Source organism: Passer domesticus, chromosome 3, assembly GCF_036417665.1.
Source record: "Passer domesticus isolate bPasDom1 chromosome 3, bPasDom1.hap1, whole genome shotgun sequence".
Lineage (NCBI taxonomy): Eukaryota > Metazoa > Chordata > Aves > Passeriformes > Passeridae > Passer > Passer domesticus.
Genome location: NC_087476.1, coordinates 43,738,600 through 43,792,922, shown reverse-complemented (window position 1 = coordinate 43,792,922; position 54,323 = coordinate 43,738,600). Strand labels below are relative to the sequence as shown.

General features: G+C 41.7%; 2 protein-coding genes across 9 annotated transcripts; both read left to right on the top strand.

Moving 5' to 3' along the window:
- The first annotated feature begins 263 nt into the window (after positions 1-263).
- On the top strand, positions 264-15,147 carry POPDC3 (popeye domain containing 3). 4 transcript variants are annotated; one of them, XM_064412817.1, is made up of 4 exons: positions 264-589; positions 10,476-11,210; positions 12,922-13,030; positions 13,858-15,147. In XM_064412817.1, the coding sequence occupies exons 2-4, from the start codon at positions 10,720-10,722 to the stop codon at positions 14,182-14,184; spliced, it is 927 nt and encodes a 308-aa protein (XP_064268887.1). In that variant the 5' UTR covers positions 264-589; positions 10,476-10,719; the 3' UTR covers positions 14,185-15,147. The 4 variants fall into 4 exon arrangements, with proteins under 4 accessions (XP_064268887.1, XP_064268884.1, XP_064268885.1 ...); XM_064412814.1 differs by having other exon boundaries at positions 10,471-11,210; XM_064412815.1 differs by lacking the exon at positions 264-589 and adding an exon at positions 984-1,165 and having other exon boundaries at positions 10,471-11,210.
- Positions 15,148-25,431: 10,284 nt separating this feature from the next.
- On the top strand, positions 25,432-54,016 carry BVES (blood vessel epicardial substance). Of its 5 annotated transcripts, XM_064412810.1 has the most exons (9): positions 25,433-25,591; positions 32,175-32,407; positions 34,581-34,705; positions 40,463-40,650; positions 41,544-41,652; positions 43,622-43,789; positions 45,917-46,058; positions 51,096-51,199; positions 53,688-53,826. In XM_064412810.1, exons 2-8 carry the CDS (start codon positions 32,185-32,187, stop codon positions 51,161-51,163), a joined length of 1,023 nt encoding a protein of 340 aa, XP_064268880.1. In that variant the 5' UTR covers positions 25,433-25,591; positions 32,175-32,184; the 3' UTR covers positions 51,164-51,199; positions 53,688-53,826. The 5 variants fall into 5 exon arrangements, with proteins under 5 accessions (XP_064268883.1, XP_064268880.1, XP_064268879.1 ...); XM_064412809.1 differs by lacking the exon at positions 51,096-51,199 and having other exon boundaries at positions 53,688-54,016; XM_064412811.1 differs by lacking the exons at positions 51,096-51,199; positions 53,688-53,826 and adding an exon at positions 47,530-49,975.
- Positions 54,017-54,323: the final 307 nt, after the last annotated feature.

The following is a 54,323-nucleotide window of genomic DNA, read 5'->3' as shown; positions in this document are numbered from 1 at the left end:
TTTATCTTCTTCCCTGGCAAACATGGAGCTAAAAAAAAAAATCTTTGAAAATAAAAACACAAAAACCTTTGGGAAAGCAAGTTCTCAGAAGTGTAGATCCCTTCACCTAGAGCAGGACAGGTTGCTGTGTCCTTTAACTTGTGGGGAAGGTGCCCCGGTGCCCTGCCCTGCTGCAGGACCAGCGTGCCAGCCTGCCGTGGGACCTCAGAGCGAGCCACACACACAGCGGCTTCTCCACTGCTTAGAACATGTTCTTGCTTATGCTCCAGTTACTGACAAACAGCTTCTGTAGTAACAGGAATTGCGCATTTAATAGGCTGTGTGTTTTTCTGTCTTAACAACTTGTAAATCTGCCTCCTCCTCCTCCTCCCCCGTCAATAAACTCTCTCTCGCCGAGGCACGAAGTAGTGACCAGAACAAGTGCGTAGCTGGCACACCGAGAGGCTCATGCACTGACACCTCCGTGCTCCTGGGCAGGCATTTGCTGCCCCGAAACGAACCGAAGCCCGGGCAGGAAGGGTGCGCCAGCCTGGCGATGGAAGCGACCCTGAAGGCGTCCATCTGCCTTCTACAGAAACACCGTACTGGGGTGAGTAGGTGAAAGAGAATTGTAATTTCCTTTATTCCAAACCAAAGTTGCAGACAGTTTAACCCCAGACGCTCCAGGTTTTTCCTGCCCGTCCAGCCCGGCACCCGGGCTGCGCCCGCAGCGGGTTTCAGGGTGCCCAACTTCAGGGTTCCGCCGTCCCTGAGGGCTCCCCGCCGCCGGCTGCCCCGGCCTCTCCCGACCCCCGACCGACGGCTTCGGCGCGGGAGCCCCGGGGAGCGGGGCCGGGCTCTGCGGGACTGAGGCTGCTCCCGCCGCCGCAGCTGCCCCAGCCCAGCCCAGCCCGGCCCGGCCCAGCCCGGCCCGGCCCGGCCCCGCTCCCCGGGGCTCTCCCGGGGCTGCCCCGCTCCCCGGGCCCGGCGGCGGCGCCTGCGCGCTGCGGCCGCTCGGTGCCGGCCCCGCTGGCGCCGCCCGCAGCTCCCGCGGCTCCTCTGCCTATTTTAGTCACAGCCGCGGCTCCGTGCCCGCCGCGGGACGCGGGGCCGCCGGCGGCGACGAGCGGCAGCCCGAACCCGTCCCGTCCGGGCGGCCGGGAAACTTTCCCGGAGCGCGGGGCAGGTAAGGGGCGCGGGCAGGGCGGGGGCCGAGCCGCACCGAGCCGGGGCGGGCAGAAGCCTCGGCGCTGCCTCCGCCCGCCCCCCGCCGGCGCTGTCCAGCCCGGCAGCGCTCGGAGCGCCGCCCGCTCCGCCCGGCCCGGGGCGAGGGGAGCGGAGGCTCCGGGGGCGCCGCGCTCCGGGACAGCCGCACCGGGCAGGGGCGGCGGCGGGAGCGGCCCCGGGAGGGCTGCCCGGCACGAGTATCGGCGGCGTCCTGAGCGGGGTTACGAGGGGTCACTGTCCCGGGAGGGAAGCCCTCCCTCCCTGCGTGCCCGGCGGGGTAACCGGAGCTCCCGAGTCAGCCCCGCCTGGAAGTTGGAGAGCTCTGCCGTGTCCCCTCGAGAGAGCAGCGCGACACGCTGCGCAGCGCTGCTCCTCGCCGGGCTCTGTCTGAAGTGGGACCCTTCGTTGGGTGTCTCAGGCTGGGGTTTGTACCTTAGGACAGCGGGGTTTCTGGTTCTGCCCGGGCGCTGCCGCTCATTGACAGAAGAGCTGGCTCGGGGAGTATCTCTACTTGTCACAAATCCACCTCGGGATCCGGGGATTTCTTCCTCCGGCTGGAGGTTTGCCTCGTAGGCTGGCGTTATTTGATTCTTCTCCCTCTCCATCAACTAATGGTAAGAGCAGATGAACCCTGAAATCGCATTTGCAGTTGCTCCTTTCCGAAGATAGAACGAACGACACAAAGCACTTCCCTTCCCCAAACTACAAATTCTTTTTGCCAAACATATGCTTCCAAACTCTAATATTTTGTCACATTTTCTTCATCTGTTCTATAAATTTTTGTGTACCTTTAGACTGTCAATCACTTTATGGGCAAATATTTTATGTAGCAAATCTCTTGTAACACAGAATCACAGGCTACCTGATAGTGTTACAGAGATGTCATTGATGGAACCCGGGTTCCAGAACTAGGGCTTCTTGCTAAATTTGTTGTTTAATGGGAATATGATTTTACATATGCAAGTTTAAATGTCTTCACTGACCACAGCAAAACAAGGGATTGTTTCCACTTTTGCAGAATTGGCCCTGTACAGGCTTTCCACAAAGTTCCATGTGGTGCCAAATAATAAAGTAGCTTACAATGTCAAGTTTTAAAGAAATGCCTTTCCTGCAAAAGAGTAAGTACATTGCAAGTCCTCTAGTGAAACAGAAGAAGATGGTACCTGTGGTCAGTTGTGCTTCCTGACACAAACTTTGCCTTCACAGATATCTTAAAGCTCTTATGGCACAAGTTGAGAGCAGATAGTTTATTAAGGATTCAAGAAAAGCATTAATTGAAGCTATGTCTGATCTTTTTATTAAGTGTGTGGGTTCTTCAGAGAGGAGATTTTATTTTGTCCTTTTAGCGTGTTCCCCTACTTTTCCAAGAAGAGCTCTGGTCAGTGTCTCCAGATGGTGGCACAGCCTGTGTTTGGAGTCATGGCTCATGGCACATCTCCATAAGCCAGCTGTGCGTGCAGGTATGGTGTGGTGAACCAAGCCTCTTCTTTGGGAAATGAAGCTCCTGTCAGGTGGTTGGTTTCATGGGAATACATTCCCACTGAAAGGCACTACTGCACTGTACAAACTCGTTTAAGCGGAATTCCGCAGAGTTCAGCTGCAGTTCATTAACCCACTTCTAAAGCACTTGTGAAACGTGCCTTGTGGCTGCTTTCCCCACTATTAATTTAAAAGTTGAACTGGAGAGAAGCTTGAACTTGTACTTTCTTTCATGTTTTATTCTAAAACATAAGAAAACAGACAACCTGAATTTTTTTTTTTTTTGTTAATGCCATTCAAGAGCCTTGCTCAAATTTATTCAAGTAGAGGTGATCTCAAAAAATAGTCTGACTGCCATTCCATGTTCATGTTTCTAGAAGCAAAACAACTTTAAAAAGTGAGAGAGGGGATTATACTTCTTAGTTTGGTGGGAATACCACATCTACTTATGGTTCATTAATTCTGATTCAAATTGAAATAAATATGGGTTTTTTTTCATTTCGGCTACTGTCTAGATAATAAAATAGCATCTTCAACATTGGCTTTGCAACCACAGAGGGTTGCATTGTATATTTTACAGTGATAAATGAGGAATTGTTGAAGTAATGGAAGTTGTGTATAGTTAGCTGGTAAGATTAAATAATACCAGCTTCATTGTATGCAGTGCTCCTAATGAGCCTTAAACTGTTCTTTCTGTATTATTGTGGGGTTTCTTCTTCTTGCAAGACCTCCCTGTGCCCAGCTTTTTTCCACTTCCTAAAAAGATTAGTAGGAATTCAAGCAAATTGTAGGCAGAATCAGGCTTTCCCAGCTGCACCCAAACAAGCTCAAGGAGTGGAAAGTCTCAGGAAACATCTCCTGTTGAAGAGCTGTGCTTTGGAGACAGCAGCTCTGCATCTGCTGCAGCAGGGGCATGGGAGACAGGCCCAGCTTGGTGAGGAGGACAAGCAGTCGCTGGCCTGGTGCCATTTGGTGATTTCTTGGTGTGGAGTGTTGACTCCATGTAGAGGTGGCATTGGGGTATCCCCAGGGCTGGGCAGCAGCTGGCTGAAGGGGCTGCTTGGTTGAACAACCTTAAGCATGGTAGCCAAAGTTCTGCCTGACCAGAGCAGGGCTTTGGCCCTGGAAAGTCCTGCCTGGCTGGTGGTCATGTCTCAGAGCTGCCCTGAAGGCAGTGAAGCACCACTGGTGGCTGCACAGGTCCCAGCTGCCTGTTTTGCAGCTCTGAGCATTCCCAGAAGGATTACTGTCTGGGGAGGTATCACATCACATGGATGATCTCAGTGTGGTGGGTCCAGTTTGGGAATTGCAGCCCAGGCAGGTACTGGCAGGACTAGGAAGAGTGTGATCTGACTCTTCCTAAGGCCTGAGACACTTTACCTTCCATGTGACAGCCTCTGCTCAGAGCACTGGTCCGGTGGGTGAGGCAGCCATGAGGCATGAATGGGACACGGGATGCCTGCCTCAAGCCCGGGGAGTGCTAATCCATCTCCTCTCCTCCCGTGAGCCTGCTCCCAGTGACTCATTTTGACTCGTGTGGGTGGGTCACTTGCTGCCCTTCTTGTTGCAGCTGTGATGTTGTGCAGGAGGGACACAGAACTGCACTGCAGTCCCTCTTCACTCTGCCATGAGTGCCAATTCACTCTGCTCACCCAGAAAGTAGGATCCTGAGGCTTGGTTGCTTGGGTTGCAAACAGGCTCCATGGTAAAGTATTCACATCCCTTTCTTTGAAAACCATTCACAGGAAGAGATGCTGGCTCCACAGAGATGAAAATTTCATCTATAATGTCTACAGGAGGAATAATTTCAGAGATACACCTGTCTTCAGTGTTTTCTGTTGTCTAAAGTAGATCTTAGTTGGTATCTCAGATAGGCTTCTGGATTTCTCCGAGAAGACCAGCTCCAAAGCTTTCTAGCTGTATACAACTTTTTTGCATCAAGTAACTCAAGACAAAAAAGTCCAGGAGACATTGTTGCAATCATCTAATGTGATTTCCTGTAGCATAAAAAATAAAATTGTAGTAAATATTTTTTTTTTTAGTAATAGTATACCCAGATTTATTTTAGGGACTAGATAACATCTTAACTTCTTTAATTCCTAGCAGAGGAAATATTTAAAGCCATCCTTCTAATTAATTACCTTCGCTATATATGCTTGTGTGTCTTTGAAATCTGAATATATCTAGTGACTTTTATAGTGACTGATTATCTTGATACCATTGTCTTTTAAATTAGGTAGTCCTTTTCTTCCTCACCTTCCTTCCACCTTCCTGCAGGCTGCATTTTTTTGGGGAAACCTTGTGTTTTCCAGTATTGTAATTACAGATTTCTCTAGGGTATAGTCTCAAAAAGTTTAAGTACTGTAACTTTTGTTGTTGGTTACTGTCCTTATTGCTGCATGTATGTTCCCAGCCTGAAGTGGGCCCGGGAACAGTTGATCACTGAAAATGGCTGGTTTACTGTTGGGATTCTGAAGTTGAGATGACCCCGAGGTAGTAGAAAGTCTTTTTTCTCCCAGCTCCCAACCAAAGAAGAAATCGAGATTCGTCGGTTCTGCTTAACAAGGGTGTTTATTTTTCCTTGTCTAGTACATTCTTTCCCTGACCAGCCGAGATCTGTCCAGCAGGTCAGATTGCGGCACACTGACCGCCTTTGGGGTGGTGTTAACATTTTATACTAAGAACTAGGTCTACTTTATTTACAATAATTTTCCAATACCTATCACCTGTGTTAGACAGTCTGTCTCTATTCTAAACCAATCAAGAAGTGCCACCATCACAGCAGAAGATGGAGTACAAGAAGAAGGAGAAGAAAGGACAGGACATGCCCAAATTCTTCCATCTTGCCTCTTGAACCCCCATTCTAAATCCCCCAAAATTCTACTTTTTTCCCCCTGTGACAAATTAACTATCATTCTACTCAAACTCTTGTGGCTTGTAAATCTTCCCACAAAGTTGGTAGTTTTTTCCATGGGCTAAAATCAAAGGCACAGGTGTTTTTGACTCCATTCCAAGGTCTCTGAACCCCTTGCCAGGGTCTCGAGTCATCCAGGGCAGTCAGAGGACTGTCCTGGGTTCCAGCAGTTTACTTGCCCATACTTGCCTGGGGGCATGTAGCCACAGCTCTGTGTAGGTGCAGAGCTCCTCTGTGCCCCGAGTTAGATGCTGCATTGCAATTAAGAGTTTGGTTCTCTTGGTCCCTGGGGTATCTAGCCCCCCTGCAGAAGGAAAGTAGCTTGGGGAAAGTATGCACATAAACAGGGATTCGGAGCCATAGGTATCAGTAGGGACCACAGAGGGGATTCCAGGGATGTAGGGCAGTGGAGGGAAGGGGTATCTCAATTGACATATGCCTTTACATTGCATGTGAAACTACTTAATGAAATTAAGGAGTGGTTTCTTTTTATAATCTAAATTATGTTAGACCAGATGTAATTTGTGTGCCTAGAGGAGCTGCTTGGAGCTCATCCCTCTGGAAGTGGGGGTGTCTAGGCCAGGAGGACTCCCCCTGGCAGGAGGGACTGCCTTGCTCCTGGTGGAGTTGCTGGAGTGTCGAGCCAGGCTGTGACTCCTAGCTCATATATAAACATACACACTGTAGTGTGCTGAATCCATCATAATCTCATTTTGTGCTAGGAAGTGCAAATGCTGTAAAGGAAAACCTTTCCTTTGCTTCCAGACCTGTAGCAAACAATTCACCCAGGCTGGTTACATGATTAGCATGTACAGCTCTATAGGCTGTCCACATGTGCACTGTCAAAGTACTGGGGGCTTTCTTTCGGAGCACTTGGGATAAGGCAGCTGAAGAATGGACTGTTCAAGCTCTGAATAGCTTTACTTTTGACTTAATTAAAAAAGACCAATGAGAGAACTGCTGGTGACCTCAGGGCTTTTAGGGTTTCTTTTTTGCAGGAATTGTTGTGATCCAGACACAGTAACTAACACTCAGAGCTTCTCAGAGTTGAATTTGAATCATCAGTGACAAAAATGGGATAAAGTACATGGTTCTTGAGCAAATTAAAAAGGTACATAATAGGTAATTCTTTGTGTGAATACTGCAGTGTAGGGGGGAAGCACCCATTTGAGGAGGGGGAAGGTTGTAATGTGCATTTGTACAATGCAAATTCTTTCTGTTTTGACTGGTTCAGTGTACTGTTTATATGAAATTTTAAGTTGCCAGCAGGTATTTCTTTGGTAGCATATAAGTGAAATACTTCATTTTCTGCTTTGAAACTCCTGCAAACTCTGTGATTTCATCACTTTCTGATGGCAACTTAGTCCTGTCAGCACTGCTGCTTATTTTAAAGAAGTCCATGCCACTGTGTATTGCTCACTTCTCTAGCCTGTGCTGATTTTTCGCATCACTTCATCTGCTCCTGCTGGGGAAGGTGGGATGTGTGGTGGGGCAAGACACTCTGAAGCATGTCAGTAATTCAGGCTGTGCTGGCAGGGCACATCTCCTTCCTGAGCTGGGAGGACTCATCTTGCATGCAGCTGGGGTTTTGGCAGCCTACAGATGTCAGTGTGTGTCATTCTGGTTATGGCAGGAGTGTGCCATGCATGGTGATCCTTCTCCATGGGCAGGGGATGGAGTGGAAAGTGCTCAATGTTTGCTTGGGAAGACACAGTTCTTCAGCTTTATCAGCCAAGGCACATATATTAAATCCACTTTCCTGCTTGCTGGATCATCACCAGCAGATGAACTTGTAGCAATAGCTGTTCTCCCCAGCCAGGGCAGTCGAAACAGGACATCAAACAAAGCAGAAGGCCAAAGCACCTCAGTGACAGGATGTTGTCCCCTCCAGGTGCTTACAAATGGTAATGTTGTCTGCTGTGGAGGATGACTCAGTTGGTATCACAGCTGCTGGTTTTTTTTTTTTTTGGGGGATTTTTCTCCCCCACAACCTCACTTGCAATAGGTGAATGGTTTAATTAGAGTTTAAATTTTGGACTTGCAGAGTCTATAAAGAAAAATGTGAAAGGCCTCATCTAGCACTAAATACCCTTCAAAACTGGAAATTTTACTATACTTTGGCCTGTACCTATTATTGCCTCTGCTCTATTTACAACTGCCAATGATTTTCAGCTCCCAAACATTAGAATAATTTCTTATTTGAGAAGAACTGCATCCTCTCTTTCTGCCTGCAGTTCGCTGGTAGCAAGCATGCCTGCTGTTCACCATAGCTCTGAGGAATGGTTCCCATTTAGGAGTGGGTTTTGTCAGTATTTCCAGGGGCTTTGGTTTTTCCTGCACACCTTGTGTAGCTCAGGAGAGTGTTGTGTTGGTAAGGCTGTGCTTTGGACTAGCACTGGCCTCCCTCCTTTGCCCTTCCTCTTGCCTGGAAGGAGAGAGGCCCTCTCCAGTCTGGGAGATGCTGCAGCACAGTAGAAGTTCTCATTATGTAAAACTAATGGAATAAGTGGGAATTTTCCACACAGTGGTTTTGGAAGACAGGTCCCATTCTGAAAATGAGCAGTTACAAATGCAGAACAGTTTTCTCAGGACTTTGTTTTTGTGTATGATGAGCCTATATCCATGTTCTAGTGGTACGCTGCTCTTTCCAAATTATTTTGGCCCATCTTGTCATGAATGAATGCTTTACAGAAATGCTATGAGCTGTAGTGTGGGCAGACTGAGAAAGCAATATGTGAATTAAAAATTGTGCATACATTCTGTGAAATTACTATTATGTTGTGTCAAATTATTGTAATATGTGACATTGCATGATGAAAAGATGTTGGTAATGTAAAACAAATTGCTGCTCCACTATGGTTTTGTTTGTGGCATGCATACAGTTTCCAGTGTATCTCCTCAGTCATGATTCCCTTCAAAACACTGATTTTTATTGTTTTCTTTTAGAAATTAGGGTCTTCAGTAAGACTGCTTAGAGCAAAATGTTGGCAGAAGAGTAGAAGTATTAACAATAATCCAAAATCACTGTTATCAGTGATTCTGTTTTAAACAAACAATCAGTCAAACAAAAAACTTCTGCCACTGATTTCTGACTGTGTGATGGAAATACTGACTGGATTCAGAACACAAGGTCTGGAAACTGCATGTTCCAGTTTTATTTTCTTTTGATTCAAAAATCTTACCTCTTGATCACAGAAGCACCACCTAAAATTCCTCATGACCTTACCATACCTAGGTAACTTCTTTCTATCTGATGCAGCTTCCATCTCCCAGTCTCCAAGGGATAAATCCTACATCTGAGCGGATCCTGTACCAGAGGAGAGTATTTGGATAAAGAAACAAACCACAAAGGTTTTAGTTGTAAACTACATTATTCTTGTAATGCTGGTTCTTACACTGCAGGAGGATTTTGAGCATTGTAATTTGGAGAGATTCTGTGCTCTTTAGCTGTGGTATTTTTATGGGCCAGTGACTTTCCTATCACCACTCCCAGAGAGGGAGAGTTTCCTCCTAACTTGTTCTTCTGAGCTCTGCTGCTCAGTTGTGTGGGACTTTATGTCTTTATTTGACAGCAGTGTTATTCAATCATAGAATTAATGTTGGGGTTTGAATAAACTTAAAAGAAGTAATGCTGTGGTGGTTAGGAAATACAATACAAATTTTCTTTATTAATTTCTTAGACCTGTCACTGTAAAAGAAACACCACTGAAAGCCCTGATGAATGATGTTGGGTGCTTCACTGCAACAGCAGTGCTTTTAAAGTATTGACTTCTGTGGCTCTTGTGAGGGGAAAAAAAACCAAACTACTTTGATATTCTAGAGAATCTGATAATTTTGATAACAAGATAGTTCTTAGTTTCCTTGCTGTTCTACCAGGAAAAGAACCAGACAGTAAGGCTTTGGAAGGTTTCAATACTGATTACACCATTAATATATTCAGGCTTTGCAATTTCTACTGTGTATAATCTCACATTGAAGTATGTGTTTTTATTTTAAAAGCCAGATATGGAAAGCTGGTTTTGATTTTTTGTTTTTAGATTTATTTTGGAGTTTCTTTCATACTTCTTAGTTCTGTGTTTTCCTTTGAAAACTCTGAGGAATACATCACCAAATGAAAATTAATAGCATGTTTCACATTTTGAAGTGTTGAACAATAAAATTATGTGGTCCATGGCATGACATTCTGTGATGTAGAACTTTGAATGTTGTCAAATTGTCCCCTGAGTCGTATTTCGCAGGACTACTTACTTCATGTTCTAATAACATAATCTGTATCAAATGCCTTTAAGCTTTGTAGCCTTCCCTATATATGATGGGGGTTTTTGCCTGTTGTCCTTGGAGTAGAAAAGACCATCCCCTGTGACACTTGGGTTTCCCTTGTTGTGGTGTTTGGGGATGGAGTTTGTTGTCCCCAGGAACAGAGAGGGGTTGAGCTTTGCTCAACCCATAAATGAGAATGATTTAACCGAAATCCAAAGAGAGATGGAGGAGGTGAACAAGGAAGAAGAGTTCACTGCCTCTTCGTGTGCTGGGTAGGACATTAAAAAATGCTCTTAGGGAGGAGGGTCTGGATCAACAAATCCAACGATCTTGTCAGCAGCGAGGCTGTACAAAGGCTTGTCACAGGATGTTGTGAGTGCAACACACAGCTTTACATGGATTCAGTAGCAGTTCAATGGTTGCTACTCAGATCACAGATACAGAAAACAGGATATTCAGCTGAATTAATATTAAAGTTTGATCCTGGAATCACAGAGCTTCAAGGGTAATTGGATCGTAATGCAGTCTGTAGTTTTAGGAAATAAACTTTGATAAAATTTAATTGATGAAAATAATTTTACAAGTAATTCATCTCTTCTTCACTTGTCCAGATCAGATGAAGCTGCAGATGACATGACCAAAGTCAAAACAATGCATGAACTGATGAGAAACAGGACTGAGAACATTAGCTGCTTAGTTGCTGGAAATCCTAAATGCAGCTTTACTACCGAGAGACCCTGATGTTATGTGATCACTGAACACAGTTTGCAAGAATGGAAAACCAAAGGAAAACCAAAACTAGTTGCATCTCATAAATAAAAATTTTCAAGATTCAGCTGAATCAAAAAATTATTCCAGCCATGGGAGAAAATGCAAGTTTTTGGGAAAGTTTGATATATGCACATCCTACGTGTACCACCTGGAAGCAACAAGCAGAGGGATCTATCTACCACCTCGCCAGTATTTTCTTTGTCGTGGGCTTCATGGGTGGAAGTGGATTCTTTGGGCTCCTCTACGTCTTCAGCTTGCTTGGACTGGGATTTCTCTGCTCTTCTGTTTGGGCTTGGCTGGATGTGTGTGCTGCTGATATATTCTCCTGGAATTTTGTACTGTTTGCTATATGCTTCGTCCAGTTCGTTTACGTTACCTACCAAGTCCGGAGCGTTGCCTTTGACAGGGAATTCCAGGAACTCTACAGTGCTCTCTTCCAGCCTCTGGGAATTTCCTTGACTGTGTACAGGAAGATTGTCTTGTGCTGCGATGCAGAAGTGATTACCCTGGAGAAGGAACATTGTTATGCCATGCAGGGCAAAACACCTATTGACAAACTGTCCTTGCTTGTGTCAGGCAGGTTGGTATTGCTTTGTTCAGGTTTTCTGCAAATATCTTTATTTTCCTCTCCTTATTGAAAATGAAAGAAAAAAAAGGAAAAAAGCCTGGTTTGTGTATTGTATGTTTATTTTCCAGAACAATAGATAAAATATTAATGGAAGGAATATAAATATTAATAGGTTAAATACACTTGTCTAGGATAGTGCTAGCATAAAAACGCTAAGCACAGAATCTGAAATAGCATAAAGAAAAAAATTGAAATAATTCTTTTCCAGGCTGCTATATCATATCATTTAACAGGTTAGGCAGATAAAGGGAATAAATGTGGAATTTCAGTGTTCAGGTTATGGCTTGCTGTCTATCTACTGCCTAGCTGATGAGCACAGCATATGTCCTATTTTTCTTTACTGGCATCATCTGAAATGGGACAAAAAGTTAGTTACAAAACTGAACATACTGAGATAAACTCTGTTTAATAGAGATCTTGACTGTGATACAGATTGTACTCGGTTGCTTTCAAGGGGGTGGGAGAAGGATATAGATAAGGAAGGGAAAAATACTTAAAAGGCCTTTTCATTACGAGAGGATGTAGCTGAGCCTTATCAAGACTTGCAGACCTGGGTCTACAGTTACTGTATACTGTGGCCTTGTGTTAGACCCTGAGGCAGTAAATCCACCTGCTTGTACTCCCCGCTTCCAGGAGAGCCTTCTGGCAGCCTTGCTGATGCTTTCCTGGAGGGAAACACTAGCTTTTTACTGTATGCAAAGCAGGGCGCAGCCCCAGACCACCACGAGAGTTGGTTGGACACCCAGAGGAGATGGGACACTTGGTGGGTGCTTTTTGCTGCATGGATAGATGGAACCTGTAGGCAGCTTGACACTCAGCTGATTTAGGACTACCTGCAATGAACAATATGAATTGTGGGCAGTTTTCCTTAGTGACACCCTGGTTCACAGAGTTCTTGGAGCTCTCTAGGAAGTACCTCCTGGAAATTGCTTACCAAAGGAGAGGTATCCATCCTTCTACATGCCCAGCCAGTTAGTGATCACCCAGAGTTCCTGCTGCCCTTCACCATGGTGGTACAGGGCTGCTTTTGTGCCTTCAGATTTATATGTTATTTAAAAAGTAGCAAGGAAGTTTTTCTTTGGCATCTTCAGAAGGCCACAGCATTTACACAGAGATCCTGTTATGCCAGGCTGTTCTTCTGGCTGCAGACATAGTCCTGTGGCTATGTAATTCCTGTTAAACATGGAGAGAGGTCTACCTAACACATGCCATGGGGCACTCCTGCTTCCCACTCTCAGTTTTTCCATTTTGTTCTCTCTAAAATTAGTATTTGCCAAAACCAGAAGTAAATCCCATGGTTTTCAGGAGAAGCAGGTAAATGCTGTTATGGGCATTGGTCTTTCACCTCTCCAGTGCACGATGGCATTTTAATGGCAAAGCTTGTGCATCACTGCAGAGACCTACCTCAGAGAGGATAATGTGGTCTGAGTAAGGCCTGGAAAGATTTCCATTTCTGTTGCATGATTGTCTTGTATTCTCTTTCAACTGGCCTGAGCAAGTTGGGTTCAAAAATATAATTAGGATAATTATAATTGGCCATTGATTGCTTTTTCATGCTTTCAAAGCTATATTTAAATTCCTCAGACAGTAGAAATAGCACATTCTTGTGGTCATTGCTGGTGTACAGGTAGTGCTAACACATTAACACATCTTATCTTGGTAGGATCAGAGTGACAGTTGATGGGGAGTTTCTGCATTATATTTTTCCTCTTCAATTTCTGGACTCTCCTGAATGGGATTCACTGAGGCCCACAGAAGAGGGAATTTTTCAGGTAAAAGAAAAGTTAAGGGGTTTCTTTTTTTTTTTCTTTTTTCTTTTTTTTTTTTTTTTTTTTTGTTAGTGCTAGAGGAAATTGTTCAAGCACTGTTTGATTTTTGATTTAGAAATAAATTTATTCAGTTGTGGGTTTTGTTTGTGATACTATGCAAACAAGTGGCATCCCATTAGTTTGGGAAGTCCTCTTTATCCATTGGACTGGTTTTGCTGTTTGTGTCTTGTTACAACAAACAGGGCTTTTCTTAAAGCTGAGGTAGGCTCTGTTTGCATTCTCTGGCTGCGCTGATATTCAGCCCTGAGAAGCCGGGTTTCCTCGGGGTGGGAAGAAGCTGGTGCTGAAGAGGTTTCCCAATGGGAGATGAGCCAGGGGAAGACGTGCCTGGGACACAGCTTGGCACGGGTTACAGCATGGGACACGGTGTCAGCTGCGGCTGCTGTCACTTGGCTGACACGCTGGGTCCTGCCTGTGTTGGATCTGATGTCTGCTGTCACGAGGACAAATGGCATTTGTTGAGAGCTTTCTTTAGACCTGCCTTTTCAGCTGAGGCTGCCAAGAGCAGGGAATGCAGGGCTGAACCAGGGCATCCATGTGGCACTGAACAAGGCATGCCATATGGGCCCAGGCATATTGTCACTGAGGTTAACTAGATGTGATCACTTAGTCCCTATCCAGTCACCTTTCTCATTTGTCTTTTGCATTCAGTAACCTGCCAGAGCTCTCTGGCTTGGTTAAAAGGCTCTGATTGCAGTAGGCAGGTTCTGCTGGGAGAGGGGGGTGCGGCACCACCTTTTCACCCGGCTGCCCAATTCTCTCTGCTCTAGGTGACACTCACAGCAGAGACAGACTGTCGGTACGTGGCCTGGAGGAGAAAAAAGCTCTACCTGCTGTTCGCTAAGCACCGCTTCATCTCCCGCCTCTTCTCCATTCTCATTGGGAGCGACATCGCCGAGAAACTGTACGCCCTGAACGACAGGGTGCACGTGGGCCAGGGCTTCAGGTACGACATCCGCCTGCCCAACTTCTACCACGTCGCGCTGCCCGAGAGCCCTCCCGTGCAGGCCTCGCCGCGCTCCCGCCAGCTGCAGCGCGCCTCGCCGCGCCGCACGCCCGCCCCGGTCAACTGCGGCGCCTTCCTCGCACCCTCCTAGCCAGGAAAGCTCTGCTGCAGCCATTCCTCCAAGCCGTGGAGGGAAGTGGAAGGTGGCAGGGCAGAAGAGCAGAGAGACAAAAGCAGATGAAGCCAAATTTGACTGACAAGTGCCATTTATGTTAACTGGAGTAGGTTGGATTCTCTGTCTCAAGCCAGCAGGTTGGCTTCTGCATTGTGACTGTCTGTGCAATATGTTTACTTTCTGTTCATACTCCTGTTGATCTTCATCTCTTTTGTTTTGGAGAACAAACCATAACAGTATGAGGTCTTATTGCAATTGTGGTGGCCTCTGTGGTGGCGTATTGTTTTTTTTGTTTTGTTGTTGTTGTTTTTTTTTTAAAGCAAAGCCCATGGTAATTGTAATTATATTTTCCTCAAAAAAATTTTGTCAAAATGAAGTACAGTCGGAATAGTCAATGAAAAGAACTAAGTTGTCTTCAGAATATAGCAACTGGCTTATAATGTTCTTTTTTATGCCATGTGGACATTCTCTCAATTTACATGATTAATGTTGCAGAAAAAAGACTAAGGAACGGTTGCATTGGGTTTGTTTCTTAAAGAAATGAAAAATTTTGAAATGCACAACATTGTTAAAAACCCAAACAAAAAAACCCAAAAAATTCTGTCCCATGACTAATTGGTTTCTCTCCGACTGTCCTTATGAGGTATTACGTGAAAACAAACATAAGTGTAATTTCTGGCATTAGAAAAATAAAAGAGCTGCAATAATATAACTGCTGCAAATACAGCTTAGGGAAATGGTTGTGTAGCATTTCTGATAGAATGTGATGCTATAGGACCTGGGCTTCTGCAGTGTCAGCGCCCTTCATGACATGTACAATAAATAATGTTAATCAATCTACTGCCAAACCATTGGAGTTTGATGTATAATATTCCTTTTAGCTATGTTTGTCAGGAAGAGACTGAAACAGCTGCAGCAATAAATACAATTTTTAACTGACACATTCTTGTTTAGCTTCCAGAGTCACTTTTCCGTGCCTATGAAATTCTTGATTCAAAATATATTCTCTCCCTAATTCTGTGGTGTTTTATGACATAAGGGAGCCTCATATTGCACTTCAGTAGGAGGGAGTTGGTTTCGACCCTGGGGGTCACTGTGCCTTTGAAGAGAAGTGTCCAAATGTCCTTGCTAACTCACCTTCCTGCTGCTCTGCCTGATGCCTGCCAGTAATCAAAAAGTAAGAAGCATTACTATTTTATGAGAATGGATTGCTGCTTGATATGTCTGGAAGTAGATAATATTTTTAATATTTTAAAATTGCTGGCTTGTTTGGTAGGACGACCCCTGTGTGCTTCTCTGTGTGGGTATACATATAAGTTTAGATCCTGCGAGTTGTTTCTGGAGGACTTAAAATGATGATAAAATCTTACACTTGAAGGATAATCATGTATAAAATGTATAAAAAAGCTATTAGGAGTGTTGTGAAACGCTACCTGTTTGAAGGACATTTAGTGCAGAGCAGATAAGATTGTACAAGTTTTGCTTTTAGCTTTATGTTGCTTCCTCAGAGAGGAAAAACAGCAAAACATAAATAGCCCAGCATGCAATGTGATAATCCCCAAATCATTCTCATAACCCTTCCAAGCAATGTATTCTGTATGTACTGTTTAATGCATGAAGTCCCTGAGTCACAGAGCTACTTTGTCTTGGCCAAAAGAGAATTGGAAAAAATGCAAACAGTTCACTGATGGCTTTTAATGACCTGTTCAGATGAAGGCACAAAGTGCCAGTGGCTGGCAGCATGTTATAAGGATGCACATTTGTGTAACAGTCTACAAACATAAAAATATTTAAAATGCATAAAAGAGATCTTATTCTAGACTTGGGTGTAATAGAAATAATTTATTAATGTTCTCCTTGGTTTTCTTGAATATTTGGGTTTGGCCTATTTATTCGAGAACTTGTCTTTACTAAATTCTGACCTTGCTGAAGTTACTTAGCTTGATCATCTTCACCTTAAAATAAGACCAAGGAGTTTTACTCACCCAATTTCTACATCAAGCTTATATATTCTATTTAAATTGTAGCATACTGCTTAGAAAGGTACTGGGAAATGATGGGTGCTTCATGCCATACTCTGATAATTTTTTTTTCTTTTTTTGTGACTGTTACATGCCTTAGTTTCTGTCACACACTTCCCAAACACAATCCTCTGTGATGCTTTTCTCTCCTGAAATTGGTTACTGTCAGAAATCTCTACCAGGACATGTCTGAGTCAATATCTGAACATACTCTTAGCTAATCTTGTTTAGGTGTTGCTACTGTGCTTTCTGGGCTTTGAGTCATTTTTAAAAAATTGTTTCTAGCTTTCCAGCATCTGTTTGAGACATGACTAGCGGAACATTTCAGCTGTAAAATTCAGCTGTAAAATAGATGTCTCCAATAATATAAGTACACACAAAAGGGCTGGAAGCAAGACAGAAGTTTGCTCTACCTGTGTTTTTATTTTAATCTGGACAGTACTTTTAAAACATACAGTGAAATACACTCTGGAATGTGACTCATAAACCAGTGTTTTGGGAGGGCTATATAAAATACCTAAATGAAGATATATTCAGAATGATGACAGCAAAATTAGACAAGTTTTGTGAGATCATAAACACCCAGGTGTTAGAGAGTTGGTGTTGCTCAGCCTGGAGAAGAGAAGGCTCCAGGTGACATTATATTGCAGCCTTTCAGTACTTAAAGGGCCTGCAAGGAAGATGAGGATAGACTTTTTATAGCAGAGCTATTGTGATTGGACAGGGAGTAATGGCTTTAAATTCATTAATATGTTTAGTGATATATTTAGATATAAGGAGGAATTTTATTATGATTATGAGTGTGATGAAACACTGAAACAGGCTGTCTAGAGAGTTGGTGGATGTCTGGTCCTTGGGAACATTCAAATTGGATGGTGCTCTGGGCAACTTGATCTGTTTGAAGATATCCTCACTTATTCAAGGGGATTGGGCAAGATGTCCTTTAAAGGTCCCTTCCAACCCAGAGCATTCTATGTTCTAGGATTATTTATAGGTTAATAAACATTTGGAACTAGATGAAGTTCTGACTTGAGCATCATCCAATTTATGCCCGTGTTACAGCTCAGAAATAACTGTTAGTGAGGAGATCAGATTCCTTCACAATTGGTTTAAACAAGTGGATACTTAGTCCACGCTGCTATCAGTGAGTCCTTTTCTTGATCCTGCAGTGATTCTCCTTTACTCTCATTTTACATTTTTACCAGTTCCATAACATTCTGTGGAGTTGTGTCTACATTTATATGCTGCTATGGGTAAGAGTTATGATGTGGTCATTCATCAGATGATTTTTATAAGTTTTTGTAATTATATGGACATCATGTTGGAATTGCCCTCACAGCCTGCAGAACGGTTCAAATTTTCTGCATAAGGTAAGAAACTGTATGGCCTAGGACAGTCCAAAACAGAGGGGAAGGAGGAGTAGAGGAAGAGACAACAAAAGTTCATACAAATTTTATCCAAGAGAGGTTTATTTCAAATTGGACTTCTGGCAAATTAGTTTGTTGGGTGCAGCAATATGTAGTCAGAGCTTGAAAACAAGTCTTGCCTACTAAAGAGCATGGGACTGACCTTTCAATTCTTTCATTTTGTAGTATTTTTTTAACTACTAATAGTGTAAGTGCAGGTAACAGGTTCCATCATGAAACTACACTCAAAACTACAGAAACTATGGAATAACCTGAGAGGATACAGCCCAATGTACTGTTGTAGCTAATACACTATGCAAGGCAAATTTTAAGTGTTTAAAGAAACATGTTCTTTTATTCAGCTGCCTGTGATAACAGAGGCTGTGCTTTGTGGCTGAGCAGGGCCACCCAGGATCTATGTTTTCAGGAACTATTTTCCTTGCAACAAAGCAAATTATACATGCAGAGATATGAGCTCCCCTAGGATTAAACTGGGGAAGCTGAATACAAGCTTGGATGATACTGCACAGATTTGCCATACCACAAAAAAGACATATGCTTGTACTAATTAAATAATATGTTGATGCTACATTTACAGGGAAAAAGTGCTCTACAGATTTTGCTTATTGTGAGTGATAAATATAAGATATATTTGGTCTCGATGTACATGAAGTATTAAAACACAATATTGTGTTGTTCATATGAGCTGATATTGCAAACCATGTGTTAAAAGTAAAACAAATCTGCAGCTGTTTATATAGAAGAAAACTATTTAAATAGGAAATGAAAAAACTATTATCTATTTGTTGAATTCAGACATGATCAGAGTAATATTTTTCTTTCTATTCCTGTAATAATTGAATGCATATTTTTCCTCCATAGCTGTTACTGCATAACAGATTTTTTTACTATACAACAGAATAAATACCATATTAAACTGATTTGTTAATCCCTCTTGAAAATGCTTACTTTAATATGCATCAAAATATAATAGGTTCAGGGCTCATAAGAAAAAACACCCTTTCTTTCTGTTTGTCTAGTTCAGATTAACTTTCCTTTCTTTTAGACTTTTTTATCCCATCAGTTTCTACTTGCTGTAATTCTGCTTCTGTGGGAATCAAAAGATGTATTGAACTTGACATGTAAATCAAGCCACCTCATGCTGATGAATCAAACCATGTAGGTTGAGCTTCATCAGCAGGAGTGTGTAGGAGAAAAGCAGCACAAGCATGTCATCACTCAGCTCTAGATTTGGGGTTGTGTCCCAAACCATGGCTAGCAATGCCATCCTAGAGGGTCACATGGCAGAGGGTTCTGCCAGCAAAGGGTTTGGACACAAATCATCTTTCTAGAAGTTACAAATGTTGTTAAACTTTGCTCTGCAATAGAAAAAATAGAAAAAAGAAAAAAAAAGGGTCTTTCTCAAAACCTTGTGAGAAACCAGAAGGATTTTATAGTAGTTATTCTTCTGCTGTGGATTCACAGGCAGTATTTTTAAAGTTGTCAGTTGAACTGCATCTCCTAATTTGAGGGATCAGTGGTGTATTGTAGGAACAGGACTATTTCACTACCTGAGTGGGGTTTTGAAGACAAATGGTGATAAAAGATAGATGACCAAGAACTAAGACATCAAAGTCATATAAATAATCAACTGCAATAAAATAATGGTGATAAATAACTATTTCAGCAGCACATCCCATACTTTTATTGTATCCACTAGTGACTCTCCACCTAAACTTGTCTAAATTTGGGGGATATAATAATTTTCTAGGAGTAGAAGGGACATTAGGCCAAGAAAGACATGGAGGCAAAAATCCCATCTAATGGATAAATGCTCTAACCATGTAACTGTACAGAAGTGGGCAGCACCCTCCCCTTCTACAGAAACTGAACCTCACAGGCAAGCATCAGAGCATCTCAGGTCTGTGAAAGGAGGTAAGCAGGTGCCTGTCTCCAGGCAGGGATTCTGTGGGGTGATCCCAAGCAGCCTGCAGGAGTCTGGGCTCAGTGGGGATGAAGCACACACATCTCTTTAATATTTCCCTGTGTGGGTTTTAGGAAGAGTGTAGGACAATCCAGATACCCAGTGCTGCACTTGGACTTCCTGTGTCCAGCTGTAGGACAGGGGTGGGATACTGGCAGATGAGATTTGGGATGAGTTTAAAACACATTAGATATGACCCTCTATCTTCCCAAAAAGTGAGGCGAGCCAGTTCACATCTGCCAGTATACCCAAGGATGGGTATCAGCAGTTCCAATAAAACAGCTGCTGTGCAGGAATTCCTTGCTGCTGTGCTTTGGTCATCTAACTCTCTCACATTGAAATCTTTAATGCTTTTATGGAATCCAGCTGTTCTATTTTACTAAAACATAAAATATCTTGAATACTTCTTTTGAATATGAAGCAAAATTGTCCTGTTTTCATTTACAGAAAAGTTGAGTCCTTTCAAGCAGATCTCACTGGTGAGGGAATGAAGTGCTTCTTAAAAACAGTCAGATATCCAGCACTCTGCTCTATTTATCACTGGGTCTCCATTTTATTGTTCAATTACAGCTTTTCAAAAAGATGGAGTTCTTACAGGAAATATATTCATTATTAAAAGAATTAATGAGTAAGTGCTCATAGAAAAAAAATACAGGAAATACTGATACATAAAACATTTTTACATTGGTTTTGATTTTACAAATTGTTAGTATCTTTTTGTTAACTATATTGATTGCCATTTTAGTTCCAAATGTGCTTTTTACAGTGGTCTATGTACATGCAAAAGCAATAATCACATATACATGTATGTTTATTACAGTCTGTATCCGTGCTTTTAACCCTATATAATAGGGTTTTGTTAGTTTATTTTTTCTTTACAGAACAAAGTAAAATAAACATCATTCAGAAGACTGGTCTTATTTATTCATTGAAATTAGAAGAAAATATATATTTTTTTAAAAAAATCTGTGTTTGCCTTTACTCTTAAAGATCAGGGTAGTAAGGAGCAGTTGTGGCATGCTCTAACTCAGCACATGTTGACATTCCTTTACAATATGCACAGTTTATTAAATTTAAAAAAAAAAATATCTCTTTCCATTTCAAAGTTCTTTTGAGCTAATGTGTTTACCTTTTCTGTCCCCTCACTGTGGAGTATCTTCACTATCAAATCATGTATGCTTTCTCTGCACTTGTTAAAGTAATTCCTTAGACACATGCTTAGCCTCCCCCTACTTATTTTTTGTTCTCCTTCCTCAAGTTTTTAAGTTAGGTTTTTTGATTTTATTTTTCAGTTCTGTCTGTCTGTCCTGAGATGTTAAACACTTGTTATTTAGTTCTTTTTCAAATCTTTACATAAAATTCTTAATCCTTATCAATAACTTTTAAAAATTCTATAAAATTATAGTGATGCAAATATGCAACACCCTGAAGGTTCAATCCTAGCCTTTGCTTCTCAAAAACAGCCATGGTAAATATTAAAATGCACAGCTAAAAAACATTAATTGCTGTAGCAAAACATTAATTGTCACTGTACCAACACCCAAAAGCATTTGTACTCTGACAATATCTGTGATTGCTTTGGTCTATACAGACAGTCACACAGATTTATACAAATTCATAGGAATCTTTGCAGAGATAATGTTGAGAGCTGCAGCTGAAATGCATTTACTTCAGGATTAGCACAGACATCTCTCCATGATTGTTTTGAACTTTATTAGTGCGTGTAAGTTGTCCAAAAAGGGAACAGAAAAATCGCAGCCAGTTCACCCAGTGCTGCCAGATCTGCTGTAGTGGGGACCCCTAAAAATGGGCTGTCCCCCAGGGAGGGGACAGATGCAATGCAAAAGCATGGCTCCAACTTGTCTTCCAGTTTTGTGTGAAGTAAGAGCTGCCTCACGTTAGCACAGAGCAATGTGTCGATAACTGTTTGAGTTCCAGGGAAGCTGGAACTTCCAGTCATACTCCATATTTGGTACTCCTCTGTTTGCAGAAAGGAGCAAATCCCTTGGGACAGGTTCCCATTATTCCCCAGTGCCGTTAGCAAGCTGTCCTGGCAGGGCAGTGACAAGCGTGCCATGGCTCTGCTTTAGGAAATCCAACCCATTTTGTATCAGCTCTCCTGGTTTTTTGGGGGAATCATGTGATTTAGGTAGAGCCAGAGCAAGCATAGCAGGCCCTTCTATCAAGTCCCAGAAAAATCACTTGCAAGCAATTCATAGAAACTGTTCACTGAGCAATTTCAAATAATGAACAAACCAAATAAAGTGTCAGCAGGGAGCTGCTCGTGCATAGTTTGGGAACAGGGATAATTGTTCAGTGTGATTGAAAAAATTGTTTACTGCACACAGTTTAGATAACTTTAATGGCAATCAATTTTACTCTGTCCTTATACCACAGGATCATGTACCCTTTAGATAAACATCTACGTCAACCATCTGTTAAACTTTGAATACTTTGACTGATTATTTTAGAAAAAAAGTTGGCCCCTGGCTCTAAGCTGGCAAGAATCAGTTACTATACTATTAGTCAAATACCTGGAAGCCCTGGGATGTGGTGTTTTATATCTTGGATTCAAACAAAAAGAATACAAGCCTCCTTGTATTAACAGGAGACACTCTTCCTGCAGTTCTTGCATTGGAAGAATTGCCTGACTATACATCAGAAAGTGTCTGTCAGAGGGCCTGAGGTAAACTTGCACTGGAATGCACACACTCCTGTTAAATAAACGTCCAGAATACTAAAGAGCTCGGAGGGTATTTGTCATTCAAAATCTCTTCCATACAAATTTTCTTCCAATAAAGCATAATTCTTGAGGATGCTTTCAGGCAAAACCCATATAAATAAATTTTCTGCGGAAAATGTGTGTGATTTTTCAGTTATATGGCACAAAGTTTCAGCAAGTGGGATGGGATTTGCTGGTGTATTTCATCCCACTCCAGACAGTTGTCAAATACACCCAGGATGAATTGCTTTCTAAAGGAGCCCACTTACAGACCCTATGGAGGGAATTTAAAATATTAGTTTAGAGTAGATGCTGAGTACGCTTCCTGAAACTATAAATGGAAACATTTCATAGATCTTGCCATTGTCTGAAAATAGCCCTGTCAGCCTGGCACATCTGGGATCCTGAATACAAAGCATTTGTTCTCTTTAGTGAAAACTTTGCCTAAAAAAGGCTGTGACATTGGGCTCTCATTTGGAAGAGGCACAGTGCTTGCAGTTTCACGAAAAGTTTCTTCCTCATCTGCTTAATAAAGTTTTCCTTTAAGTTTATCTAAGCTAAACTGAGAGACAGGAGAGGGAGATTCAGGTCTCAGCTGTGCCTCTGAACTCCTGCCTGTCCTCTTCTGAGGTCCAACACCTTCCTGCATTATCAGCAGGATGATATTTTCCCTGGAATACAGAGGAAAAGGCAGGCACCAAGAGATTAAAGTATACTGTTGGGGATCACAAAGCTGGTTGCTGGAGATAAGGAACAAGACAGCAATTTTCAACACCCATGTGACATTTTCTGCTGTGGACTATTACTGTGAAAAATAACTGTATGATTGGAGAAGTACTTAAGCTATCAAGAATCTAATAGCAGAACGAGGGGAAGAAGCCTGCATCAATGAACAGCTGTAACACCATTAAACCTGCCTCTGCTAACAAAATGCATCAATTCAACACAAATCTCCAAAAATTGATCTGTCTGTCCAAAGTCAATGTCTCATTCTGTGTAAATGCAAACAGTTTTTATTTCTTGCCTCTGTCGGATTATTTTATGTTAGCAGACTTCAAAGAACCTACAGCTTGTTGACAAAGATAGGTTAAAGCAATCTTTACAGTGATTTAGCAGTAGGACATTGATTGAATTAAACCAGCCCATTCTCCTACAGTACATGAGACCTTATTTAAGGGGATAAATTCCACTCAGTACTTTTTACTTAGAGAATGTTTGTTATCTGTATAAATATAGGTAATGTTTTCTAATACTATCTGTAAAACTAAGGGCCAATAATCCATTATATAAAATTAATGCCAGTGTTTCCTCTGTTAGGGAAAGTTTTTCTTCTATGCACAGGTGCACACCACAGGCCAAGACCGGAGTCTGTCAGAGCCATGTCCATGTGCTCCACCTGCAGATCCTCCTGCAGAGACAGGATACAGGGGCATCTCTCAGCTCCTCTCCCATTTCCCTCTTCCTGCTGACAGCTGTACTGGTAGGTGCCACCACCTCCATGTAGTCTTGGTTTTTACTGCCCTGCTGCACAGGGGAAATGGCATTTAATCATGACTATATATGAAGATCCCAAGAGACTAGCTGCAATCAGGACAAAACTCTACACTGCCACATGGCTGCAAATATTATTAGTTTGTTGCCAAGCTTTTCTAACAAACTTTTTTTTTTTTTTTTTGCATTGGGCTAGGCACACGCTGTTTACCACCAAGGTTTCCTCCAAAATTAGAGAAGACCTGGAGGGAAATAGGAAAGGTAAAAAGACTTTATAGAAGACACAACCAGTAGAACAAACTGTGCTTCTCCAACACATAATGTCCAGTAACATGCTAGAAAAGGCTTACACATCAGTTTGGACTGGGGTAGGAACTCTGATGAGCTGCTTTGTGCAGCTTTTGAACGCTACTTGGCTTTGCTCCAGCAGGCATAGCTGAATGCTGTCAATCTCAAACACATGCTAGATACTCTCACTCATGACCATTCCTGTAGCCATGCTATCCTGACTCGTTCTTCCTACTCTTTTTCCAGCTCACTTACTCTGCATAACTCAGGAAAGAGAGGGTACATCCATAAAAATGGCTGGCCAGTCGGAGGAAACATAGTGCCAAATCAAGTAATTATTTCATAATATATTTTTGAAAATCAGATCTTACACAAGGCAGCAGGATTCATAAAAGCCCTGTTCATGTGGCACACATGATGCTGATCTCTTGTCCAAGGTGCAAAACTGAGAATAACTATGACAAAGGCAGGACCTCCCCGCACACGTGTGATGTGTACATATATAAACTGTTACTTCAGAAACATGTTGGGATCCTGTATGTTTTCCAAAAATATTTCAGAATAATGCTGACCATATGCTCTTGGCTGCTGAAAACCCCACTTTGCAGCTAGCTCATCAGAATGTATTGAAAGGGTTTTTCTGCCTTGGCAGTCCTCATTTATCACTGACGGTCAGGTTTTGAGGTGGGCTGGAATGCGCTTCATCACTGAATGCTCCTCATCAGCCTCCCGGGGATGAAGGCACGCTCGGTGACTGCTTCTCCCGTCCTGTAACACTGCTAGTGCCGGCGGGGGCCGGACAGGACATGGGCAGAGCCGACGGCAACATGCGGGGACAGACAGACACGTCCCGCTTTGGAAGCACCTGGGAGCTGTCAAACTGCCACACGGGCAAACGCGGTGACATCTCTTAAACATCCCGCTGCTGACCAAGCCACCACAGCAGGTGCCGACTTGAGAAGAGCCGTTTCACACAGGCTGTTGCGGCTCCTTGACACACCATGTAGGGGCAACACTGCTTGCCCCAGGTTTAGGGGAGAATTCAGCCTTTCTAATTTTAACCACACAACAGCTGGGCAGGCTGCCCGGGCGCGGGCTCCGGCTGCACCTCTGCGCGGTGCCTCTCCCCACCTGTTTCGGGCGCCTCGGCCGCGCACTGCCCGGCAGCCACAGGCCCGGTCTGGGCGGGGGTGCCCGGGGTGATGGTGCCCTCAGGGGTGCCCGTGGCGATGCCCTCAGGGCTGCGGGGCCGGGCCGTTCCCGCCCTCCCGGCGCGCCCGCGGCCCCGGGCCCGGCGGAGGCGCCTGCGCGCTGCGGCCGCTCGGTGCCGGCCCCGCTGGCGCCGCCCGCAGCTCCCGCGGCTCCTCTGCCTATTTTAGTCACAGCCGCGGCTCCGTGCCCGCCGCGGGACCGCCAGACCCGGGCTGTTGCCGTCCTGTCCGGGCGGCCCGGAAAGTTTTCCGCGGGGCAGGTGAGGGGCGCTCCTCCCGTGCGCAGGCGGCGGGTCCCGGGGCCGGGGGTGCTGCTCCACCGGCGGGGCAGGAGGGGCGGGCGCCCGGCTCCGCTGAGGAGCCGCCCGGCCAGCGCGGAGAACGTGCGGTCCCGTCCCGGGTCCCGCGTTCCCTTCGGTCGCCCTCCTGTGCCCTGCCCGCGGGGAGGAGGGAGGGTTGCCGCTTTCGAAGCGGCCTTTTTGGGGGAAAGGGGACCGGTTGCTCGACTCTTTTAAATTTTTAAAAATTATTTCCGCGATTGTTTTGTACGAAGGGTGGGCTGAAACGAAGCTGCGGGGCTGCGGGCTGGCGCTGCTGTCCGGGCGCATCTGTGAGGGCTGAAAGCAGGAGGCAGAGCCAGCCCGGGGCACCCACAGCCCTCACAGATGCGCCCGGACAGTAGCCCTGCCCTGCCGCGGGGAAAGGCTTTCTCACCCTGTGGATACTGTGTTGGCTATGAAGAATGAACGTGTTGTTAGTTTTTCTCTTGATTAAAGTGACTAAAGAGGGTAGCAAATTTCTGTAGTTACTGACGCGTTTAATTGGATGTGACTTGCTGCAAGGAGCGTATTGAGCATACTTTATTATAGCACTTTCCTATTCGTTCCTACTGCATTGTAAAAGAGGAGATTGGTAACTTAAACTGTGATTTACTCAGCTGTGCTACCTCTAGTAGTTTGTCGTCACAGAGGAATTATTGCCCAAAAAATATCTACGCAGCTTCTGTGCTGTGAGTCCACAGAAAAGTAAAGTTCTGCAGGTATAATTAAATTATTTTTTAAAAATTGCATCGACTGTAAAGTTATAGAAACATACTCAAGTAAAGATTCAAAAAGCTCACTTGAATGATGTTGACCAGTAAATCTGTGGGATATGAATAATCTCAGTAAAGTGGGTAGCGGCACAAGTGGGACACTCAGCACTGTCCTGTGTCAGCTTGGCTGACTGATTCTCATCGTAGAACCAAATGTTTTACAATTTTGTGCTATGTCTGTCTTCTGTGAATGTTGATTAGGTATCCATAAAATTCACGGTTTTTTCAAAGCCATCTTGGTGCCCAAATATTTGCAGACTAAAGCTTTTGGGAATGCTTTTCAGAAGTTTGGTCTCTTGTATAAAGCTGTTGTTGAGCATAGCAAAATCCTAGAGTAAGCTCACCTCATTTATTTTCTGAGAATTTGTATTTTCTGACCTAAGATCACCAAGTATTACCTTAACTTTCTATCAGGTTCATGCACAAAAGATATTTAATAAGCTTGTTTTTAAGTTACAGCAATTTATGTTAGGTTCAAAATTAAGTTTTTCCCTTTTTTTTTTTTAATTTTTTAAAATATATCCTCTTTTTTTCCCTCCGTTTGAACAACAAATTGGCTTGAGTTCTCAATCACCTGAATTTTCAAATTCTTGTTTTGGTAAATCTAACTCCATATGATGGATATATACTGGATATTAAAAAATGTTCTTTTAATGATTTATCTTATGACTCATAAAGCTTTCATTTCAGTGGATGCCATTGTAGCCCAACTTTCCAAAATTATTTGACTATGTTAGTTTTTTTAACTTCTGATATTAATACATATCTTTGCATTGAAGACTTAAGCATATGACTAAATATTCTTGTGCTATATTAATCCTGAGTAGACATAATTAAAGTTTGAAAGGCCTGAATCTGTACTTCCAAATTAATTTTTGGCTTTCTGAGGTCACATAAGGTAAAAAATTATAATTTCTTGCTCTTTTGCAGAACTGCAGACTTCTCCCCCATTCTTCAGTATTATTTGGCAGCAGTACGTGTTAGGAAAGAATTGATCTAAAAATTACAGTGATGTTGTTTTTTGACATTTTGGATATTTGTCTTTCTGGTGTTACCTGTAGACAAACACTTTAGGTCTCAGCTTGTAGCTCTGCCTGTGTGCCTTTTCTCCTGATCCCCAATGCAGTCTCCTTAGTTGAAATTCAGAGCCCGTGTCTAAGTCTGTCCTTGTGTCATTTTGCAGATAGCATCAATCTATTTCTGTCAGCTTTTTAATACCACCATGATGGAGAAGTTTTCATTTCTGCTGCTTCTAGTATGTCAGGGGAGCTGTACTTATTGTTTGTGAGTAGTAAGTGAAGTTCAAAGGTATTCATATAAAGACTTTGAGGTAGTAAAGACAAAGTTTATAAAAAACTGGAGGTGGGCAGATTTAGCCTCCTGAGATTCTAATTGAGGCAATCTAGTAGGTAAGCCTGACCTTCAAAAGTGTTAAACATCCTCCTACAACTGTGGATGCTTTAAATTGCTTGATCAACACTTGGAGAAACTCCTTCCCATTATTTTAGTTTATGGCTGGTGATTTATTGCATTAGTGTCTGGAAGAGCAAGGGGAGCAGTGTTTTGGCTGGGATGCAAGGAGAATGAGATTGTCAGGTTGTGTATATTTAATTTGGTTCATTGGGTTTCATTTTTGGTTCATTGGGTTTCTAATGTGTGATGCTTTAGAGCTGAGCCAAAAGGGTAAGGTAGCCTCTATTCCCACAGTGGAGCAGTAGAATTCTGCTAATAAAAATATCAAGAATCTGGAAGGCTGCTTTGATCTGTGATCAGATTCAACTGAAACTACTTCTTGCAGCCTCTTTTGATGCTGATTTGAAGGACTTATGCCTGGTTCTGTATCTGTGTGTGAGTTTGGTTGTCTCTACTTGTTCTGTCGGCATTTTAAGTGGTGCATTTGCTGGCATGTGACTGGGCAGTAAAAGGCTGAATATAGGTAGAAACTCACCCAATTATTTTTTCTAAGATCTAGAGATCCTGCTGTTCTAGTGTAAGGAGTTTGTATTGTTTGGAAACAACAGGAGCACCAGATGAGCTGTGTGTAAGATGAGCACAGACATAGTTATCCAGTTAGCAATTCCCTCCTGTTTATGAGCCCGTTAACATGCCAGTCCTGCAGCCTCTCCTGGGCTCAGGCTTTGGCTCACTGTGTGAGAGGCTTTGTCAGGACAGTGAAACTGCTCTAATGACTCTCTTGAGGAACTCACGTGAAAGAGCTGAAAGAAAGCAGAAGTGTATTTGGATAGGGCTGATGTTTGCTAACAGTGGGGGCTATGACAAGCTCCCACGTTTTAATTAATCTTTGTGAATAACTAATGTAGGAATGAAAAGAGGAAAGTGATATCTTAAGAAATAAGTGAATTGTGTATTTTGGATTAGATATTTAGGATTATTTTTTTATTTTTTTCCTTGAAAATAATTTCAAACCAGATATAGATACACTGCACCTGTGCTAGTGTTTGATCCTGCAGGATGCCTCTGCACATTCTGTAGCATCCCTCAGCTGTGACAGGCTCTGGGCATAGGAGATGAACCGTAAGAGAGGGTTGAGGGTTTCTTTCTTCCCACTGCTTTCAGAAGGAGTCTGAAACACTGAATTATTTTGAAAACTGTCCAACTTGCATATGCCCTATACACAGGTCGATCGCAAGAAAGCAAGGGAGGGGATGGGATGAAGCAACTCAAATTTATTTCACAGGCCAAGAAACACTCTCAATTAACAGGGATGCTTCAGAGTATATTCAAGTCTGCAGGAAAGAGTGTATTAACTGTGACCCAAAATTGTCTGCTGAGCAGATGAATTACATGGCAGCCAGTGATGACACACATCTACAGTGTGGATAGATGGAAGGTAGGAGAATAGAGATAGTGGTGAAGGTAATCTCATCCCTAAGGAGTTACAGCTGTGCTAATTACCAAGCATTAAGAACAAGCCTGCCCTTAATAGGCCACAGCTGGATCCAATTAAGAGGGATGTTATAAAAGAGCAGGTTGGCTGGTGGAGATGTGAGATGGAGTTTGTTGGCTGTGCTGAGAAGAAGAAAAAGTCAGTGCTGTGGGGAGCTGCCCATGAGATATCACTGAGAAGGTATGAAACCTTTGCAATAAGATGGCAACAATTGGTGACCCCGATGTGATCAAGGACCCAGGATGGTGCTGGGTTCCCCCTGAATGGCAGTGTGTGCAGTAGGACACAAGCTGTGTGACAGAAGTGGCAAATGGCATGGCCACAGCAGCAGGGGGTGCCTCAGCAATAGCATGGCCCCTGAGGAGTATGGGGGAAGGTTTGCTAAGTCACTGCAACATGAGCACTGGAATAAAGGCACCATGGAGCTCTGAGAGGCAGAGTCAGGGCTGCACAGATAACATTAAGAGAAGCCTTCAAAAATTGTATAGTGGCCATCTCCACAGTAACCCAACATGATTGGGAGTGGGCTGCAGGGCAAGGTGCAGCCAGAGATGGAGCCCAGCGTAGCATTGAGAGCAGCAGGAGAAGCTGCCTGGTCCAGACCTAACAGATTTTGGCACCTGAGGTACAGGTGGGCTGCTGGGGACACAATGAAAAATAACATGTTGAGTGCTGAACAGATTGTTTGAGATATGTGGAAAGAAATTAAAAAAAAAAAGACTGTGAAATATAGTGCGAAAAAGGGGGTAAGGCAGCTGCAGATTTGGCTGCCACCTGGAAATCACTTTAGAAGACTTTAAAAGAATGGAAGACAGAGTAAGACAAGAGAGGCTTGCAATGATCAACTAATACAACAAAATCTGTAGAAGGAAGAAGAGAATTATTAAAACAGCAGTGGGGCCTGGGGAAAGAGTAACTCTATTATTTATTATGGTGTATTTGTTTGATGATTAAACATGTGCATTTTGTTTGTGAATTGCAACTATGAATCTTTGATTAAGCATGAGTTTAAAAGTTTATATTCCATAAGCGTAGGTACACTCGACAGATGCTGGATCAATGTTGTTCAAGGTTCTATGGCTGTTGATTTGTTGCTATCTTTATATGTAGCCTTTAACTTTTTCTTGTGAGTTACCTTCTAAAGTTGTACAGCTGTGGATATTGTCAATATTCTAGAGGTATAAATATAAAGGTTTCTGATTATATGTATTGTAAGTTTGAGTAACGAATCAAAGTCAGCACAAATGCATTCTAAAGTTAAACAGAAATAACACAAAAGATCATTATACTAGGTTTACTATCTTTTGCAAAGGACCCTGCAAAAGATAGTAAACACAACATTAGTTTAACTCATTCTTGTGAGTTAATCTTTGATCAGGCAATTAGGCATAGATCTAAAGATATTGATGATAAGTACTCTGTGAATTTAGAGAATGAATCAAGTCTATACTGTGAAAAAGCAAAACTGAACTAGAATTTAGAAATGTATACTTTCACTGTGATATAGAAGTCTAAGCACAAGGGCTTGTGGTGATGAGCCTTAAGTTGATGTTCTAGATTTTGAAAAGCAAAACAAAATCAGAACTTGGAAACATATGTTCTTACTGTGATATGTTGCCTGAAGATTCATATAACTGTTAGTCCTAAGTAATATATGTGAATATGTTATAGTGTCAGTTTACTTGAACATAACTTTCTAGAGATACTGCAACTTTGTAATTAAAAGAAAAGGGGGAATTGTGGATAGATAGAAGGTAGGAGAATGGAGACAGTGGTGAAGGTAATCTCATCCCTAAGGAGTTACAGCTGTGCTAATTATCAAGCATGAAGAACAAGCCTGCCACAATAGGCCACAGCTGGATCCAATTAAGAGGGATGTTATAAAAGAGCAGCTTGGCTGGTGGAGATGTGAGATGGAGTTTGTTGGCTGTGCTGAGAAGAAGAAAAAGTCAGTGCTGTGAGGAGCTGCCCATGAAATATCACTGAGAAGGTACGAAACCTTTGCAACAAGATGGCAACACTACAGAATATAATCAAATGCAAATCCTGCTGCATTGTATTTTATGGAGCTTGTTGGCTCAGTGATGAAGTGCTTATAGTTCATTAAAGAGACTCAAGCCCAACCTCCATATAATTTCTACTACTGTGGCAGTGAGAGACTGTGCGTGCCTTGCTGGAAGCAGGGCTCTCCTGTGTTTGACAGCAGACATGTCTAGGAGCTGTTGTGTTCCTTCATCTGAGTCCTGCTCTGGGTTGAGAAGACCTTCTGTAGAGCTAGTAACACTGACTGCAGTTACCCAGAGAAACCAGCTTTTAATGTTCTAAAGACAATGTCTTGAAATCTTCCAGTTTCTCCCTGTAGTTTGTTTTTAATAGTAATTTTTTGGTTTGTGTTGCCATTTGCCCACAGATATTTTTTCCATTTAATTGAGGCAAAAGGTATATGTACTATATTTATTATTACAACAACAAAAACATCCTATGTATATTTTGATTACAAATAGTCTTTAGCTGTCTCAATTTCTCCAATAGTCCCACACACAGACAAGGGTCTTGCAAGCGTGTTCAAACTGTGTAGACCAAGTGATTTCCCTAAAAAACTGGCTGCAGACTTAGCAGCCTCTCTGTTTTGGTAGCTGTGATTTAGATGAAAGAGATAGCAAAGCACTACTAAACTATATACCTAGTATACCTAGCTTACCATTTTAAAGCTTTTTTTTTTTCTCTCATGAATGACAATGGAAAATACATCTTGGGAAGAAGGAAAATAACCCTAAAATCCATATGTATGTCTACTATATTTCAGTTTAATGCATAGTGAATTTTTTTCCTCTCCTTGCAGGAGTTTCAAGATGAATACTACAGCAATGAGCCCACTCACCGTTACTCCACTGGGTTTTGTTCCAGACTTAAAAAATTCCACCCTTGATCCTCTCAATGAGACTGCATGTGAAAACTGGAAAGAGATTCATCATCTTGTTTTCCACGTGGCAAACATTTGCTTTGCAGTTGGACTGGTTATTCCAACTACTTTAAATCTTCATATGATTCTTCTGCGAGGCCTGCTCACTATAGGTAGGAGAATTATTCTGGAGGCAGGAATGTGACACAGATGGCTGGGTTTGACCATTATGGAGCTGATCCCTGCAGCTTATGGTGAAATTACTGCCTCTATTAATGACTATTGTGCTCTTATGAAGGTGGTTTTGGTCTGAGACTGGATCTGTTTTGACCTTGATATACTTTTCTAGAAAGATTATATAACCCTTGCCTCTTAAAACTTCCTAGAACTGTAATTTGCAATTTCAAACCTATGAAGATGTCAGCTTGAAAACAAGTGGACATCATTTATGCCACATGTAACTGGATGTTTGAAATCCACTTATTTCAAATCAGTTATGTCTGGTCATTAAGACCTTTATTTTAGATTTCAAGAAAGTATTGGCAGGTGCCCTGGCTCAATGTGTCTGAGGTAGGTGAGCTAATCCTTGAGGAGCTTGCTGTGAGCCCATGTATTCTTTTAATGTGAGTTCAAACCTGTGGCACTTGTGGGTCACCAGCATTATTTTCATTGCTGATTGAGGAGTGCAGCCTTTGGATGGGGAGTACATTCTGTGTTCTGATATGAGTTGTGTTTCTTCTACAACTGTAGGAATCTTGTGACACCAGAATCTGACTTGAGAGGAAAACCTAAATTTGTCAGGCTTGAGACTGAGCGATGTGGTTTGATTTTTAACACTGCAGTCTCACAGCTATTTCAAAGCCTCTGTACTTTGTGTGGGACAAGATCCTTGTGATCAAAGAAGGAATAGTGACTCATTGCACTGTAAGAGGGATAAATCCAATCCAACAAGAGCATGATCAAGTATTTTTAAGTGAGTGCTTATTGGCATTATAGTGTGGGTCAATTTTATAATAGAATTTGAATTTACAATGCTCTCGCATTTTCTATTTTATAGCTATGATAAGGCAACTTAAAACACACTGCACTGGTGTCCAAGGGTCTGAGCATTGCAAGTCTTTTTATCTTGGCTTTAAAAGCAAAAGGTGCTCTGCACTTGCTGGGCCTGCCATTTTGATCTGTAGGTCTTGTAGTATTTTGAGCAGAGAGGGAATCAGAGTTTTGCAAGCTGGGGGGGCAGCAGGGAGCAGCTTTACTCAATGGGCAGAATGAGTAATGAGGCCAGGTTCCTAGGGACCTGCTCCCTTTGCCTTGACCCTGTCCCACCTCTGTGCTGCTCTACAATATTGCTGCTCTTCAGTACATCCAGACTTCATATCCTCCTGTGCCTTGCAGTCTAACTATTAATCAGATCAAGAGTCACTATAGCTTGATTTTTCTAATCCATATGTAAGTGCTGCCTCATCAGTTAACAACCCAGACAGATTAGATAGTACTGAGTTCATCAAGTCAAGGTCATCTTCAGGGAGAAAGGGGGTAAGAACACTCATTTAGCACTGTCTCCTTTTTGTCTTTGTAGGAAGCTTAAGGGAAAATATAACTGTGACCTCTCCAGCCATCTCTGTTGGATGGTAGGCTTACAGATATCTGGGAGAGACTCACTAATACATAACCTGTCATTTGATAATTATTATCTTTGTATGCTGAAAATGGAATCCCTATTCATACACGATGCCTTGTCTTTTAAAGCAAGAGTCATTATTCAAAGCAAGGCAACTAAAAAAAGAGTAAGCATTTGGAAATTTTGTCTTTGTTACACAGGAGAATTAAGATTCCTTATGTCACCTTGTCACATCAGCAATAATAGTTTCTTTTAAATTTCAAAAATATCTGCATATGACTTTAGGAAGTTTTTATGCAATTCTTCCTTGCTAATTAGATGTGAATGTTAGTTTCTAGGCCTTTTTTTGTCTAATTAATGCAACACAAATTTTTGTGAGCTGTCTAATTTTCTCCCATCTCTTTTCTACTTCATTTCAGTAACAAATCATTGTGGGCTGCACCTTGGTGCTTGTCCCATCCTGATCTGAATTACTGTGACTTCAGCACTGTAGTCCCATGTAATAGGGCTGCAGTCTGACAACCTGCCCTCAGTGCCTGTCTGCAGCATTGCAGTGATTAGCTGTTGTTGCATGCCTTCAATCAGAGAGCTTACCTGTGTTAAAGTTTGTAAAATGTATTGCTTTTCAGCATAATTATACTCAGTGGGCATATTCTTGATAGTTTTCTAGGAATGTTTGTTATTTGGTGAAATTTAACTTCCTCTTTTTTTGTTAATTTTTACAGGATGTGCATTATTCATCATTTGGGCTACACTCTATCGTTGTGCCTTGGACATAATGATCTGGAATTCTGTGTTTTTGGTTGTCAATCTTTTGCATTTCATATACCTAGTGTATAAAAGAAGACCGGTATGTATAACAGCTAAATTTCACAAGCACTCTAGTAAGATGCAAGGAAAGGAAGTTTTGCCCATGTTTGCTGGGCAAACCGATGGATTAGTACACGTTTTCAGCAGAATACTTTCGTGTTTGGCCCAAAATCACACTCTGGAAGTGTGCAACAACTTGTACCAAAAAAAAAAAGAGAAAACAAAACCTAACAATGAAAAAACCACAACAATTCAACACTGCCTGTGCAAGAAAGCAGCTAGGAAATTAGCTGGCAAGGTAGCATGAAGCTTGATTTCTGTGTTGCCTAGGAGTAGCTTAAAACTAACTAGACTGATCTGTTACTAGATGTGTAGTAAATATTTCTAGTTCAAATTTCTCTTGAAGGGCTGTCTTACTACTTACAGGGTAACTTCCTCTTTAGTTAGTATTGCTAATGCTTTTTTTTCAGCCTATTCATTTGATTTATGTCACCATTGAGGTGCAGCACATGATGAAACTGCATTGTATTTCTGCTAGGTGACTATGGCCATGCTATCCAGCACACACACAAAATAGCACTTGTGATAACAGAGATAGATAAGGGAGAAGCCAGTGAGGCCAGACTCTACCTACTCTGAAAGTGTCCACAGTTAAATATCTCATGCAGGTACTCTGGTTTCTAATACGGGATTAAATTATTTGCAGTCTTTCCCCTCAGACAAATTAGCATGTTCTGATTCCCTTCAACCCCCCCCAACCCACACCCCTCAATTAAACCTTTTTAATAGAACTTGAGGCTTCTAATATTCCGTCAGATGGGACAGGAAATGGCCACCAAAGTCAGAAATTATTGCAAATGCAGGAGTGCTCAGTTTACAGAAACCCATTTCCCTGGGAAGCCAAGCCTTTAATCTTAACTGTGTTTTAAAGGTGAATTGTGGCATCGTTTAACATAGGTAATGGTCCTTGAGTTTGTACCTGTCCAACCCTTTCCAAAAATCTAAAGAGGTTATTGGTGAGTGAAAAAGCATCCTGGGAGGATGATGTTCTGGTTTGGGCTTGAATGAAAAAAAAGGATCAAAGAAAAAAATCACCCTGTAATGTGTAAATCAATACTGAATGAAGAAGGAAATACATTATTTTGTAATTACAGTTGTCTACTAAAAGCTATGTTGGCATAGATTGGGGTACTTTGTGCATTATGGTATAGATTTCATCCTGTTGATGGGGCAGCTGTTTTTCACTAAATCCTCTAATAAATTTGTTAACAGAATTATTTGTAGGAGTTAGGTTAAGTGATAGCAGTGATTGCAGTACTCTGTGGGTGGATACAAAAAGAAGGAATTTTGTGAGAATATGAAACTTGACTGATAAACTCAGTCACCAAAAATAAAAAATTGCATCTAAGAGGGGGAAGCCTGGAGCACCTGCCTTTAACTTTGCTTTCTCTTTTGGTAGCCCTTGCCCAGTGTCAGAGTAACCACAGCAGAACTGAGGTGCTTGGCACTCCCATAAACTGCACTGCTCACACTCTGGCAGGCAACCACAGCGTATAAAAGGAGGCTAAAGGTTAAACTGCATCTGTCTACAACGAGTTGATAAATTGAGTACATGTGTTAAAAAAGGAAGAGGCTCTACCTACAGCAGTGTTCCTCCAATATGGAACACAGATTCACCCAAAGATTACCATCAGCTGTGCTAAGTGACCCGAGCAACTTAAAGGCTTAGCCAAAAATTAGATCTGATAGACTAGCCAGGTAGTGCTATTTCTTTGCATTTTAAGGCTTAATTTCAATAGTCTTCTTTCTGTTGAGAAATTACAGTATTTATGACCATTGCATGGAAGATATTGTATTCTTTTAATTGCTGTAATACATAATATTTTCTGTAATTATTAAAAAATATATGAATCTTTGCTGCAAACTATAACCAACAAGCATACTTGAAGTGATGCGTGATAGTCACAGAAGTCTTTTTAGCCATCTGACATGTTTATTATAAACCCCAAGGCTGTTTTAAGTGTTTTTCCTACAGGAGGACAAAGAGTAGGGGGGAAAAAAGTAAAACTCTTAGGAATTTTAAGGAATTAATTTTAGAATGAGATTTTCTCTCTGCAGCTATTGTATTGCCCATCTCAATCAGTTTTGGTAATTCTCACAAAAGATCTTTCCAAGGAAAGAAAGGAATGGCAGAATAATTACAAGTTAGTCATATTACAAAATGAATAATTTATATGTTAGGTTGTTAAATATTTATTTTATTAAATGGAGCATGCAAAATCACAGTGAGTTTCTTTTCTGACCAGAAGATTATTTCAGTGGTTTTGATTCCTTAGAGCTTTACAAATTTGGCTTTTTTAGTTGGAGTGGAAGCTGACTCTAATCAGTCTGACTCGGAGTTCTGGCAGCATCCCAGAATATTTCAACCCCTGCTGAAGAAAACATTACACCTACCCATATGGCTTGTTTGGAATATGAGCCACAAGCATGACTGGAGGAGCAGTCAGCTGTGCTTGGGAAGGGGGAATGGTCTGTTATGAGGGAGCCCATCTAAAGCTCAGCTACAGCCTGCAATCTGATCAGTCTTTAAGAAAGTGGCTACACCTGCTTTCCCCTCAAAGTATTACACACTAGAGGAAGATCATGCAACATGAGCCATGTGCTAGTTAAGGGATTGGATTAACACTCCAGGGCCAAAATTTGCCCTCATGTCTGTGTGCCTGGTTTTGGGTTCAGCAGTCTAAGGAGCTTCATTTTTCAGATGGAAACGTATTTCTTTAAGTTGCAGTGGTCATGAAAGTTTCATAGAAAGTGCAAATTAAATTTGTACAGCTGTTAAAAATGAAGGCGTTCCTGGAGAACATCATGGTAAAACAGTCAGCTTTGTGGGTATATGGAACAACAAAATATGTTCAGGACAATCCTTAACATAATACAATTTCTCTTGCATGTTTGTTTTTAGTCCTTGTTTTGTCTGTGTAGATGTCCTCTGAGGGACTAAAGATTGTGGCATAAGGAACATACAGGAAATTCAAAACCTGAATTTCATAGGAGTGTAGTTGCTTGTGGAATATTTAACTAGTAATTGCTTCAGTGTGAAACCAGGGTAACTTTAGGTCAAGTGATGCACTGGACATAGTAAGTCCATGAGCCTTGATGTCACACAGCCACAGGAGCTTGTGCCACTGCAAGGCCATTCCTGATAGTCTTGGAATAATGGTGGTGACTGAGAGAAGTGAGTGAGGAAGAGAGAAAGCAAATGCCACTCCTTTCCTCAAAAAGTACAAGAAGGGACCAGCGACTGCAGCCTGGTCAACCTCAACTTATCTCTGAAAAGAAGGAATAGATAGTCCTGGAAAACATTTCTGTGCACATGAAGCACAAGAAGGTAATCAGGAGTGGTCAGCAAGGATTTACCAAGGGGAAGCCATGCTTAACCAGCCTGATAACAGATGGATAAGAAACTGATTGAATGGTCACCTCCAGAGGGTGATGGTCAAAGGTTTAGAGTCCTGATGGACATCAGTGACAAGTGCTGTCCCATTTGGGTCTGTATTGGGACCAGTGCTATTTACTGCCTTCATTAATGACATAGACAAAGGGCTTGAGTGCACCCTCAACAAATCTACAGATGACACCAAGCTGAGTTGTTTGACACATCTAAAGGATGGGATACCTTCCAGAGGGCCTTGGACAAGCTTGAGAAGTGGGCCAATGGAAATTTCATTAAATGCAACATGACCAAGTGCAAGGTGCTGCACCTGATTGGGGTTACCCCCAATTTTAACACAGGCTGAGGGATGAGGATTGAGAGCAGCCCTACAGAGAAGGACTTGGGTGTGGATGAGAGGCTGGACTTGACCTGGCAGTGTGCACTCACAGCCACAGAAACACAATTGTGTCCTGAGCCACATCAAAAGCAGCATGGCCAGCAGGGTGAGGGAAGTGACTGCTCTGCTGAGATCCCACCTGGAGTGCTCTGAGGTCCTGAGCACAGAGACAGAAGAAGTGTTCTATGAGGAAAGGCTGGGAGAATTTGGGTTGTTCAGCCTGGAAAAGAGAAGGTTTTGGGGTAGCCAGATTGTGGCCTTCCAGTACTGGAAGGGAAACTACAAGAAGGATGGAGAGGGACATTTTACAAGGGCATGTAGTGACAGGATAATGGTTTCAAACTGAGAGTAGGTTTAGATTAGATATTAGGAAGGAATTCTTTACTGTGAGGGGGGTGAGGCACTGGAACAGCTTGCCCAGAGAAGCTGTACGTGCACAATCCCTAGAAGTGTTCAAGGTCAGGTTGAAGCTCTGATGGTACCTGGTCTCATGGAAGATGTCCCTGCCTATGGCAGAGGGGTTGGAGCTGGGTGACCTTTAAGGCTCCTTCTGACCCAAGCCATTCTACAATAACCTTCTGTGATGAAATGACTGGCCAGATAGCTGAGAACGGTGAATATCCGCAACTTTAATTTCAGCAGGGTTTTCAGCACTGTCTTGTATAAAATCCTGACAGAGAATCTGTTGAAGTGTGGCCTGGATGGATTGAAATGAAATTGAAAATGAACTGAAATGAATTAAAATTGAAATCTGGCTGAATGTCAGTGTGGTAATCAGAGGTAAGAAGTCCAGCTGGAGATGGGCACCACACATATGTTAGTGTGTGCTGTGTAACCTCAGGGCCAGTGCTAGTCCCAGTGCTGTTTGACATCTTTATTCATGGCCTGGGTGGTGGGGCATATGTGAACCCTGATGACACAAAACTATGAGGAGTGGTTGATAGGGCAGAAGGTTGGGAAACCATCTGGAGGGGCCTTAGCAGGCTGGAGAAATGGACCAACAGGAACCTCATGGAGTTCAAGAGAAAGTGCAAAGTACTGCACCAGGGAGGAATAACCATGCATCAGCACATGCCAGGGACTGACCAGCTGGAAAGCAGCTTTGTAGAAAAGGACCTGCAGGTCCTGGGGGAAGACTTGAACATGAGTCAGAAACTTGCCTCTTTCTTGTTTTCTGTCATTCTTTCTTGGTTGTTTTTCCTTTTTCTCTCTTCTATGTATATTTTTTTTTCATTATCTGATGCTTATTGTTCTAATTTGTCTTCTTCATGGCAAATATGCAGGCTTTATTCAGGCTCCCTCTGCTTTCAGAGAGGCTGTAATATTGTCTCATCCCCTGCTTCCTTCATTCAGGGAAGACTTCCAGGCTTAGGATTTCAGCCAACATCCTTTCCCTCATTGCTGCTGCCTGAGTTTGGGTGGGCTCTTAGATGTGGGATGTTCAGCTGGCAATGTTTTTGGGGTTTTTTTTTTTCCTCCTTCATCACATGTGGTTTCAATATAATTGGTTTGTTTTTCAGGACTTGCTTTTCTGCTGCAAGTAAGCCAAGAAGTTCAGGGATGAGAGGGGCTCCCAGGAGAGCCTGAGGGATAGCCACAGTCATGCATGCACACAGTGTGAAAGACAACCTCATTTTTTTTCTCTGTATAATTCTTGCCCAAGTCCTTCCTATTCACTATTGCACCAGCAGACATCTCAGAGGGCTCCTTGTGTGTGATTTAATGTGGCACTTGGATGGAACAGCATTCTAAAGCACCAGTGTGCCATCCTGGCTAATTTTAGATAAGGTTTTGGTCACCCTATCATAGGCGGTGTTTGTGGATAGACATCACACATTTACCACTTCTTTCCTTGCTTAACCATAATGAAGCCAAAGATGTCCCTGAAGCTAAAGCATGTGTGCAGTCTTACCCATTTTTAACTAATGCATCTGTGTTTATTGATCTCTCTTGTTTTTCCAATCTAGATCAAGATAGAGAAGGAGCTTAGCAGCCTCTACAAGAGAATGTTTGAACCTCTCCATGTGCCTCCAGAGCTCTTCCAAAGACTAACTGGACAATTCTGCAACATTCAGACTTTGAAGACAGGTCAATCCTATGCAGCAGAAGATAAAACATCAGTTGATGATAGGCTAAGCATCCTGCTGAAGGGGAAGTAGGTTCTATAACAGCTTGGGGACAGTCGTATGCTTTGTGTCATGGCTGAATAAATTAGAAAATTGTTTGTAGTATGCTATGGTCTATAGTCAAATGGTTCTGTACTTATAGACTATTTTTGACACCATTTTCAGGTGACAGTGATATCTCTTACTGGGAGCATATTGTGTATCCACTTGCGTATGGAGCTGCGTGGATTTTAGTGGGAATTATATTTGTGTAATAGCAAAGGCAGTGTCTTGCAAAATGAGCAAGAGTTTTGTTTGAGTCTTAGACATCCTAGTTGTCCATTTTCAGGTTTTAAGGTTAAAAAATACGGTGCATGAAGGAAGAATAATTATGTCTCCAGCAGGATTTAAAACAGCGGGCCTTTGGAATTGATTCATTGCACTTGTACATGCAAGTAGAGAGGGCAGGTGCACTGCCCAGAGGCAGATTGAATCCAGGTGAGAAAGGGTGAAATATATGCCCATGACCAAGCTGTATTCTTGAAACTCATGCTAAATTCTGGCCAATATTTTAACCAGTTTCTGTTGACAGCAGCAGCAATGTCAGGCTCCATTGCTTTTCTTGCTCATTACCACAAAGCTACTTACCTAAGGGAAGCCTGATTCTGGTCTGGCTGTGTAACACGACCTTTCTCATATTGAATAACAATGTTTTGTGGATACATGCCATGTTCATCAATTTTCTGTTTGTCTGGCAGCCTGTTCTGCTTGGAATCAGTTAGGCAGAAAACAGGGTAGCTCTGGGAGTCATGTTCCAGAAGATGAACGTATTTATTCCTGTTACCCTACTGCATTACTGTTGTCAGTAGTCCTACCCAATTTTTGATTAAATTAATCAGCCTCCATGATTTTAAAATGTTGTTTCATACATTTTTCTTTCCAGAATGAAGGTGTCCTATCGAGGGCATTTTCTGCATAATATTTACCCCTGTGCCTTTATAGATTCTCCTGAATTTCGCTCAACGCAGATGAACCGGGGTGAGAAATTCCAGGTACATCTTGTTTTAAATGTCACTGGATATGAGCTGCTGAGACCATTTAAAAAATAGAGTATAAATTTGATCAACAGTGAACTGTTTGACTCGCATAATTGTGCTACCCTTCTAGTATAGATCTTTGAAGATGGACCATAGCAAGAATAACTTTTAAATGCTGCAAAACACTGTTATAATGTTGTGTATTGAGAAGTCTGGCTTTTGCTACTTTGTTATTTTTTACTGTTTCCAAGTTTATTTGTGTTAAGACATTGTTCAGGACAAATAATTTAAGAGGCAGTTTTGATGGAAAAAGATGATATGAACAGGTTTCATCAGTGGTTCAATAAAAAGAAAAGGGAAAAAGAGCTACTGTAATAATTAAACTCCAGAAGTTCTGGCACTAGTAATTAGAAATTGGTATTTATAAAAGTGTATGAATACTTCTGTCATTTTGCAATTTGTTAAAGCAACATAAGCTGAAAATTATCTCAGTATTTTGAATAAAAATATTCATAAGGGAAACAATAAGGGTATATTTCTCTAGCAGGAACAATAAGGGTATATTAAATATATTCTATTATAGTTTGGGGAGGTGGAATACTTTTAGGGAAGGGTGGTTTTTTCCCATAGAAATGGCTATTTTGCTACCTCTTACTTGATGTTCTTTAGCTAGGTGTGTGTAATAATGACGGGACTGTGACTGACTGATACATCCACCCTGACAGCGTGGCAGAAGGGGAGGCAGAGCAGACTCTAAAATCAGTGATTGATGTCATGTGTTCCAGTCAAACACTGGGCTTAGCGCCAGGGGGAGAGACTTGTCCCGATGCACTCACCTCGCAGCAGTGGGGCCTGCCACAGCCCGGCTGCCCCCTTGGCACAGCCCCTTTCTCCTAGGACAGGCTGGACAGGAATCGGTCCCTCCCAAGGGAAAAGGGTCATGCCTCAGCTTCTGCCTGCCTTAGGGGTTACTGTGATCTGGGGCAGAGTGCATCCTTTATTCGTGGGTTCTGCTTGGTACTGCCATGTGAATACCAGCAGCCTTGCAAGAGCACACGGATCCAGCCTTAAGGACCCCATCTGCTGGCAATGCTGGAGAATTCTTCCTCAGCCTGTGGGCTTATGTTACAGTCAGTGGAGTTAAAAATCCGTGGATATATGACAGTATTCCATTGTTTCTAGAACTTAATGAATTTTAATTTTTTTTTTCAGGATGTAATGTTATCTTGCAGATAATGTAATGTTATCTAAGCAGAGAGCACCTGATTTTGATTTATTCATAGGTGCCTGACTCCCCCTTGCAAAACCTGCCCCTGGGTATGACCAGTGTGGGTTTTGGTGTGGCATTGCCCTCTGCTGGCACAGGGGGATGAGCCTGGCACGTCCATCCTCCCATGAGAGGGGGCAAAATCCCCTGTAACTGCCCATAGCTGGATTATCAATAACTGAGCAAACAGAGCCTTGGCTCAACTGCTACAAGGTTGTACTTGTGGGATCAGCAGGGCTGACACTTACAAGAGGAAAATGGAATTTTTTTTTTTTAATTACTAAAAACCTTTGGGTGATACCAGTTGTTCCTGTTTGGTGGTGGTAATGTAAAATAAAACCAAGCTACATATAGGCCTACTGCAAGTGCTTGTCATCACTGTAGGACTGACTTCATAAATAAATTTCCTCTTACATAAGTGCTTTTACAATTTGGGAACTCATGAGAGATTTTCCCTGTTATTCTCCCCCAGGTTTTCTGTAAAACAAACTGGCTACACATATCAGCTACAAATATAATGAAAATGAATAGCTGAGAATTTTTACATTTGTAAATATCACATTCATAATAAAGGGATACCAAAAAGCTTTATGGCTTTAAGAGTTACTTTAACTGGAGTCACAAATAAAATGTACTCACTTATTTTAAAGCATGTTTAAGTGTGCTCATCTTAAAACATTTTTAAATGTGCTAACTCTGAGCATGTATTTTTTCCAGGTCACTATTATTGCAGATGATAACTGCAAGTTCCTGTGCTGGTCCAGGGAACGGCTGACTTACTTTCTGGAGTCTGAGCCATTTCTTTATGAGATCTTTAAGTACCTTATTGGCAAAGATATTACAAATAAACTTTATTCATTGAATGACCCAACCTTAAATGACAAGGTAAGCAAGTTCAAGGTTTTTTGGAAATTTTCCTCCCACATACAAATGTGTTTTTATTTCAGTTTTGAGTGCTCTTAAAGCACCTCATTTAACTTGCTGCCATCAGCTACTTAATGCACACTCGTGGCATTTTAGTGCCAAGGTGTGAGTCAGTGCAACATTTCTGTCAGAAGGAACATTTGTTAAAGTCAGCACAGTAGTGTACAAGAAAGATGAGTAACTGAGATTCAGAACTGATCAACTTGTGGAAATATTTCTGCCTAGCAATTAGACATGATGGCCAGTAGCTAAAAAGGTGCTTCTCCCTGGATATCCTTTCTCACTAACAAAATGAGTATCTTTGTAAAAAGAAGCTTCAGAGTTCTTTTCTTAAAAAAAATTTCTTACTGGTGGCAAACAATTATGTAATACTGATTGCTAGGTAAAATAATTTGAGCATGTCTTTGAGGGCTGCAAATGCAAAAAAAAAAAAAGCAAACATGTTGATATGATGCAGTTAGTGGAAGGAATAATGAAATACATCTAAAATATAAATAAATATAATTAAAATATAATTTATATTTTTATAAATATATAAAACATTAAGTGGTCTGGGTGTACTCATGGATATATGAACTAGCTTGCTTTAGTTTCGTTTTGTCTCCTTACTTATTCCTTATCATAATTTTGAAGAATTAGAAAATCCAACAAATTTTACCCCTCTTTTGACTTAACATCTGTACACTTTAACTTCAGTTTGTACTGAGTCTTTGTTTTTACTTGCAAAAGTCACATAAATTTAAGATTATTATAGCTGGTTTCTTTTAATGACAACATACATTTGAAAATGTATGTTGTAAACATTGAGTGAGCCTTTGGGAAATTTGTTGTATCTTATTCTTCCTAAAATAAAAATCCTGTTGCATGAGCTCTTCCTACTTAACAAGAGAACTGTTAAATAAATTCTTAATTTTCCCATTGGCAGCACTATGTACATATTACCTCTCACAATCTTCACTTTCAAATATAAATATTTTTGATGTCTTTGATGTCATTTAACTGTTGTCAATCTCATCAGAAAATGTTGGGGTTGACTTGTGTATGTAGAGTATTGAGTATTGATTATTAGTAATCAATATGGTAGTAAAAAGATACAACTATCAAATAAATTCTTGTTGGAAAACAGGAAAGTATATTTTATTTATTTTTAAAGTATATTTATTTAAAAAGTATATTTATTTAAAAAGTATATTTGTTTTTAAAATTATATTCTATTGTATTAAATGTATTATTAAAGTATAATTTATTTTGTAAGAAAACTTGTGATTTTCTCCTACCTAAGGAGACTTTCACTAGTATTGGGAAAATAGTCATTCCTTTCTGCATGGTTCCTGACTTTTAAAATTCCATAAAGTGGATTCATCCATTATGGTCTTGTCATTGATTGCTACCTTTCACGTATACATAAAATGGCGTTCTGACTTGCAGTAATACCTTACAAGGTACAATGTATGGCTTCACATAAATGTTGTAGTATAAAGGCTTCTCAGGAAGGCTACTCAAAGCAGAATGGAAGCTCCTCAGCCCATTTGACAGGGAGAGGATAATGTTCACCTGATGGACTTAGTCTGCAGTAGAATCAAGAGCCAAATGGTCATCTGCTGGGAAGGAGTGGCATTCACCACTTTTCTAACATGATGAAATGAAAAGCCAGGAAAATGAACATGCTTCTGTTAAGGTATAAATTGCCTCTATATGTAGCATGCTGTTTTGTTTAGCAAGGAGGATCAGCCTCATCGTAAAGACTACATTTAATTGCAGAGCATCACATTTAAATAATGAATTACCAGATAATAAACCCCAAGCTTTCTGTAAGAAAATACATGAAAATTTCAGTACAAAAGCAATTTGAGATTGAATAATTAATGTGCAGTTTCATACTTGTCAATGTTGCAATTCCAGTATATTACTGGCATTTTCTATTGTCATTTAAATTGATTTACACTGCATAGAATCTTCTCCTATAACAATTTTCTTGTATAATTACGGCTGAGCCCGGAGCATCTATTACAAGGGAAGTAGTAATTTTCCATTTTTATTTTAATTTGCCTGATCTTTTTTTAAAGTAATCATTTTTTTCTTTTTTAGGCTTCAAAGAAGATTGACCGACAGCCCAGCCTTTGCTCCCAGCTCTCCGTGATGCAGATGAGGAACAGCATGGCCAGCACCAGTGACAGTGAGGATGGCTTGCAGATGTTTCTTCGTGGGACTTCCTCTGCATCCTCTCTTCGTGAGTGCTCAGAATAGTTTGTGGCAGTTTTGAACATGGCTCAGGTTGACCATCAGAGACCACTGCAGAGCTCCTGTTGGCCTCTGTGGGAGCAGAGTGTGGTTTTTTGGGTGCTGCTGTATCAGCTAAATGAAGGGACTTAACTATAGGGCAGTCATTAGATGAATCAGGCTTTGTGTTTTCAATGCAGATGCCTCATGTACATACTGGGAGAAAATCTCAACATGTGTAGGAATAATCTTTGGCATAATGTTTACATTTAGGCATAATATGGAATGTTTATAGTAATGGAGCAAAACTGAAGGTACAGTGCCGGTCACACTAGTATGTCTTTTGGTCTGTCACTGGTGCTTGTAGAAACTAAAAACTCAAACAAAAACATTTTCCCTCAGCAATTTGGTGTCCTACTTTTCCTCCTGAGATAGTTTGTATTGGCAGAGTCTGGAGGAATGTGGTATACAACCAATATTTTGATGTCACCTGGAAAATCTCCAAGTATCCTGTCAGGCCCTCCTCTGTTGTGCTTTGTATGACAGGAGTAGTGGAGAACAAATGAAGTGAGAGAAGAAACCATGTCTGACCTTTTAACTTCTATTATTTTAATTTATTCCTTTATGAAAACATTCTAAATTATTCTTTCTGGGCTATTGCTGTCATTTGTTTTTAGATCATCTGAATCTAAACATCAACACTGGCCTGAATTCTGAAAGCAGTGTTTGAATAAAAAAGCCCCAGAGGATGCTCAATTTTTTTATTTGGCACAGGCTGTTAGTTTAACACCATTTAAAAAGATCATATAGGATTATTTATTTTGATTTTGTAAATATTATTTTTTAGTGATTAGAATTCAAATATATGAGAAAAAACCCACTGTTATTGTTATTTGTTATATGTTACTTGTTATGGTTAAAGTCTCTGCTAAGAAGAGGAAATATTTTCAAATATTTGCATCTTTCTGTTTAATTATGTTTTCCATTGTGTTCCTCACAGTTCTCATCCTGTAACACCTTCAGACCTGGAGGGCCTGTCTGGTTTTACTTCTTAACATTGGTGTAGTCTGCATGCCCAGATAGATGGAGGAAAAAGCCCTACTAATACTTCACCCTACTAGAGCATCAAGGGTGACATCTGGGATATAGCTTGATGAAAATTCCAGTGTTGTTTTCTTTTTCCCCTCTGTACACTGCAAGGACATTCAGAGGTAGTTAAGATAGTAAGGGACCCCTGGAAATTATCAGGTCCAGCCTCATGTCCAAAGCAAGATCAGCTAGAGCAGAGCCATGTCCAGTCAAGCTTTGAATATTTCCAAGCTGGAAGATTTTCCAGCCTCCCTGGGCAAACTGCTGCAGGGACTTACCATGCTCACAGTGAAAAAACTTCCCATATTGCAACTCATGCTTGTTTTCCTTCTTTCTTTAGTGCATTCCTCTGAGAAGAGTCTGACTCTCTCTTTTATGTTGCCTTCCATTAGGTAGCCAAAGACAAGAGTCAGATCCCCTGGGAGCCTTCTGTTCCTAAACACACCCAGCTCCTGCAGCCTCTCCATCACTGCTCCAGCCTCTGGCCAGCTGGGTTACACTCCGCTGCTCTCACTCCAGTGTGTCCATGTCTTTCTTGTACAGGGAGGCACAAAACTGATGCAGCACTCCAAATCCTGTCTCACAATTGCCAGATGGAGGGGATTAATCTCTTTCAGTGACCTGTTGGCTTTGCTTTTGCTTATATGGCTCAATATATGCTGCTAATGTGGCCCAATATATGGATGGCACCCTTCACTGCAGGGGCACTCTGCTGACTCGTGTTCTATTTTGTGTCCACCAGGACACCCAAGTTTGTTTCTGCAAAGCTGCTTTCCAGCCAGCTGGGGCTAGGCTGTAATGCTGTGTAGGTGTGTCATGTCCCAGGTTCAGGGATTTGTCTTTCATGAACTTGTAGTTTTTGTCAGCTTTTTTCTCTTTTCCAATGGCCTGTTCCAAGACTCACTGTCCTGCCCTTTGGCCTGTCAGCAGTTTCCCTCATTACCTGTCTCTTGTCTGTGAATTTGGCAGAAATGCATTCCATTCCATCAACCTGGTCATTCATATCTTGAATATTATAGGCCTTGGCCTTGGCCCTTGAGAACACTGCTGGTAACCAACCATCCACCAACAGCTGGGTTTTGTACTGCTGTTCACCACCTTGTGAACTTGTCAGTACAGCAGATTTTCCACGGAAGCTGTAGTCCATCTACCCAGTCTGTTTCCCATTTGTCTGGAAGTACCCAGTGGCAGACTGGAGGGCTGTGCTGCCATCCCTGTAAACAACATCTGCTGTGCTCCATTCATGCAGAGAAGCCATCAGCTCACCACCAAAGGTGGAAGGTGGTCAGATGCAATCAGCATCCGTGATGGCTTTCCCAGTCACTTTCCCACCCCTTGTGTGCTTGCACATGGCTTCCAGGAAGACAAGCTTCATAGTCTTCCTGGGAAATTAATTTAGACTGCTAGGCCTGGATGTGTCATCCTCCCCTTCATCAAAATGGCTGTGATCTTGGCATTTCCATTTGTGTCCCCTGACTGCAATCACCTTTCCAAGATGGTAGAGGGGGCTTTGCAATTGTATCAGCCAATGCTTGGCACCCTTGGATGCAGCCCATGTGGTTCCACAATCTTGTGTTCACGCTGTGGACTTGAGGTGTTCCTAACTCAGTCCAGGTTTCCTGTCAGTCAAGCATCACCCTCTGTCTCTAGCACTGGATGCAGAGCCCCAGCAGGCCTCAGGACAAACCTCTAAAGAAAAAACTCAATACAAATAGTTACTGGATAGCTCAGACTTTCTGATCTTCCTGTGTCCTGTGCATCACTGAACTCTTGCCTCACAGTTACCCTGGTCTTTCTTTTGTTGCTGATTTATTTGTAGATGCCTTTCTTGTTGCCTTTCGCTAGATCCAGGTCTAGCTGAGGTTTGGCTTCCCTCATTTCATCACCGCATGCTTGGGCCATGGTTCTGTGTTCCCTCCAAAGAGCTCATCCCCGCTTACACTTTGTGTTTGTCTGTTCTGAGTCTGTCAGAACTTTCCTGTTCATTTATGCCACCCTTCTACCCTACTTGCCCAGCTTTTTGTGCACTGGAATGAGCTGTCCTTGTGTTTTGAGGAAGGTGTCCTCGACGATCAACCATCTGTCCTTAGGTCCCTTCGCAAGCCTTGTCCCATGAGTTCCTGCCAAGTAAAACCCTGAGCAAGCCACAGTCCCCTGTGCTATAAGGCTGTAATTCTGCTATTTGTCTTGCACACACTCAGTATCTTAAACTCCACCAGCTCCTGGACAGTGCAGCCAAGATTACCAGCAGCCTTCAGCTCCTGATGAGTTCTTCCTTGTTCATCAGTGACAGGTCCAGCAGAGCGCCTTCCCTAGTTGACTCATCGATTACTGGCATGAAGGAATTGCCTGCTACATTCCAGAAATCTCCTGGACTGCCTGCTCCCAGCCCTGTTGCCTTTCCACCAGATACCAGGGTGGTTAAAACTTCCCAGGATCGCCAAGGCCTGTGACCCAGTTGTTGAAAGAAGCTTCCTTCTCCTTGCTCTTCTTGATCAGGCAGCCTGTAGACATTCCTGCCATGAAGTCTCCTGTGTTGGTCTGTTCTCTGATCTTTGCCTTTAAACCCTCGAGTGGCTTTTCACCTGTTCCATGCACAGCAAAGTTCTGTGAAATTGAAGCCACTCCTTTGCACAGAGAGCCTTTGGGTGAATTTTGAATTTGCACACTCAGAAATTGTAAAACTGTGTTTGTGCGTTTAGTTAGAATTGTCTCTTTCAGGCTTAACAGCAAAACTCTTACACCAATATTTCAGCTTTGGGAGAAAGTACTTGAAATGCATGACAAGTTCAGCTGTAATTATATAAATCTCCAAGATGCACATACTTCATAAATACACTTTTCTCTGTTGTACTTTTTCTTGGTTTGTGTACCTTTTTTTTTGCTATACAGGGTGTGCTTTACCCAAGATAAGGGGTTTATGTGTCTTTTATTTTCTGAAATTCCTCAGCCCAGCTGAGGCAGCAGCCTCCCAAGTCCAATGCTTGCCCTTACTTTTGGGGAGGCAGAGGGACTGCCCCTATAGCAGTGCAATACACACCTTGGGAAGTATTGTTATTTATTTCTTCTTTGTATTTTGATTGTGAAATTTCTGACTGCTGTAAAAGATTTGTGAATTTCCTTGAACCCCTAATGCTTCAATCTTTGTTTTTGCCAAGATAGCTTGTTAGTTATTCCTGGGTATTGTCATTGCCAGTGATGGGGTTGCTGCCAAGGTGAGCTCTGCTTAAAGATTTGTATTCAGTGTGGATTGTGGCCATGTTATGCACATTCTTCAGATCACAGGGAAAACTGAAAAAAATTCTGCTATTTGCCTTGTCACTGCTATGTTTTCAGAAATCTTCTGCTGGGTGCTCTCAGTGCAGCAGCTGAGGTATTTTTTGGTTTGTGGTTTTTTTTTAAGCTTTACTATAAGGCACATGCTGAGGCTTACAGTTCCAGTGCTGTTCCCTGGATCCTCCTCCTACAGGCATACATTTGTTTATTTAGAACAAGCAAATGTAATCCAAAAGCCTCAAACGATTTTGTGAAAAACTTTTTTAAGTTTTTTCTTCTTTTTTTAAAAATTAGAATAAAAAATGGACTGTTCCTATTCTATAGGAATACTGTTAGTCATTGCTAGGTGATGGTTGTGTGGACAAAACCTCCCACCATAAATATAACTTTGACTACTCTAATCCAAATAAGTTTTCTTCTCCTAATTTCCATATTCTTGAAAAAATGAGCATTTATATTTTTGTATAATCCCATCTTTTTAAACTATGCATTTATCAGTGCTATAAATTATAAACTTTGACTCATTTTCTCAAGAAATTAATATTAATCCTATTTCAAAGTATTTAGTAATAAAAGGGTTAAAGTTACTAATTAGTAGGTCCCAAACTACAATTACTAACAAAAGTATGTTTTTAATTTAATTAATCAAGAAACCCAACTAACTTTTTGCTTTTATATTAAGGAAATAACCAACAAGAGTTCTGTAATGCTTACGGAGTGAGTCGTTTGCAGCATGATGTTTTCTGTTGATAACATCACATTAACTCAGCAGGCATCCTCTAAAAGGTATTCAAGTGGGGTTTGTTTATCTTGTGACACTTGTGCTTGACATCCGTGGTCCATCTGTATGTAATTCATTAGTAAGTGAAATAGAGGTATCTCTTTTTCCAAAATTTGAGTTAAGCAAAAATAGTTTAACCTGATCACAAGGCTAGTTTCAATCCTTTAAATAATATTTGGTATTAGTTTCTATTCTGTAATTCTATTGCTTGACAGCCATTGACATATTTATTAGAGATACAGTGTCTTTTTCTGTGGTACTTGTTTTAGACATCTCAGATTTGCTGGTGTATGCAAATATTTGTTAACTTCTAAGCTGAGCAGGAATGTAAAAAGGTTTTGGTTTGGTAATGCTTTTAGTGGTATTATCAAATTATATGCTCCCTGCTTGTGGTTAAAAGCAGGAGTGGATTTCACAGGAATTTTAATATGTATTTCGGGTTAGGCCCTCAAGAAAGGGCAACAAAATGCAATGAAAGGAAGGTCTGACTCAGTCACTTGAACATCTGTCCAACACTGGATAATGGCATCAGCAGACAAAACTTTGTATTTGGAGCACATAAGAGCATGTCTTTGAAACAAACAGGCTGAGCGAATTAGACCTTACATTGGATCCTCTTGTACAAACTTATAGCCACTTCTGTTTTCTGGAGAGAATTAAGTGGCTTTAAACAGAAGAAAACTATTTTTTAAATAGCAATAAACTACACTGAAACAAAGATCTACAAAAAAAAAAAAAAGAAGCTGGTATTGTAACTCAGCATTTTCAGGCAACCTTTTACCTTTGGATATCTCACAGAAAAGCCACTTTTATATCCAGATATACCCACAGACTTTGGGTGGGGCACATTAGCCAATTAATTGATCTAGTTATCCTTTGCTTAGGCCATAAAACACATCTGTGTGGGAAGAAATGTTTAATAATGTCAGTGTCTAAAAATGTGCTTGAGTAACCCTGTGTTGTGGCAGTTTAAGTAGTTTTTGAATCTCAAAAGAAAATACGAATATATTTTTAAAATAAGAAGTTCTGAAATGCCAATTCCAAACAGTGTCTTTGTGAATATGACTTAAAAATGCATTAGTGTCATAACTTGCTGGTGTTGTCTGTGTCTGTATATTGCTCTCTGTGTGTAACACATACAGTGTAAATGAGTCTGTCCTCATAAGTGGGCTTTCTTAGCACTTTACTATATAGCTGATAAATGTTTCTTAAGAATAAGAGTGTGTTACAGCAATCAGTAGTTTTTCAAGAATATGTAAATTTTTAGCTTGTATGCAAACAGTCTGTTAGCACAGCGTTTATCTCTTGTTGTTTTTCTTCTCAAATGGGATTTCAGAGATTTCCATAATCTTTTTGGTCATCCTATACTAGCTGTTTGTAACCTCATACTATTGTGGTGGTCTAAGTCTAGAAGAGGGTACTGAGAAAAATACATGTCCACATGTAGATTCGATTTTAGAATGAACAGTGGAAAACAGAACTGTCCAGCTGATGACTCAAAGGAGTTCTCTGGTTTGATCCTCATACTGAAAATTTAACTGCAGTAGAGGTATTTTGCAGTGGTAACTTGCACAAAAATTCCATTTAATGTCTTGACAGTGATAGCTGTGGTGTGAGCCCTGCTCTGGCAGACAAGTTACTGCCTTTCTAAAAGGTAGTTTTTTTGCAGTGAAATCACTGTCAGTTGAAAGTTATGTGGCTTTTGCCTGTAAATCTTGTTTTCTCTGTGGTTGTTTATGGGGGTATAAATCTTGTATAAATTTTACATTATCATGCTGAGCAAAACTTACAAAGATGAGTCAGGTGAGGTTTAGGTCAGCTTTTAGGATAAGGCTCTTCACCCAGGGGGTTTTTTGGGTTGGTTCCCCAGGGAAGTGGTCACAGCACCACACCTGGCAGAGTTCAAGAGTGTTGTGTCTAAGTGTCTGAACAATGGTCTCAGGCACATGGTGTGACTCTTGGGGTGGCCTGTGCAGGACCAGGAGCTGGACTTGATTCTGATGAGTCCCTTCCAACTTAGCACATTCTATGACTTCATGCTTTTAAGGCAGTTGTGGCTTTGACGATGTGCCCATCCAAGGCTTCCCGGCAGCCAGGGCAGCGTGCAGATGTACCCACCCTTTGTACTTGGGGCAGCCACTCACGTTGCTGTAGTTGAATGGAGATGAGTCAGTGAGTGAGTGTAAGGGTGAGAAAATGATCTCTGGGGAACAAGCAGTGGGCACCCTGTGCAGCTGGGGTTTGCCCTGAACTTGGGGAGAATGCTGTGTCTGTGGTCAGCAGCAGGCATTGCTAGTTCTTAGCAGCATGGCTGTTCCATGTCTAGAGTTTCCTGATGCCTGTGGCCAGATAACAAAGAAACCTTCACTTAGAAATCCTCTCATGAAGCAACTAGGGCAGGATCATCAGATTGTGTCCACTTTGTCACAAACAGGTCTATGCAGCAGGTGTGTGTTGTTAAATTAACTGGTAATTTCTTTGTACCTGTGACAGGCCCAGGCCGCACATCTCCTTACCTGAGAACTTCAGCAAAGATGAAGCCCATAGAAGAAAGTGTTGAAGATGATGTCTTTGAAGCACCATCTGCTGATAAGCTTGAGCTCCAGCGGCTGCCTTAAACAGTTATGTCCTCAGGTGTATCAGAGCTTGCACAAAGCTCCAGTGCAACAGGAAAGAGCTGAATTTGGGAAGAATCTGAAAGATAAGCCCACTTCTCTGTGTTTGAATTTACTGCAGCATATGCCAGTGGTATCTAGATGGAAATGTCATGTTTTGTTTTACTTCAAAATAAAATAAAAACTTGTGTGGGTTTTTTTCTGCTTCTTTTTGGTTGCTTTATTTCTACTTAGACTTTTGCCATTATAAATTGAGTATTGTGTTGCTGACTAGCTGGAAGTTTCTAGACTTACTTGGTGGAGAGTATCCCCAGATTCATTTACCTGTGTTCCTTTGAAGCCTATATCTTTGTGTTTTCAGTGGGAGATTTTTAAACTGTTTCCAAAGCCATGTTGCTGTTACCAACCTTCATTGTTGTGTCAGTCTCATGTGAAAAACACAGTCTTCTGCCTCAATTTTTTTTAAGGTATTTACCTTTAGTAAATACTTTCACTCTTGACTCCACAATTGTAA

Coding starts and splice junctions, on each gene's coding strand:
- POPDC3 (XM_064412817.1), top strand. CDS start 10,720: ATGGGAGAAAATGCAAGTTTTTGGGAAAGTTTGATATATGCACATCCT. Junction 11,211..12,921: donor TCCTTGCTTGTGTCAGGCAG/GTTGGTATTGCT, acceptor TTATCTTGGTAG/GATCAGAGTGACAGTTGATG. Junction 13,031..13,857: donor CAGAAGAGGGAATTTTTCAG/GTAAAAGAAAAG, acceptor TCTCTGCTCTAG/GTGACACTCACAGCAGAGAC.
- BVES (XM_064412809.1), top strand. CDS start 32,185: ATGAATACTACAGCAATGAGCCCACTCACCGTTACTCCACTGGGTTTT. Junction 32,408..34,580: donor GCGAGGCCTGCTCACTATAG/GTAGGAGAATTA, acceptor TAATTTTTACAG/GATGTGCATTATTCATCATT. Junction 34,706..40,462: donor TAGTGTATAAAAGAAGACCG/GTATGTATAACA, acceptor TTTCCAATCTAG/ATCAAGATAGAGAAGGAGCT.